We start from the raw sequence: 72089 nt of genomic DNA on the forward strand, positions 1-72089 counted from the left end.
TCCTTTGGTTATTCTTTTCAATTTTTCAATAGTTTTTTCAATAAATAAGTTGAACAAATATGGTGATAGTGGGCATCCTTGCCTTACTCCACTCCTTATTTTTGCTTTCTTCTTCACACCATTCACTAAAAATCAATTTTTTTTTAAAGTGGGGAATGTTTAACAGTATACAAAACATAAAGTTGAATTTAGCATTATAATCTAATTTTTGCCTGAGGGGTGCTCGAAACTAAGTTGCAACGCTTCCAGTGAAACGTATACATTTTATTTTATGCAAACAATACAGCCATGTGATTGTAAGTACATTAAGTTATTTTTCGGCATAGGCTCCGTATCGTTTTAGGCACTTGTAGCTTGGTGGAAAGCGTTTGAATATAGCCTGTTGGGAAAAGTCCTTGCTATCCTGGTTTCCCTATTACAATAAGAAAAAGGCTTACAGGAGCAGGATGGGAAAACGTATGCTGCTGGTGAACTTTAATGCTCATGCGTCTTGTACCACCATTCATTTTGTTCATAATATTTTAAAATTAGGTTTGCCACAAGTTTTTTTTCTAAGATCAATTTCAACATTTGATCCTAAATACTAAACTGTGTCGATGAAATTTTTGCAAGACATAGTCTTGAGGTGAGAGATGAAATAGTGAAGGCAACAGAGGATGAGGACAGGTAGAAATCCTTGGGTAACACAAGAGGTATCGAATTTACTGGATGAAAGGTGAATATATAAAATTGTTGTAAATGAAGCAGACGAAAGGAAAATCAAATGTTTAAAAAATGAGACTGATGGGAAGTGCAATATGGTAAGCAAGAATCGCTACAGCACAAATGTAAGGATTTAGAAGAATATATCGGTAGGGGAAAGATAGAAGCCGGCCACGGGGAAATTAAAGAGACCTTTGGAGAGGAGAGAACCACCTGTACGAATATCGAGCTCAGATGGAAAACCAGACCTAAGCAAAGAATGGAAACCACAAAGGTGAAAGGAGTACATAGAGGGTCTATACAACGGAGATGTAATTGAGAGTAATTTTATGGAAATGGAAGAGGACGTAGATGAAGATCAGATGGGAGATATGATACTACGTGAAGAATTTGACAGAGCACTGGAAGACCTAAGTCGAAACAAGGCCCGAGGAGTAAACAACATTCCGTCAGAACTACTGATAGGCTTGGGAGAGCCAGCTATGACGAAACTGTTCTATCTGGCCAGCAAGATGCAAGAGTCACGCGAAATATCCTCAGACTACAAAAAGAATATAATAATTCCATTTCTAAAGAAAGCTGATGCTGACAAGTGTGAAAATTACCAAACTGTCAGTATAATGAGTTACGGTTGCAAAATACTAACGGCGAACTGGCAGAAGCCGACCTCTGGAAAGATTAGTTTGGATTCCGGAGAAATGTAGAAACACACGAGGCAATACTGACCCAACGACTTATCATAGAAGACAGGTTAAATTAAGGCAAACCTAAGTTTATAGGGTTTGTAGACTTAGGAAAACCTTTTCTTATAATGTTGACTGGAATAATCTGTTTGAAATTCTAAAGGTGGCAAGGGTAATATAAGGACCAACAATTTGTACAGAAACCAGATGACAGTTATAAGATTCGAAGGGCATGAAAGAGAAGCAGTGGTTGAGAAGGGAGTGAGACAGGGTTGTAGCCTATCTTCGATCTTATTCAAGTTTTACATTGAATAATCAGTAAAGGAAACCAAAAAAGAAGGAAAAACTCTGAGGTTTGCCGATGACATTGTTCTTCTATCAGATACAGCAAAGGACTTGAAAGATCATTTGTATGGAGTGGACGTGTCTTAAACGAGGGTATAAGATGAACATCAACAAAAGGAAAAACAAGGATAATGGAAATTAGTTTTGCTATTTGGACAGCAAAGCACCTGATGACGGTCGAAGTAGAGAGGATATAAAACGTAGACTGGCAATATCAAGAAAAGCGTTTCTGAAGAAGAAAAAAATGGTTCAAATGGCTCTGAGCACTATGGGACTCAACTGCTGTGGTCATAAGTCCCCAAGAACTTAGAACTACTTAAACCTAACTAACCTAAGGACAGCACACAACACCCAGCCATCACGAGGCAGAGAAAATCCCTGACCCCGCCGGGAATCGAACCCGGGAACCCGGGCGTGTTCTGAAGAAGAAAAATTTTTTAACATCGAGTATAGATTTAAGTGTCCGAATGTCTTTTATGGATTGCAGGCACGTATGGAAGTGAAACAAGGATGACGATCAATTTAGACAAGAAGAGAATAGAGATTTTTGAAATGTAGTGTTACAGAAGAATGCTGAAGATTAGATGGGTAGATCACGTAATTAATGAGGAAGCACTGAACGTAATTGGAGAGAACAGAAATTTGTGACACGACATGGTAGGACGCATTATGAGGCATCAACGGATCACCAGTTTTGTACAGGAGGGAAGCGTGGGGGTGAAAATCGTAGAGGGAGAACAAGAGATGAAGACCCTAAGCAGATTCAGAAGGATGTAGGTTGTAGTAGTTACTCGAAGTGTTTGCGAGACGTTAACTTTTTACGGGGACCATCTGATGTTTTGCCAAGGTATGGGGCGTGCAATAGTTTTGTAGCTACTTAATGGGTTCTGTTGGCCAGCGTACAGAAGTGATGCAATTTTGCCCATTTTCCTTTTCGCAGAATGTAGATCCTATAGCCTATAGGATAGACCTGTAGCCGTTACTGTTTCATTTCGTCTACCAACTGGCACTCACTTGTTTACTTACCTTCCTCGCTAATCTGGGTTTTTGATACTTCTCAATACTTGTGTCTTTCTTCGCTTCACATGGTCGGAATTTCTTTATCGCTACTCACATGTCGCCAATGGTCTTCCAAAATGTTGAAAACACTCAGTACCTCGAGGTCTAGGTTGTCCCTTCATACAAACTATCGCACGGGCTCCCTTGCTGGATACAGTATCATATTTTCAGTAATGCTGCGATAACTAGTCCACGATATAACTGAAAACATAGATTGAGTAATATTGGAAGTTGAAATGGTTACAACTTTCAAGAGCGCAAAAAAATCTACTTATTAGAAATGCAGATCCTACGCTGAGACTGACTGCAAATGTGATTCATTCACGCAGTTCTTGAATATTCTTCATCCGTCTGAAATTGTAGTTTGTAGGGTTAACAGACAAGGTACAAAAGATCTATAGATGAGCAACACGTTTCGTGAGAGGTTCGTTTAGAAATCATGGTAACGTTGAAAGATATTCATCGAAGTTGCGTTGGGGAAGAATACAAAATTTAACGATCTCTGGACGCTTTTATTGGTTCTGTTGTGTCTAGACAAGACAGCCTAGACACAATGAGAGGAAGCCGAAAGGCACGCGCTTAAACTCACGCAGGCTGGCGTGAGGTCTGAAACAGGATACGTAATGAATGCTATAAAGAAAAGTACGTAGCTTGCATGGGGGCTTAATTATAAATATGCAAATAATTTTAATTTTTTTGATTTAGTAGCTGTCTGTTCGGTTACGAAGTCTCGTAAACCGTTGGTCCTGACTAGTTTTTGTACGCAATCTGACTGCATAGAACAACAACAAAGAATGAAATGAAAATTTTCGTTAACACAATTAATTAATTAAGTCCCCAGCAACTATAAAACCTACGAAACCAAAGCACAAGTGTAACTGTTCTGTGTGTGGAAGTATGACTCAACGTACACATCTGGCACGGTTCTTCTTCAATAACACAAGAAATTTTAAATATCATTTATACTGAAGTAAATAAAGAAAATAGAAATACCATAATTACACAAGAAAACCAGAATTACACTCTAATCCAAGAACACAAGCCAGATGCTTTGTTGACTGAACCTGTAATGACGCATTATTCAAGACACTGCAATAATGAGAAAAAAAGGGAGTTTTGTTACCTTCATATATATTGACGGAAAGCCCTCTAATCATTACAATATCTCCATTGGAACAACATCTACTGTATAGCCCATCAAACAACTGCATAAAACATGGAACAAGCACTCCCTACTACAACATCTCAGCAAGCACTCTTCACTACGACATCTCAGCAAGCACTCTCCACCACGACCTCTCGACAAGCACTGCCAGTGGAGGCGGCGGAACAATACTCTCTAGCGCAATATCTGGCGCTGTGGCTCAGTGTAGCCACCTTTCAAGCTTCTGGAATACTTTAATCCACAATTGTAGAACATCCTTCGTTACGGTACATGCTTCATAATATTAATTATCAATTGAATACGGCGCCTTGCTAGGTCGTAGCAATTGACTTACAAGGGGAGGCCGCCAATTGTGAAATTCAGATTCGATTCATACTGCGCATAATAAAAGCTCATGGCAAGAGGTGTAATGTGGCAAAGCACCAAGATGCACTTCTCAGCCGTTGTCGAGAAAATCGAAAGTTAAAAGAAACCGTTGCAGTGAAATACTCTCAACGATTATTAACTTTCTACAGCGTCGTGGTGCAGCGGTAAGCGCTCGGCTTCGTAATCCGAAGGTCGCCGGATCGAATCTCGCGCTATGCAACTTTTTTTTTAGTATTTGTTTTTTGTAATTCAAGTATATATATATATATATATATATATATATATATATATATATATATAATTCCCGGCAATCAGTTGCAACAATTATGTATATAATATGTTGTTGAAAGTCGTTTGTCGTGGAAAAACTGGCGACTTCGAACATCATTATGTTTTCCGTAAACAATGTTGTATTTCACAAATGTTATTAATTGTCTTCATAATGTTAACCACGAATAGTTAACGGAAGACGTAGAAACGATATTCCGAAACGAATACGTATAGCGTAAGTCAAACGTTCGAATTAGAATATGTTGTGAATTGGCAGGAGCCAATTCACGGGGTTTGGAGGAAGCCGCAAAGGCACGCGTTTAAGCTCACGCAGGCTGGCGTGAGGTCTGGAACAGGTAAAGTAATTATACTATCAAGAAAAGTACATAGCTGCTGGAATACTTAACTTTAATCCATAATTGGTGAACATCGGTCTGACTGTACATGCATCCCAAGATAAATAACAAATGATAATGGCGCCTTGCTAGGTCGTAGCAAATGACGTATCTGAAGGCTATGCTAACTATCGTCTCGGCAAATGAGAGCGTAATTTGTCAGTGAACCATCGCTAGCAAAGTCGGCTGTACAACTGGGGCGAGTTCTAGGAAGTCTCTCTAGACCTGCCGTGTGGCGGCGCTCGGTCTGCAATCACTGCCAGTGGCGACACGCGGGTTCGATGTATACTAACGGACCGCGGCCGATTTAAAGGCTACCACCTAGCAAGTGTGGTGTCTGGCGGTGACACCACAGAATAGAGACCCCACGAACATAAATTTGCTGTGGCAGGTATGAAATATAAACTCCGTTACTCGCTTACACTTGAAGGACAGACGTTGAATGGGCCGAAACGAACCGTTGCGTAACTAGCGTAGTTGCCTGCTAACTTCGAAAGAAGGTAGATGCGGTCCCTAGCGCAACTTATAACTTTGTCGAAAATCAGTGCGGACGGGAGAGCTTTGGTACACCCTGTTAAATAAACGGAAAAATGGAGGCGGTACAATTGGAGAGCAATCCACCTTCAACAACATGCATAAGCAATTCATTAATAGTATATATATATATATATATATATATATATATATATATATATATATATATTTGAATTACAAAAAAGGAATAAAAAAAATTGCATAGCGCGAGATTCGATCCGGCGACCTTTGGATTACGAACCCGAGTGCTTACCGCTGCATCACGACGCTGCAGAATACTATTAATCGTAGAGAGTATTTCACCGCAACGGTTTCTTTTAACTGTCGATTTTCTCGACAACGGCTGAGAAGTGCATCTTGGTGCTTTGCCACATTACACCTCTTGCCATGAGCTTTTATTATGCGCAGTATGAATCGAATCTGAATTTCACAATTGGCGGCCTCCCCTTGTTAGCTGAAGGCTATGCTAACTATCTTCTCGGCAAATGAGAGAGTCTTCATCAGTGTCCGTTGCTAGCCACGTCGGCTGTACAACTGGGGCGAGTGCCAGGACGTCTCTCTAGACCTGGCGTGTGGTGGCGCTCGGTCTGCTATCACTGACAGTGGTGACACGCGGGTCCGACGTATACTAACGGACCGCGGTCGATTTAAAAGCTACCACCTAGCAAGTGTGGTGTCTGGCGGTGAAATCATAGGTTCCATCCCTCCTTTGACCTCAAGCGACTTAAAGAATCCGCGGAAAGTCGAAATCACAATACCCAGATGGTGATACAAATTGTGGTATTCTGGAACTGTAAGAGTGAATTCCAGGAAAACTGTTGTAGTACCGTTAAAGCATATCCAGGAAACGTGCTGGAATCTTAAGCTCTACGAAGAAACTCCACGTGTTGAGGGGATAGTGAAGTACCTAGGAGTGACTCTGTATGCGAAACTAACATGGATGCCCCACCTGTAGCCTATATCTTCCAAGGATATAGGTGAGCTTACGTGCTTTAGAAGAGCCTGTGGCAAAAGAACTGGTGTCAAAACCTCAGGAGCATACACTGGATATGCACCTCCATAATAACACATGTGGTAACTTCAGTATGATCAAATATACACTGAAGAGCCAACGAAACTGGTACACCTGCCTAATATCGCGTAGGGCCCCCGCCAGCAAGCAGAAGCACTCCAACACGGCGTGGCATGGACTCGACTAATGTCTGAAGTAGTGCTGCAGGGAACTGAGCTGTGTGACTGCTCAAGCCACGTGCTAGAAAAATCAAAATTGCAGTTTAATCACAGCTATTCAAAGGAGATAGGCAGCTAGGGATCTTTGCCGATGGACAAACTTGTTATTGGCACATACACTCCTGGAAATTGAAATAAGAACACCGTGAATTCATTGTCCCAGGAAGGGGAAACTTTATTGACACATTCCTGGGGTCAGATACATCACATGATCACACTGACAGAACCACAGGCACATAGACACAGGCAACAGAGCATGCACAATGTCGGCACTAGTACAGTGTATATCCACCTTTCGCAGCAATGCAGGCTGCTATTCTCCCATGGAGACGATCGTAGAGATGCTGGATGTAGTCCTGTGGAACGGCTTGCCATGCCATTTCCACCTGGCGCCTCAGTTGGACCAGCGTTCGTGCTGGACGTGCAGACCGCGTGAGACGACGCTTCATCCAGTCCCAAACATGCTCAATGGGGGACAGATCCGGAGATCTTGCTGGCCAGGGTAGTTGACTTACACATTCTAGAGCACGTTGGGTGCCACGGGATACATGCGGACGTGCATTGTCCTGTTGGAACAGCAAGTTCCCTTGCCGGTCTAGGAATGGTAGAACGATGGGTTCGATGACGGTTTGGATGTACCGTGCACTATTCAGTGTCCCCTCGACGATCACCAGTGGTGTACGGCCAGTGTAGGAGATCGCTCCCCACACCATGATGCCGGGTGTTGGCCGTGTGCCTCGGTCGTATGCAGTCGTGATTGTGGCGCTCACCTGCACGGCGCCAAACACGCATACGACCATCATTGGCACCAAGGCAGAAGCGACTCTCATCGCTCAAGACGACACGTCTCCATTCGTCCCTCCATTCACGCCTGTCGCGACACCACTGGAGGCGGGCTGCACGATGTTGGGGCGTGAGCGGAAGACGGCCTAACGGTGTGCGGGACCGTAGCCCAGCTTCATGGAGACGGTTGCGAATGGTCCTCGCCGATATCCCAGGAGCAACAGTGTCCCTAATTTGCTGGGAAGTGGCGGTGCAGTCCCCTACGGCACTGCGTAGGATCCTACGGTCTTGGTGTGCATCCGTGCGTCGCTGCGGTCCGGTCCCAGGTCGACGGGCACGTGCACCTTCCGCCGACCACTGGCGACAACATCGATGTACTGTGGAGACCTCACGCCCCACGTGTTGAGCAATTCGGCGGTACGTCCACCCGGCCTCCCGCATGCCCACTATACGCCCTCGCTCAAAGTCCGTCAACTGCACATACGGTTCACGTCCACGCTGTCGCGGCATGCTACCAGTGTTAAAGACTGCGATGGAGCTCCGTATGCCACGGCAAACTGGCTGACACTGACGGCGGCGGTGCACAAATGCTGCGTAGCTAGCGCCATTCGACGGCCAACACCGCGCTTCCTGGTGTGTCCGCTGTGCCGTGCGTGTGATCATTGCTTGTACAGCCCTCTCGCAGTGTCCGGAGCAAGTATGGTGGGTCTGACATACCGGTGTCAATGTGTTCTTTTTTCCATTTCCAGGAGTGTATTTGTCCACTGAATACCCGTTTATCCCCTGCATTTCTTCTTGGTGTAGCAATTTTAATGGCCAGTAGTGTATTACCAAAACTACTTCCGCCCATACTGTCATCCAACTAACACTTGTCTGCTAAACTTTGACTAAACAAAAACTAATGTGAAGTGAACTTTAACTGGTCTGAGTGCAGCTTGTCTTTGTATTGAATGCGAAACGGAAGTATAAGCAATTATCTGCCCCTAATGAAAATTTCCACTTACTTCGCGTCTTGACAACATTTTTGCAGGTTTCTCGAAAGCACAACAGCAAACAGCAAGCAGGTAGGAGCTAAGGTGGATTTCTGTTTCTAAATACTTCAAACTGTTGGAAGCGGCAATGCGTGATGACAAACACAGGGGTGGGGAGAGTAACTATACATATGAAATGATATTCCAAGACAACAATTTTAGAATTAAGTATGTATTCAAGAAGACAGAGTAATACCTCGCAAGATCTTTACACATAACATGGGACTGAACAGTCCTATGCGTAACAAAGTGAATAATGATTTGAAAAGAATGCAATGGTAACAGAATATCTATGAAAATCAAAGAGAATAATCAATTAATATAATTCAAGAAAGTGGGGTGGTCTTTCTAGTTTGAGCAAGTTAACTAGCTGACAATAATCATTCCTAGCTGTACAGTGTTGCTGTCTTACCTCAACCTTCTTCACTTCAAAAATAATAACATTGATCAAAATACGAGTATATACTCCTTTCAGCATTCAGTATACACGTTATATGTGAAATTTAAAATTTTCCCGACGCAGCCGGTCTTCGTTAGCTTCCATCCACGATATTTCGACTGGACAACTGCGAGCCATCCTCAGGTGAGCCATCGAAAATGTTCAACCAAGAATATTTTTAACAAATTGACGGCGTCGCCATGGGTAGACCCTGGTCTCCCTTGGTGGCCAACCGTTTTATGGAGGACTGTGACGAGAGAGCACTTGAATCAGCAGCCCTCAAACCAACTGTTTTTTGGAGGAACGTGGATGACAGTTTCGTAGTGTGGCCTCATGGAGAAGACAAATTAATGGAGTTTTTCGATCACCTCATCTCCATTCATGAGAACATTCGGTTTACCATGGAATTAGAGAAAAATGGTTGCCTACCTTTGTTGGATGTGCTAGTTAGACGGAAGAGTGATGGCTCTCTGGGACATTCGCTTTATCGTAAGCCCACACATACTGATTTGTATTTAAATTCGTCCAGCTGCCATCACCCATCGCAAACAATGAATGTACTTAAAACACTTGTGCACAGAGCTCATGTAGTGTCAGATGCAGATAGTTTGCCTGAAGAGCTTGCCCACCTGAAGAGGGTTTTCAAAAGGAATGGATATTATACCGGCCAATTAGCAAGGCACTTGAAATTAAGCCAAAGAATCAGGGAGTAGAGAAAGAAGAGAGCACTCCTACTAAATCTTTAGCTTTTCTTCCCTTTGTTGGCAGAATTTCCTTCAAAACTGCAAGAATCCTCCACGGTTTCGAAGTGAAAGTGATTTATCTTCTGGTAAACCTTCCAGGATGTAAGGTCGTGGTCCATGAAACTCTTCAGCTCCTAACGTTTCGTCCAGAGCTGCGCTGGACATCTTCAGAGCGCTGTTTCTCCTCCGGTGAGTCTTGCCGACTGACGGGTCGGACGTCTGAGAGCGACTTATATATCGTAGAAAGTGGGCGTGGCCAGAGTTACACGTGATATGCAGAGATAATCTTTGTCAGAGATAAAACTTAACTATCAATCGTAATCTCAAGACTCACCGGAGGAGAAACACCCCTCTGAAGATGTCCAGCGCAGCTCTGGACGAAACGTTAGGACCTGAAGAGTTTCATGGACCACAACCTTACATCCCGGAAGGTTTACCAGAAGATATGTCATCCGGTCGTGAAAGCCTTGATACTATGATGAAAGTGATTTTCCGTCCACCATCGAAGATTTCCGACCTGCTGGGATCAGTGATAGACGATCTGGTATTGGCGAAGGCGGGAATTTGTAAAATACCTTGTCAGTGTGGCATGTCATATATAGGACAAACATTGCGAACAGTAGAAGAACGTTGCACTGAACATCAGCGCTGTACTCGCCTTTTGCAATCTAGCAAGTCTGCAATTGCTGCTCTTTGCATTTCCACTGGACATTCAATGGAGTATGACAGGACAACAATTTTGGCCACAGCGACATCCTTTTGGGACTCCATCATAATACAATCAGTGGAAATTCGCATGACAGACAAGCTTATCAACCGTGACAGTGGCTACCAGCTAGATAATGTATGGAACCCTGTCAGCCTTAAGATCTGCTCCAGACGAAGACGTCAGAGTACTCCGACGGCCGCGGCAATTGACAACGCCGGAGACAGCTGAGTTCTGCAGTTCCACCATCGAGGGCGCTGCTGGCGGGCGGTGTGGTTTGTCTGTCAACATGATTTTGGCGCATGCGCGGAATACTCGCTGCAAGCTATATATTGCGGAACGGAGGGCGTATTCGTCCTCCTCTTCAAACTCCAGACCTATGCTCTCCCCATCAACTTCGTCCGTCTCGTTGCTTCCTTCCTCTCCCATCGTCCCTCCTATGTGACTATCCACAATTCCTACTCCCGTACTTTCTACACCTCTGCCGGCGTGCCCCAAGGTTTTGTCCTTTCCCCTCTCCTCTATCTCCTGTACACTGCTGATATGCCCAAACCTCCCCCTCCTGTTCATCTTCTCCAGTTCGCTGATGACACCGCCTTCCTAGCCCTTTATCCTACCCTTCAACGGTCCCAACGTACTCTCCAAACCCACCTTGACCAATTCACCGCATGGTGCAACCAGTGGTTCCTCCGTGTTAATCCCTCCGAGACCCAGGCGATCCTCATAGGCCGCACCACCCGCTCCTTCCGCCTCCATGATTTCTACCTCACCATTTATGTCCCTCCTTCCACCTCACTCCTACCCTCAAATACCTTGGCCTCACACTCGACCGCCACCTCACCTGGACTCCCCATCTCCTTACCGTCCAAAACAAAGCTCACAACCGCCTCCGCCTCCTGAAACTCCTGTCTGGCAGGACGTGGGGTCTGCATCCTTCCACCATCCTTAACACCTACAAATCCATGATCCGCCCCATCCTCTGTTATGCCAGCATCGCTTGGATTTCCGCTCCTCCCCGGTTCTATAAAGCCCTCCAAATCCTCGAACGCCATGCACTCCGCCTCGCCTTCCGCATCCGCCTTCCGTCCTCCACGTGCATCCTCTACGACCTCATCCCCTTCACCCAACTTCTGCTTTTCCTTGAACACATCTGCACACTATATATTGTCCGCCGCCTTGATCCCCCTCACCCCCTGGTGTCTCCCTTCCTCTCCACTCCCAACCACTTGCCGCGCCTTTACCGTTGTGTCCCTCCCTCTCTCCATCTCCACACCCTCCATCTCCTTTCCCAACACAACTTCCACCATCTACCCCTCCCGGATGATGAGCTTCGCCCTGACATCTACCCTTCCTACCAATTATAACCCCCTCTTCCTGCCTCCTCCTCAACGCTCCCTCTCCTCCCCCTCCCTCCTCATGAGCGGCTCTCCCCTCCTACTCCCCTCCATCTCTTGTGCCTCCTTTCAGTGTCTCTGCGCTCCCTCCTGCCCTGTCTTCCCTTTTCCTCCCCCACCCCACGTGTCTCCTGCCTCTTCGTGAACCCACGGTTGCCCCTCCTCTCTTCATCCCGCCGCTTCCCCTGCTGCCCCACGCTCCCCCCTCCTTTTCCATCCTGTCTGACCTTTCCCTCGGCAGGTCCCACCTGATAGTTTTACTCTTCGTCGTGTGTGCTCGAAGTGGGTTTTAAGTGTGTTGTTTCAGAGTGTTTTTAATACTGTGGCCAACTTTTAACCTGTGCATTCGCATTCAGTGTCTTCTCTGTGTTTCAAGAATCGCCAACTGTGTTTTTTAACTTTCTGGTGACTTTTTTTTTTAACTGTCCCCCATGAACGTCTACATGTCCATGTCTTTTTACCTCCATTTTCTCACCTTACTCTGTTTTATGTTCCCCTTTTCTATCTCCTTATGTATGTATCATTTTATTCTTGTTTTAGTTGTCGTGTCTCTCGGCTGAAGAGCGGTGGATAGTGCCGCTGGCAGCCCTCCCCTGCCCATATGGGGCAGGGGAATGAAATCACAATAAAGAAAAAAAAAGAAAAAAAAGCGTATTCGTCAGTCTTCCATGGCTCACCTGAGGATGGCTGGCAGTTGTCCAGTCGAAATATCGTGGATGGAAGCTAACGACGACCGGCTGCAAACCCGAAATCTTTTTGAATATATGCGTTACATTCATCCTTGCTCTCCTTTACCATATTCTTTACCTAACAGTCTCATCACAAGTCCATACAGTACTACTGAATACGTCCATCACCTGCCACAACTAAAAATGTATCAGACTACGCAGAGGCAAGGACTGTCCCATGACAAGACCACAGATTAACACTAGAACGGCAGAGTTCCTCACTTTCCTAAAATGAAGTAAAGGGTATCACTTTCCACTCAAGTCATTTGAAGCTGTTAGACGCACTTACCACAAATGATTTCTGTTTCACGCCCATATTTTCCGCACGCGACATTGTGGCACACTACACAGTTTTCACAGGTATCGTTCCCTTTGCAGAGGCTGATTTGGCAGTTTTCTAGGTGATTTCAGTCCCATATCCTCTTCTTGCTCTTTCTCTCACCGCGCGGGGTAGCCACGCGGCCTAGGGGGGCCTTGTCACGGTTCGCGCGGCTCCCCCAGTCAGAGGTTCGAGTCCTCCCTCGGGCATGGGTGTGTGTGTTGTCCTTAGCGTAAGGAAGTTTAAGTTAGATTAAGTAGTGGTTAAGCCTAGGGACCGATGACCTCAGTAGTTTCGTCGGATGGGAACTTACCACGTATTTCTCATTTGCTCTTTTGTTCGCTTGAGTTCATTTGCCATTTGAAGTATGAACTTCTTCGTTTCCACTTTCTTGATCATTACTATGTTATAGATGACCGATGCATGTATTGCCGCCATGTACAGTATACTGTAGAAGACATCTATTGGCCATCTTCTACATGCAACCTTCATAGTACGCTACTGGCTATTAAAATTGCTATACCAAGAAGAAATTCAGACGATATACGCCTATTCATGGGATAAATATATTATACTAGAACTGACATGTGATTATATTTTCACGCAATTTGTGTGCATACATCCTGAGAAATCAGAACCCAGAACAACCACCTCTAGCCGTAATAACGGCCTCGATACGCCTGGGCATTGAGTCAAACAGAGCTTGCATGGCATGTACAGGTACAGCTGCCCATGCAGCTACAACACGATACCAAAGTTCATCAAGAGCAGTGACTGGCGTATTGTGACGAGCCAGTTTCTCGGCCACCGTTGAACAGACGTTTTCAATTGGTGAGAGATCTGGAGAATGTGCCGGCCAGGGCAGCAGTCGAACATTTTCTGTTTCCAGAAAGGCCCGTACATGCGGTCGTGCATTATCTTGCTCAAATGTAGGGTTTCGCAGGGATCGGATGAAGGCTAGAGCCACGGGTCGTAACACATCTGAAATATAACGTCCACTGTTCAAAGTGCCGTCAATGCGAACAAGACGTGAGCGAGACGTGTAAACAATGGCACCCCATACCATCACGCCGGGTGATACGCCAGTGTGGCGATGACGAATACACGCTTCCAATGTCCGTTCACCGCAATGTCGCCAAACACGGATGCGACCATCATGATGCTGTAAAAAGAACCTGGATTTATCCAAAAAGATGACTTTTGCCATTTGTGCACCCAGGTTCGTCGTTGAGTACACCCTCACAGGCGCTCCTGTCTGTGATGCAGCGTCAAGAGTAACCGCAGCCACGGTCTCCGAGCTGATAGTCCGTGCTGCTGCAAACGTCGTAGAACTGTTCGTGCAGATGGTTGTTGTCTTGCGATCGTCCCCATCTGTTGGGTCAGGGATCGAGATGTGGCTGCACGATCCCTTTCAGCCGTGCGGATAAGATGCCTGTCATCTCGTCTGCTAGTGACACCAGGCCGTTGGGATCTAGCGCGGCGTTCCGTAGTACCCTCCTGAACCCACCGATTCGATATCTTGCTAACAGTGATTGGAACCCCGACCAACGTTAGCAGCAATGTCGCGATACGATAAACCGCAATCGCGATGGGCTACAATCCGACCTTTATCCAAGTCGGAAACGCGAAGGTACGCATTGATTCTCCTTACACGAGGCATCACAACAAAGTTTCACCAGGCAAGGCCGGTCAACTGCTGTTTGTGTTTGAGTAATCTGTTGGAAACTTTCCTCATGTCAGCACGTTGTAGGTGTTGCCACCGGCGCCAACCTTGCGTGAATGCTCTGAAAAGCTTATCATTTGCATACCACAGTATCTTCTTGCTGTCGGTTAAATTTCGCATCTGTAGCACGTCATCTTCGTGGTGTAGCAATTTTAATGATCAGTAGTGTATATTTATGGATTATTTGGTCAACCACGGGCACCCCGTACTGTATTGCATATTAGAAAGTTACAGTTTCTGGTTTTTTCATTTCTTTTTTACTTATTACTACTTCAGCATTCAGTGTACTCAGAAGAATGACATTTTCATTCTTCTTTGCTTGCTATACAGTCAGGGTGCAGTCTGTGTTGCCACTATTGTGCAGTATTTTGATGGGGTGTGTTTCAGCATTCAGCTTCCTTACTTCATTGGGGATTTCACGGCGGATCTTGTTCATTGAACAAGCTAATGAAGTTTCCTTTTGTTTGGCTTTTTAGCAAGCTGAAGAGACATGAAGAAGTTGTCTGTGGTCACATATCTTCCTTCATTTACAAATGCAGACGCAGAACGACGTACGCTGTAAGTGGTTGTCTCTCTATGCGTGTCCTCTTTGCCGAGATATAGGAGGGCATCACATATATACTTTGTCTTTACATCAACAGCCAACCAGAATTTGAGACCATATTTCTCTGGTTTGTTGCACATGAATTGAGTAAACCTGCATGTTGCTTTGCTTGGTAGTAGTTGCTCGTCAATGGTTATATTTTCTCCAGGGCAGTAAGCGCGAATACTCTTTTCAGTTAACTTTCCTCAAATTTCAGATACGAGAGCGAATTTGTTGACTACCAGGCATTCAGCCTCGGTTGCTTTTTCATCAGAATGGAGAAATCTGAGAAGCTCCTGAAATCTGTCTCTTGGCATAATGTCGTCCATAAAAGTAGGCCCCCAAGAGTGCGACCAGAGATCATCCACAGACATAACTTTTGTGCACAACACCCCCCGAACATGGCTATCCGTTTCACCAGTCCCTCAGGTGAAACAGTCCAGTCATTGCTTTTTAGAACTTTTCCAGCATTTGATTCTGAGTATTTCTTCATGAGACGTAGTGTGGGGCGGCGGGTAGAATTAATTGTTATATAATAGTTTGAATGTAGAATGTAGAAACACTTCATTTCCCGGCCGATTAACCATATGTGTGGCGGCGGGTGAAATTATTGTTGTTAAAAATGTTCCTATTATTTAGAAAGTTATTTATGCTGTCTTTCACCGTTCTCAACACTGGCTCTCTAGCTACAATATTGGCAACCAGAAAGTGATTAGCAAAACGTGAAGCCTGTAATTAGAATTCCTAGTGCCCACTTCATCTGAGAATACACTTATAGTTACAGCTTATAGCTCTGAAGAATTAGGAGATTGTCTGGGATTTATAATCAAAAAACGGTCGTGAAAAAAAAACGTTTTCTATTCTGAAAGTCACAGATGAAAACAAAAGAATCCACACAATCTAACTAACAGAGCAGTTCAGAGTCTAATGCGCTGATGCCACTATAACTGTCCAAGTTAAATATTTAAATGAATGCTCGCCAAAATTTGATGATTAGGTTCACCAAACGCCACGCTAAATAATGGTAGAATGTTTGTCCCGCGGCGGCACGTAAAAATACGACAATACGCAAAGTGAAGATCGATAATTAAAGTCAACCCAGAATTAACACTTCACTCGAAAATGATTTCATGGTACGCGTATCTCGAGTAACTTAATACGGCATCCGAGGCCGTTTATAGCAATGATACCGACGCGACGCGACTCCTGACACAGATGGCGTGCTACTCAGCGTCTGTAGAGAACTGGGGCCTTTCTTCCTCGCGCAGCGTTCTTATATACACTCCTGGAAATTGAAATATGAACACCGTGAATTCATTGTCCCAGGAAGGGGAAACTTTATTGACACATTCCTGGGGTCAGATACGTCACATGATCACACTGACAGAACCACAGGCACATAGACACAGGCAACAGAGCATGCACAATGTCGGCACTAGTACAGTGTATATCCACCTTTCGCAGCAATGCAGGCTGCTATTCTCCCATGGAGACGATCGTAGAGATGCTGGATGTAGTCCTGTGGAACGGCTTGCCATGCCATTTCCACCTGGCGCCTCAGTTGGACCAGCGTTCGTGCTGGACGTGCAGACCGCGTGAGACGACGCTTCATCCAGTCCCAAACATGCTCAGTGGGGGACAGATCCGGAGATCTTGCTGGCCAGGGTAGTTGACTTACACCTTCTAGAGAACGTTGGGTGGCACGGGATACATGCGGACGTGCATTGTCCTGTTGGAACAGCAAGTTCCCTTGCCGGTCTAGGAATGGTAGAACGATGGGTTCGATGACGGTTTGGATGTACAGTGCACTATTCAGTGTCCCCTCGACGATCACCAGTGGTGTACGGCCAGTGTAGGAGATCGCTCCCCACACCATGATGCCGGGTTTTGGCCCTGTGTGCCTCGGTCGTATGCAGTCCTGATTGTGGCGCTCACCTGCACGGCGCCAAACACGCATACGACCATCATTGGCACCAAGGCAGAAGCGACTCTCATCGCTGAAGACGACACGTCTCCATTCGTCCCTCCATTCACGCCTGTCACGACACCACTGGAGGCGGGCTGCACGATGTTGGGGCGTGAGTGGAAGACGGCCTAACGGTGTGCGGGACCGTAGCCCAGCTTCATGGAGACGGTTGCGAATGGTCCTCGCCGATACCCCAGGAGCAACAGTGTCCCTAATTTGCTGGGAAGTGGCGGTGCGGTCCCCTACGGCACTACGTAGGATCCTACGATCTTGGCGTGCATCCGTGTGTCGCTGCGGTCCGGTCCCAGGTCGACGGGCACGTGCACCTTCCGGCGACCACTGGCGACAACATCGATGTACTGTGGAGACCTCACGCCCCACGTGTTGAGCAATTCGGCGGTACGTCCACCCGGCCTCCCGCATGCCCACTATACGCCCTCGCTCAAAGTCCGTCAACTGCACATACGGTTCACGTCCACGCTGTCGCGGCATGCTACCAGTGTAAAAGACTGCGATGGAGCTCCGTATGCCACGGAAAACTGGCTGACACTGACGGCGGCGGTGCACAAATGCTGCACAGCTAGCGCCATTCGACGGCCAACACCGCGGTTCCTGGTGTGTCCGCTGTGCCGTGCGTGTGATCATTGCTTGTACAGCCCTCTCGCAGTCCGGAGCAAGTATGGTGGGTCTGACACACCGGTGTCAATGTGTTCTTTTTTCCATTTCCAGGAGTGTATAAAGCCGCGGTGCGGACGGCTAAGGGAACGCCTGATCAAATCGGCTCTCCCGACTAGCCGCTGGGCTAGTAATGCACCAATTTAAGTCATTGAATAAATCATAGCTTCTCTTGCTGATGGCCGATGAAGATCTTAATTTAAATGTGCATTCAGCACGCAGGTAAGTTTTGACAATAAAATTTTGACGTGGCTAAGTTAAATATTTTGGGCGAGAGAATTAATTTAATTACACTGCACGCAGTAGACGAGCTCTGAACTGGCCCTTTGGAGATACGCTACCGCTATAGTTTTATAGGTATTCAAATGAAACTCCTCACATCTTCATAGTTATAGCGGATTTCCAACATACTTAAATATAAACATCCTAGCCTTATTTATTAGCCTACTTAATCTATCTTGCTTCCTTAAGTTTTAAGACAAAAAACAGAAAATCATGAATTTCCACTAAAATCTTAAATTGTGAGATCCAGAAGACTGTTTTTATTAAATAATTATGAAAAAGGAATCTAATTATAAATTTTGAAGTTTCTAGCTCTTTTCTTTTGCGCCATTGATTTTTACAGAGAAACGTCCAAATTTCGAAAATGGCTAAAGTTATCGAACTGATATTCAACACATATTAATTTAGTATTACTCCTGACATGCTAGAAATGTTTTAGGTTATTTGCTTGATTTTTAATGTATTGCGCAACATTTATGACGTCAGAGCTAGTTACAGCGGACTGGCTGGCACAAAATGGAAAGACTGATGTGAATTTACTACGCCGTGAGTAGGCTGCTTCCCTACAGTAGCATTGCTTCATCAAAAATAAGACGGAAGGGACTGATGACAGAGCTGTCTACTCATTGGCAAGCATCAGCAGTGAGCCTCCGTTCTCCTTCAGAACATTCACAGCTGACCGCCTTCCGGAAGATGAATAATTTCCAATCTCCCACACGGTTGCAATCGTCTTTGAAGACGCTTCCAACTGTACCTGCTGTGGTGAAAGAGGCGGTGATTGTCGTATATCAGCATCTTAATCCTCTTCCACTCATCACCCCTCGTTCACAATGTCTTCATCTCCGTTTGTGTCAGGTACATAATCATCATCTTCATCAGTGAAGTCAATTTCCAATTCAACTTCGTAATTCTCTAAGAGATGTAATACCTCTTCATCAGAAAGTCCACGCTGACGGTACATGTTCTAAAACGTGTTTCACAGACAAAGACTGCCCGAGTGACATTACATTAGCTGTGGCGGGCTGGAATGTACACGAGCCAAGTTGCAAAAATGAGGAGCAACTGCTCTGCGTTACTGCTCACTGTTGCCACTGTATTACATCTACATCTACATCTACATACATACTCCGCAATCCACCATACAGTGCGTGGCACAGGGTACCTCGTACCACAACTAGTATCTTCTCTCCCTGTTCCCAAACAGAACGAGGGAAAAATGACTGTCTATATGCCTCTGTACGACCGCTAATCTCTCTTATCTTTCTGGTCTTTCCGTGAAATATAAGTTGGCGGTAGTAAAATTGTACTGCAGTTAGCCTCAAATGCTGGTTCTCTAAATTTCCTCACTAGCGATTCACGAAAAGGGCGCCTCCTTTCCTCCAGAGACTCCCACACGAGTTCCTGAAGCATTTCCGTAACACTCGCGTGATGATCAAACCTACCATTAACAAATCTAGCAGCCCGCCTCTGAATTGCTTCTGTGTCCTCCCTCAATCCGACCTGATAGGGATCCCAAACGATCGAGCAGTACTCAAGAATAGGTCGTATTAGTGTTTTACAAGCGGTCTCCTTTACAGATGAACCACATCTTCCCAAAATTCTACCAATGAACCGAAGACGACTATCCGCCTTCCCCACAACTGCCATTACATGCTTGTCCCACTTCATATCTCTCTGCAATGTTACGCCCAAATATTTAATCGACGTGACTGTGTCAAGCGCTAGACTACTAATGGAGTATTCAAACATTACGGAATTCTTTTTCCTATTCATCTGCATTAATTTACATTTATCTATATTTATAGTTAGCTGCCATTCTTTACACCAATCACAAATGCTGTCCAAGTCATCTTGTATCCTCCTACAGTCGCTCAACGACGACACCTTCCCGTACAACACAGCATCATCAGCAAACAGCTGCACATTGCTATCCACCCTATCCAAAAGATCACTTATGTGGATAGAAAACAGCAGCGGACCTACCACACTTCCCTGGGGCACTCCAGATGATACCCTCACCTCCGATGAACACTCACCATCGAGAACAACGTACTGGGTTCTATTACTTAAGAAGTCTTCGAGCCAGTCACATATTTGGGAACCAATCCCGTATGCTCGTACCTTAGGAGTCTGCAGTGGGGCACCGAGTCAAATGGTTTTCGGAAGTCAAGGAATATGGCATCCGTCTGATACCCTTCATCCATGGTTCGCAAAATATCATGTGAAAAAAGGGCGAGTTGCGTTTCGCAGGAGCGATGCTTACGGGATAATTTACTTATATTCAGAACAGAAATTACAGAGGGGTCAAATTGACCCCTTCCGCTGTTCTAGGTATACTGAATGAAATGTCGAAGAAAATTAAAATATTTTGTAAATACTAAAACATCTTCAGAAGAGAGGATAAAAAATTAGAGAAGTCATATAATTTCATCAATGAAGTAAATAAATTGGATATGACAATGAACGTGTCATTTTGACCCCTTGTGCAGTATTATAACTTGCTGCCTCTCTGATGCGCTCATCGTTAATTTTCAAAAATTAAAATGACTTGAGCACCTTGCCCCGTGCAAATCAGTCACTGACACTATAGCCCATCAGTATGAAAACTGTATGCTACCCTGATGCCACTGGACACAGTCCATGAGGTTGTTGAGACCAGTAAGAGAATGTGCGGTGTGCTGTCGTGTTGCAGAAGTGAGGCTGGCGGCTGGAAGGACGATGTCGTCGGCCTCTGCAGCGGCGGAGACGTCCGACTCGGAGGAGGCCGAGATCGTGGAGGAGGAGGTGGGGGAGGAGAGCGACGGCGACGGCGATGGGGCGGCGGGGGCGGAGAGGGGACCCGACCCCAGTGCTGACGTCAGCAGCAGCAGGCCGCTGGAGGTCGCTCCGTCACAGCCCGGCTGGGCCGCAGTGGGTGAGTACAAATGTCCAGTCTCAGCTACAGCGTCTGCAGCGAGTTGCTGAGAAGAACGCGTGACACCTGAAAGCGGCAGCGACACGGGTGTGCAGTACGATGCGGTCTAGAACTCAGCAGTGCTCATCATTCTAACACTTCCATCAGTGCAAGCTATTAGTTCTCCCAATTGAATTTTTACATATGTCTGAATCTACACTCCTGGAAATGGAAAAAAGAACACATTGACACCGGTGTGTCAGACCCACCATACTTGCTCCGGACACTGCGAGAGGGCTGTACAAGCAATGATCACACGCACGGCACAGCGGACACACCAGGAACCGCGGTGTTGGCCGTCGAATGGCGCTAGCTGCGCAGCATTTGTGCACCGCCGCCGTCAGTGTCAGCCAGTTTGCCGTGGCATACGGAGCTCCATCGCAGTCTTTAACACTGGTAGCATGCCGCGACAGCGTGGACGTGAACCGTATGTGCAGTTGACGGACTTTGAGCGAGGGCGTATAGTGGGCATGCGGGAGGCCGGGTGGACGTACCGCCGAATTGCTCAACACGTGGGGCGTGAGGTCTCCACAGTACATCGATGTTGTCGCCAGTGGTCGGCGGAAGGTGCACGTGCCCGTCGACCTGGGACCGGACCGCAGCGACGCACGGATGCACGCCAAGACCGTAGGATCCTACGCAGTGCCGTAGGGGACCGCACCGCCACTTCCCAGCAAATTAGGGACACTGTTGCTCCTGGGGTATCGGCGAGGACCATTCGCAACCGTCTCCATGAAGCTGGGCTACGGTCCCGCACACCGTTAGGCCGTCTTCCGCTCACGCCCCAACATCGTGCAGCCCGCCTCCAGTGGTGTCGCGACAGGCGTGAATGGAGGGACGAATGGAGACGTGTCGTCTTCAGCGATGAGAGTCGCTTCTGCCTTGGTGCCAATGATGGTCGTATGCGTGTTTGGCGCCGTGCAGGTGAGCGCCACAATCAGGACTGCATACGACCGAGGCACACAGGGCCAACACCCGGCATCATGGTGTGGGGAGCGATCTCCTACACTGGCCGTACACCACTGGTGATCGTCGAGGGGACACTGAATAGTGCACGGTACATCCAAACCGTCATCGAACCCATCGTTCTACCATTCCTAGATCGGCAAGGGAACTTGCTGTTCCAACAGGACAATGCACGTCCGCATGTATCCCGTGCCACCCAACGTGCTCTAGAAGGTGTAAGTCAACTACCCTGGCCAGCAAGATCTCCGGATCTGTCCCCCATTGAGCATGTTTGGGACTGGATGAAGCGTCGTCTCACGCGGTCTGCACGTCCAGCACGATCGCTGGTCCAACTGAGGCGCCAGGTGGAAATGGCATGGCAAGCCGTTCCACAGGACTACATCCAGCATCTCTACGATCGTCTCCATGGGAGAATAGCAGCCTGCATTGCTGCGAAAGGTGGATATACACTGTACTAGAGCCGACATTGTGCATGCTCTGTTGCCTGTGTCTATGTGCCTGTGGTTCTGTCAGTGTGATCATGTGATGTATCTGACCCCAGGAATGTGTCAATAAAGTTTCCCCTTCCTGGGACAATGAATTCACGGTGTTCTTATTTCAATTTCCAGGAGTGTATTTAGTTGTTTGGCGATAGGGATTTTAAGGGAGAGTAGATTATCTTGGACATAAAAGTAAGCTATGAATGTGCTGTTTCATAACTTGTCTGTAATTAACAGCAACCGGTTTGGTAGTTGCTCGTGACCAGCCATCATGTCCAGTAAGCGGTCTAGATGCTAAAAGGCAATGTACCGGGGCACCTCTCTTCAATTAGCTAACCATGCTGATGGTTAATCGAATATTTTTAGGAACAGTTTTGAATATGGCTGTTGCTTAACAACCGTATACTATTTTCAACATAGCATTAAACAGCCAACTGGTTGAAACTTCCTGGTAGGGATTTTATGGGAGATGACTTACAATGGATTGTCTTGGACATAAAAGTAAGCTATGAATCTGCTGTTTCATAACTTGTCTGTAATTAACAGCAACCGGTTTGGTAGTTGCTCGTGACCAGCCATCATGTCCAGTAAGCGGTCTAGATGCTAAAAGGCAATGTACCGGGGCACCTCTCTTCAATTGGCTAACCATGCTGATGGTTAATCGAATATTTTTAGGAACAGTTTTGAATGTGGCTGTTGCTCAACAACCGTATACTAGTTTCAACATAGGATTAAACAGCCAACTGGTTGAAACTTCCTGGTAGTGATTCTAAGGGAGATGACTTAAAATGGATTGTCTTGGACATAAAAGTAAGCTATGAATCTGCTGTTTCATAACTTGTCTGTAATTAACAGCAACCGGTTTGGTAGTTGCTCGTGACCAGCCATCATGTCCAGTAAGCGGTCTAGATGCTAAAAGGCAATGTACCGGGGCACCTCTCTTCAATTAGCTAACCATGCTGATGGTTAATCGAATATTTTTAGGCACAGTTTTGAATATGGCTGTTGCTCAACAACCGTATACTAGTTTCAACATAGGATTAAACAGCCAACTGTTTGAAACTTCCTGGTAGGGATCCTAATGGAGATGATTTACAATGGATTGTCTTGGACATAAAAGTAAGCTATGAATGTGCTGTTTCATAACTTGTCTGTAATTAACAGCAACCGGTTTGGTAGTTGCTCGTGACCAGCCATCATGTCCAGTAAGCGGTCTAGATGCTAAAAGGCAATGTACCGGGGCACCTCTCTTCAATTAGCTAACCATGCTGATGGTTAATCGAATATTTTTAGGCACAGTTTTGAATATGGCTGTTGCTCAACAACCGTATACTAGTTTCAACATAGGATTAAACAGCCAACTGTTTGAAACTTCCTGGTAGGGATCCTAATGGAGATGATTTACAATGGATTGTCTTGGACATAAAAGTAAGCTATGAATCTGCTGTTTCATAACTTGTCTGTAATTAACAGCAACCGGTTTGGTAGTTGCTCGTGACCAGCCATCATGTCCAGTAAGCGGTCTAGATGCTAAAAGGCAATGTACCGGGGCACCTCTCTTCAATTGGCTAACCATGCTGATGGTTAATCGAATATTTTTAGGAACAGTTTTGAATATGGCTGTTGCTCAACAACCGTATACTAGTTCCAACATAGGATTAAACAGCCAACTGGTTGAAACTTCCTGGCAGATTAAAACTGTATGCTGGACCGAGACTCGAACTCGGGACATTTTGCTTTCGCGGGCAAGTGCTCTGCCAACTGGTTGCACATAAACAGTAGATACATTGACCTATGTTTCGACACCTATTACGAGTGTGTCCACTAGAAAGAAATGTAAAATCCTAAGCTTACATTTTTTGTGTAGGTTTAGTAAATACGTCAAAAAAAGTTTTGAATCACTCCGGTTCCCAGAACTCCTCAAGATAGACGTTGTGGATATTGTATCACAGACACAGTCCCTTTAACTGTTCAGAGATGTCACTAAAGATTTAAACAAACATGCGCCTACTAGACAGAGGGGGTCCGACAGCCGATCAGTTCCAGTCATTCCACCAGGAAAGGAGGTACACGGCTCGTGTTGTCTGTAGTTCAATCATGCCTAGACGGACAATACCTCGGTTCGATCGCGTTCTCTTCGTCACTTTGTGCCAGAAAGGGCTCTCAACAAGGGAAGTGTCCAGGCGTCTCGGAGTGAACCAAAGCGATGTTGTTCGGGCACGGAGGAGATACAGAGAGACAGGAGCTGTCGATGACATGTCTCGCTCAGGCTGCCCAAGTGCTACTACAGATAGCTGGGGTGCAAATTTCTCGACCTCCGCTATCGGGTGGAGAAATGTAGGGTCCCCCTGAATAGGTCAGGCGTGCACTACACGCCGGAAGCGGCTACAAGGGTAGCGGAGTACGTGTGGAGTGCACATGGGGGTTTTTTAGGTTAGAGAATTCCCTCCCTAGGCCCGACAAGACGCCTCCTGAGACGCGGCAAGGTAGGAGTGGGCAAAATGCAACAGGGAATAACAATATTAATGTGCTAATAGTAAACTGCAGGAGCGTCTATAGAAAGGTCCCAGAACTGCTCTCATTAATAAACGGTCACAACGCCCATATAGTACTAGGGACAGAAAGTTGGCTGAAACCAGACGTAAACAGTAATGAAATCCTAAACTCAGATTGGAATGTATACCGCAGAGACAGGCTGAACAGTGAAGGGGGAGGCGTGTTTATAGCGATAAGAAGTGCAATAGTATCGAAGGAAATTGACGGAGATCCGAAATGTGAAGTGATTTGGGTTCACAGGTAGCTGCCGTGTTTCTTGACTTCCGCAAGGCGTTCGATACAGTTCCCCACTGTCGTTTAATGAACAAAGTAAGAGCATATGGACTATCAGACCAATTGTGTGATTGGATTGAGGAGTTCCTAGACAACAGGACGCAGCATGTTATTCTCAATGAAGAGAAGTCTTCCGAAGTAAGAGTGATTTCAGGTGTGCCGCAGGGGAGTCTCATAGGACCGTTGCTATTCACAATATACATAAATGACCTGGTGGATGACATCGGAAGTTCACTGACGCTTTTTGCAGACGATGCTGTGGTGTATCGAGAGGTTGTAACAATGGAAAATTGTAGTGAAATGCAGGAGGATCTGCAGCGAATTGACGCATGGTGCAGGGAATGGCAATTGAATCTCAATGTAGACAAGTGTAATGTGCTGCGAATACACAGAAAGATAGATCCTTCATCATTTAGCTACAAAATAGCAGGTCAGCAACTGGAAGCAGTTAATACCATAAATTATCTGGGAGTACGCATTAGGAGTGATTTCAAATGGAATGATCATATAATGTTGATCGTCGGTAAAGCAGATGCCAGACTGAGATTCATTGGAAGAATCCTAAGGAAATGCAATCCGAAAACAAAGGAAGTAGGGTACAGTACGCTTGTTCGCCCACTGCTTGAATACTGCTCAGCAGTGTGGGATCCGTACCAGATAGGGTTGATACAAGTCATAGAGAAGATCCAACGGAGAGCAGCGCGCTTCGTTACAGGATCATTTAGTAATCGCGAAAGCGTTACGGAGATGATAGATCAGTGGAAGACTCTGCAGGAGAGACGCTCAGTAGCTCGGTACGGGCTTTTGTTGAAGTTTCGAGAACATACCTTCACCGAAGAGTCAAGCAGTATATTGCTCCCTCCTACGTATATCTCGCGAAGAGACCATGAGGATAAAATCAGAGAGATTAGAGCCCACACAGAGGCATACCGACAATCCTTCTTTCCACGAACAATACGAGACTGGAATAGAAGGGAGAACCGATAGAGGTACTGAAGGTACCCTCCGCCACACACCGTCAGGTGGCTTGCGGAGTATGGATGTAGATGTACATGTAGATACAGTGGATGACCGCTACCTATGGATTATGACTCGGAGGAACCCTGACAGTAACGCCACCACGTTGAATAATGCTTTTTGTGCAGCCACAGGACGCCGTGTTACGACTCAAACCGAGCGCAGTAGGCTTCATGATGCGCAACTTCACTCCCGGCGTCCATGCCGGAGTCCATCTTTGCCACAACCATGCAGTGCGGTACAGGTGAGCCCAACAACATGCCGAATGGACCGCTCATGATTGGCATCACGTTCTCTTCGCCGATGACTGTCGCATATGCCTTCAACCAGACAATCGTCGGAGACGTGTTTGGAGGCAACCTGGTCAGGCTGAACGCCTTAGACACACTGTCCAGCGAGTGCAGCAAGGTGTAGGTTCCCTGATGGTTTGGGGTGCCATTATATAGGGCCGAGTACGCCGCTGGCGGTCATGGAAGGCGCAGTAACGGCTGTACGATACGTGAATGTCATCTCCGACGGACAGTGCAACCGTATTGGCAGCATATTGGCGAGGCATTCGTCTTCATGGACGACAATTCGCGTTCCCATCGTGCGCATCTTGTGAATGACTTCTTTCAGGATAACGACATCGCTCGACTAGAGTGGCCAGCATGTTCCCCAGACATGAACCCTATCGAACATGCCTAGGATAGATTGAAAAGGGTTGATTATGGACAACGTGACCCACCAATCATTCTGAGGGATCTACGCCGAATCGCCTTTGAGAACCGGGACAATTTGGACCAACAGTGCCTTGATGATCTTGTCGATAGTATGCCACGACGAATACAGGCATGAAGCAATGCAAGAGGACGAAAGTAAAACAAAACTTTCTCGCCTTTGCCACGTGTGCGCAACTGGGAACAGCATCAGACCGTCTGATGTTTTTCACGGGTGGGCACACGTGTCAAAGGCGAGAACCTTTTTTATTTTACTTCTGACTTGAACACAGCTGCTCCAAATTCTATTGCTTTTTAACAATGTAAGTTTAGGATTTTACGAAGTTTCGTTCTGGTGAAGACACTCCTAGTAGGTGTCGAAACATAAATCAGGATATCTACTGTTTATGTACAACCTGTTGGCTGTTTAATCCTACGTTGAAAAAAGATATTTTGAGGAATTATAGGACTCACTAAGTAAAAACTTAATGCTTGTAGAGCATACTCTACAGATCATCTGATCGACTGCTTGAAAGTACCTGTGTAAAGCTGAATAATGTTCTGAATAATAAAGTAAATGGATGATACTGCACACTAAATGAGTTCTGCCCCGGAAAATATTCAGAATTGGGCCTATGTCCACATGAAGTTTTTTATTTCAAATGATTGTCCCTTTCATATCCGCAAACATTGACAGTTCGTCTTCGGGCATCTTGTATACAGGGCGAGCATTAATAAAACCGACAAACTGCAGGGCCGGATACCAAATGGAGGGGAAAAGGTCCTACGAACATCTGTCCAGAAATGCTTCGTTGCCCCGGATGCTCACGAATGACACATATTCTTAGGATCCCTTTACCTACATTTCCAGGCAGAAGTTCGTTCCTGCAGTTTGTCGGTTTTATTAATGTTTGCCCTGCATAGATGAATTCGTTACAAATAAGCACTTGTATGCGGTATGTTGCCAAAAGTAATTGATTGTGTGAAGTAAACAAGTGTGACCGTAATAGATGCAAGCTGGTAAATGGAATTGACTTTCAATAATGTTTTTGGTTGCATGACTCGATTTCGAAAAGTTATAAAATGACAAGATTGTGAAGCGAAGTATGACCACAGACAGGAAGGAACTTGACGAGGTTCACTGAACATTGTAATAAAGAGACTGGTTCTTCGGCAGCAGTAAATCACCTTATGAACGAGCATGAAACATTAGGAAGGTTCTCGGACTACTAGAACACACTGCATTCACAACAGAAAGGTTGTCTGCCGTCGTATTTGGAGGATACACTAAAAAATACAAGCCACAATACATACACTATGTGTTCAAAAGTATTCGAACACCCCTAAAAACATACATTTTACATATTAGGTGCATTGTGCTGCCTTCTGGTGCCAGGTACTCCATATCAGCGACCTCATCATGAGAGATCAGAATGGGTCGCTCCGCGGAACTCGCGAACTTTGAACGTTATCAGGTGATTGGGTGTCACTTGTTTCACACGTCTGTACGCGAGATTTCGACATTCCTAAACACCACTAGGTCCACTGTTTCCGATGTGATAGTGACACGTGAAGGGACACGTACAGCACAAAAGCGTACTGGCCGACCTCGTCTATTGACTGACAGAAACCGCCGACCGTTGAAGAGGGTCGTAATGCGTAATAGGTAGACATCTATCCAGACCATCACACAGAAATTCCAAACTGCATCAGGATCCACTGCAAGTACTAAGACAGTTAGGCGGGAGGTGAGAAAACGTGGATTTGATGGTCGAGCGGCTGCTCATATGCCACACATCACGCCGGTAAATGCCAAACGACGCCTCGCTTCGTGTAACGAGCGTAAAAACGTTGTGTGGAGTGACCAATCAGGGTACATAATGTGGCGATCCGATGGCAGGGTTTGGGTATGGTGAATTCCCGGTGAACGTCATCTGCCAGCGTCTGTAGTGCCAACAGTAAAATTCGGATGTGGTGGTGTTATGGTGTGATAGTGTTTCTCATGGAGGTGGCTTGCACCCCTTGTTGTTTTGCGTGGCAGTATCACAGCACAGGCCTACATTGATGTTTTAAGCACCTTCTTGCTTCCCTCTGTTGAAGAGCAATTTGGGGATGGTGACTGCATCTTTCAACAAGATCGAGCACCTGTTCATATTGCACGGCCTGTGGCGGCGTGGTTACACGACAATAACATCCCTGTAATGGACTGGCCTGCACAGTCCTGACCTGAATCCTATAGAACACCTTTGGGATGTTTTGGAACGCCGACTTCATACCAGGCCTCACCGACGGATATCGATACCTCTCCGCAGTGCAGCACTGCTTGAAGAATGGGCTGCCATTCACCATGAAACCTTCCAGCACCTTATTGAATGTATCCCTGCGAGAGCGGAGGCTGTCATCAAGGCTAAGGATGGGCCAACACCATATTGAATCCCAGCATTACCGATGGAGGGCGCTACAAACTTGTAAGTCATTTTCAGCCAGGTGTCCGGATACTTTTGATCACATAGTGCACTTAGAAGTATAAAAACAAACAGAAAACACTGATGTGCGGAAAGTGATTAGTTCTGCAGAGAAACCAAAAATTTGTCTCCAATTGTAAGTGTCTGTAGAAGAGAAACATCAAAGATGTGCTAGCAGACGGCATTTCATGATTAGATTAAAACTGTGTGCCCGACCGAGACTCGAATTCGGGACCTTTGCCTTTCGCGGGCAAGTGCTCTAACATCTGAGCTACCGAAGCACGACTCACGCCCGGTACTCACAGCTTTACTTCTGCCAGTACCTCGTCTCCTGCCTTCCAAACTTTACAGAAGCTCTCCTGCGAACCTTGCAGAACTAGCACTCCTGAAAGAAAGAATATTGCTGAGACATGGCTTAGCCACAGCCTACGGGATGTTTCCAGAATGAGATTTTCACTCTGCAGCGGAGTGTGCGCTGATATGAAACTTCCTGGCAGATTAAAACTGTGTGGCCGACCGAGACTCGAACTCGGGACCTTTGCCTTTCGCGGGCAAGTGCTCTACCAACTGAGCTACCGAAGCACGACTCACGCCCGGTACTCACAGCTTTACTTCTGCCAGTACCTCGTCTCCTAGCTTCCAAACTTTACAGAAGCTCTCCTGCGAACCTTGCAGAACTAGCACTCCTGAAAGAAAGAATATTGCTGAGACATGGCTTAGCCACAGCCTATGGGATGTTTCCAGAATGAGATTTTCACTCTGCAGCGGAGTGTGCGCTGATATGAAACTTCCTGGCAGATTAAAACTGTGTGGCCGACCGAGACTCGAACTCAGGACCTTTGCCTTTCGCGGGCAAGTGCTCTACCAACTGAGCTACCGAAGCACGACTCACGCCCGGTACTCACAGCTTTACTTCTGCCAGTACCTCGTCTCCTACCTTCCAAACTTTACAGAAGCTCTCCTGCGAACCTTGCAGAACTACTGAAAGAAAGGATAGTTCTCCAAGGTTCGCAGGAGAGCTTCTGTAAAGTTTGGAAGGTAGGAGACGAGGTACTGGCAGAAGAAGAGCTGTGAGTACCGGGCCTGAGTCGTGCTTCGGTTTCTCAGTTGGTAGAGCACTTGCCCGCGAAAGGCAGAGGTCCCGAGTTCGAGTCTCGGTCGGGCACACAGTTTTAATCTGCCAGGAAGTTTCATATCAGCGCACACTCCGCTGAAGAGTGAAAATCTCATTCTGGATTTCCTGATTAGGCGGAAATCAAGCGGAAATTCAAGTAAGCATTGTAAAAGCCAATATATTGTTAACGAACTGCTTTTGATGTTAAAGCAATTCAAAATGTAAGTAATTACAGACCACTGATGATGCTTTACCTCAATAAAGCGAAACTCGTCTGGTAAAAAAAAATGCATTTTTTGTTGTTTCAACGACAGAACCAAAGTACCCTGAAGAGCTGTAAAGCAGGTACGGGCGATATGGCCACACAAATGAAGAAACTGAAATATTTTGCGCTTTCAGAGATGAACAAGTCACGTGTTAAAGAAAAAGAAATGTCCAGTAGGAATTTCTGGGCCCACTTTGGTGATGTTCTTGGCGAAAGAGACCATCACGTTTATGTCCTTTAGTAGTGATAGTATTTTTATGTGTTTCTAGTTTGTATCCAGTGAACACAATTTATGAGGTGGATTAAGCGTTGGTCATGAGGATACTAGCGATTGCCAAAGGTTGAGTGCGTGGGATGAGAAATCATTGAATATTATGTTGCGTTGAAAGGTCTCTGTTGGATTCCTTTCATGTTTAATTTCTTAAATCTGTTGTCATTTACGGCATAAATTCCTCTTCTAAATTTACTGTGGCGTTTCTGACTGTCTGGGAGGAGACTGAGTAGTGGAACGTGTTACTTTTACACATAAACAAGAACGATCTGTCACACTACTACACTTTAAAACACAGTTTATATGTAATTCATGTCACACAGTCTCATACGGAACCTACATCCGCTTTCTTTTGTATACTGTATATGATAAGATACTGTCATCCCCCTTCCCTTCTGTGTGAGAGGATGAATGAGCAAATGTATTTCTAGTTGCATGCTTGAGGGTAGCAGACAAGGCTGTCTGCTAGAGAACAGTAGGACCAACGTCGGAACAGGTAGCTACGCTTTCTAAGAGCGGAGAGGTTTCTATCCTTAGTATGGTCCTGTCCGTCCGTTGTCATGTTGGTATAGGAAGCTGCCCCTCTGGCCACTTCCGTTTGTATTTGTGAGCCACCCCGCAGGAAGGGACCAGATAGTCTGTCCGTGGCGAGCGTCTGAAGTGGTAAGATCTCCGGCTAAGCGCGTGTCTGCTAAGTCCGTAGGACAATGGATTTCTTAAGTTCAGCCTAACTGAAAATTTAATCACCTTTATTTCAGGTTTAGCTCTAAAATATCTAATGTTATCTTAAATTGCAGCGCAGTGTAATTCTCGTGTGAAGTTCAGACTATTTTCCGGTAGTTGCTTTGTCACTACTTTGTGAGTAAAGTGGAACCACGTGTTGATCAGTAACTCTAACTAAGATCAGTCTTAAATGCGAATGCTTGTGTGATTATAACGTCTCGTCTTGACAATATTTTTCAATATAGCAACTTTTCTTTATGTTCAACCCACGTGGGGTGTACTTTGCGAGACCAGTACCACGTGCTTATATAACTGTTTGACCCATCAGGTTAATAGTAAGACGTTAGTAACCAGTTCGAGGTTTTTCTTTTGTAAATTGCTTTTCGATCTAATTTATTTTAATTATCAAAATTATTGTGGAGCTATACACTTTGTGTAAACCAAGTTGACCACGTGAAGCATGTGGTGTAATCATCAAAGTAGCCCTCAGCTATTCTTTTTGGGAAGATTTCAAAGAGAGTTAGTATGAATTTAGTATACCAGTGTGTGGTAATTACATGACGGACAGGATTGTGCTACGAACGTAATTTCTTTGGGTGAAAATTGAATCGGTTGGTTGTGGTTAATTTCCTCTTGCATATGTTTCAACGTTCTTCGTGTGTTATTTTATGAATGCAGTGTTGTATGCAGTCTCCCAATCTTGGCTCCATATTTGATGTGTTCCGTAAGATTACAATCTCACATTTTCACAATCCTAAATAAGGCACCAGCTTAGTTATGAATCGAGTTTAATATGCTGAAATTTCAATGATCAATCTTAAAATAAATTTCCAAATATAAACTGATTTCTTTCTTTTTATTTAAATTCTCTTTATATATATATATATATATATATATATATATATATATATATATATATATATATATATATATATATTACCAGTTGTTGTATGACTATTAAAAGATTATAATTAATGTTAGTCTGTTTGGGAATTTGGTAAACCTAGACTAGATACCTGGTGAAACAGTCGCGCAGTAATGCACGGTTAACTTCCCCAGACAGCTCACAGCTTTTAACCCGCTTTTATTGTCTTTCAGTACCGCTTTCATAGCAAAATTAATGCAACAACGTTACAGCGTGATATATCAATGGACCCAAATGTTGTGAAATGAGTGAACGATTGTTTCAGATTTTTGTATGAGAGAGACACGGAGGCGTTCAAAGGGCTTTGAGTGGATAGATGTTATCATTGGCTGGTACTGACTTACAGGGTGCCTCAAAGTCTTTGGACCACACCATGGAGGACAACTTTTCTTAGAGATAGTATGTTCGGTCACCATTCTAGGAGACACTACGGTAGTTGTCCTTTAATATTAGGTAGGCGTGGGACGATAAGATTTCACCGAACTTGGAAGGTCTACTAACCAGATGGGTTCATACTTCATAACTCATTAAATTCATAGAGTGATATTCGACAAGAAAAGCGTCGCAGTGAGTGTCTCAAAGCAGAGAAAGACATTTTAGAAGCGACTCAGAAACTAAACCCTCTCATCTAGAGGAAATGACTAGATTCTAGGCGACACACAAGGCGTGCTCACACCACACAGCGGCAGCCACTTGGAGGCTTAACCACAACTAAAGGACGCCGGTATTTCGTTTACCGCAAGAATAAAGCTGATGTAAACAAATACAAACGCCATGATTGTTCAGCAGCCGTAGCACACATATTATGCACTGGTGGTATTGCACTATTAGAAGTAGTTCCAACTTATGTATCAGATATGTTATAATTGTGACACTGTAAATGTAACTGTACGATATTCTACACTACTGGCGATTAAAATTGCTACACCAAGAAGAAACGCAGATGATAAACGAGTATTCATTGGACAAATACATTTTACTAGAAATGACATGCGATTACATTTTCACGCAATTTGGGCGCATAGATCCTCAAAATCAGTACCCAGAACAAACTACCTCTGGCCGTAATAGCGGTCTTCATACGCCTGGGCATTGAGTCAAACAGAGCTTGGATGGCGTGTACAGGTACAGCTGCCCATGCAGCTTCAACACGATACCACAGTTCATCAGGAGTAGTGACTGGCGTATTGTGACGAGCCAGTTGCTCGGCCACCATTGACCAGACGTTTTCAATTGGTGAGAGATCTGGAGCATGTGATGGCCAGGGCAGCAGTCGAACATTTTCTGTATCCAGAAAGGCCCGTACAGGACCTGCATCATGCGGTAGTGCATTATCCTGCTGAAATGTAGGATTTCGCAGGGATCGAATGGAGGGTACAGCCACGGGTCGTAATACATCTGAAATGTAACGTCCACTGTTCAAAGTGCCGTCAATGCGAACAAGAGGTGACCGAGACGTGTAACCAATCGCACACCATACCATCACGCCGGGTGATTCGCCAGTATGGCGATGACGAATACACGCTTCCAATGTGCGTTCACCGCGATGTCGCCAAACACGGATGCGACCGTCATGATGCTGTAAATACAACCTGGATTCGTCGGAAAAAATGACGTATTGCCATTGGTGCACCCATGTTCGCCGTTGAGTACACCATCGCAGGCGATCCTGTCTGTGATGCAGCGTCAAGGGTAACCGCAGCCACGGTCTCCGAGCTGATAGTCCATGCTGCTGCAAACGCCGTCGAACTGTTGGTGCAGATGGTTGTTGTCTTGCAAACGTCCCCATCTGTTGACTCAGGGATCTAGACGTGGCTGCACGATGCGTTACAGCATGCGGATAAGATGCCTGTCATCTCGACTGCTAGTGATACGAGGCCGTTTATATCCAAAACGGCGTTCCGTATTACCCTTCTGAACCCACCGACTCCATTTTCTGCTAACAGTCATTGGAACTCGATCAACGCGAGCAGCAATGTCGCGATACGATAAACCGCAATCTGCGATAGGCTACAATCCGACCTCGGAAACGTGATGCTACGCATTTCTCATCCTTACACGAGGCATCACAACAACGTTTCACCAGGCAACGCCCGTCAACTGCTGTTTGTGTTTGAGAAATTGGTTGGAAACTTTCCTCGTGTCAGCACGTTGCAGGTGTCGCCACCGGCGCCAACGTTGTGTGAGTGCTCTGAAAAGCTAATCATTTGCATATCACAGCATCTGCTTCCTGTCGGTTAAATTTCGCGTCTGTAGCACGTCATCTTCGTAGTGTAGCAATTTCAATGGCCAGTAGTGTAATTTATTACCAACCATCAACATTTTTCTTCATTTTAGCTACTTATTTTTATTTAAAAAACTTCGTACAGTCGCAGTCTCTGTAAACGCTACCTGCGCTGTGACTGTTACGCCGTTAATGCGTAAGTACTTTGAAAATGGGTGACGCTGCTCCGTGCTTCGTAGTGAAACACGCGCGCGGGACGTCATTAAAAATGGCGAGAAAGAGGTAGCTCTTTATGTTTCTCACAACGTTGCAGAGAAAAATCCGCTTTGAAGTTTTTCGTGAGACAGTATTTCCTAAATGCAAGGCCTATGTCGATACCGCAACCTGCAGGGTTGAAGTTTGTGGAATTAGGAAGTTGTAAGGTCCGCAGCTCGTGGTCGTGCGGTAGCGTTCTCGCTCCCCGCATCCGGGTTCGATTCCCGGCGGGGTCAGGGATTTTCTCTGCCTCGTGATGACTGGGTGTTATGTGCTGTCCTTAGGTTAGTTAGCTTTAAGTAGTTCCAAGTTCTAGAGAACTGATGACGATAGATGTTAAATCCCATAGTGCTCAGAGCCATTTGAACCATTTTTTTAAAGTTGTAGGGCGGTGGTTCGAATCCTGCGCTGACCTGTTTTTCGTTCAGTCTGAATGCCTACATCATTCAAACACCAATTTCATCAGGTATATGCCGATTACCACATACTTAATTTCGTCATCGTGTTCCAGTTATAGGAAAGACTGCAACTGTGTCACTCATCATTTAAATAATGAAAAACTGCACGAGTTACTTATTTTTCCACAATGTGTTTCGAGTACTTAATCTCATTTTCAAATACATTTGTGTTCAAGAATAATCATTTTAAGTGCATTTGTTTCATACTAAAAGTGTTCATGTAAACAAATGCATTCGCAACTGGGAATTAATTCTCTGTAGTACTCATGTGCCGGCTGCTGTGGCCGAGCGGTTCTAGGCGCTTCAGTCCGAAACCGCGCTGCTGCTACGGTCGCAGGTTCGAATCCTGCCTCGGGCATGGATGTGTACGATGTCCTCTCGTTAGTTAGGTTTAAGTAGTTCTAAGTCTAGGGGACTCATGACCTCACATGTTAAGTCCCATAGCGCTTAGAGCCATTTGAACCATTTGAAGTACTCAAGTAAAGAAATGCACTTCCAAATGAGAACAGGTCCTCGAAACACGTTGTGAAAAAGTAAGTAACTTATGCAGATTTTCATTGTTTAAATCACAACACACACTTAATCATCATTTTTATGAAAAATCCGCGTCTTCTTGTTCATTTACACATGACACACAAAATTCCTGTTTTCGTTGCAAATATGAATTCTTAGTTATCGATATTTTATGAAAGACTGGGTAACTCAAGAGAACATTACACAATTAAATTTTTGGAAAAAATGGGAAAATGAAGTACTCTTAATTTGGGTACATGCATCTCCTGATACCGCAGATGTGATCTCCCACGAACCGGAGTTTTATGCATCGTAGAAACAAGGGAAACAATAATTTCCACGGCATCGAGCACACCGTTACAAATGCTGCTTCTTTGAAGTGACGCCGTATCGCTGCTACACTCCTGGAAATGGAAAAAAGAACACATTGACACCGGTGTGTCAGACCCACCATACTTGCTCCGGACACTGCGAGAGGGCTGTACAAGCAATGATCACACGCACGGCACAGCGGACACACCAGGAACCGCGGTGTTGGCCGTCGAATGGCGCTAGCTGCGCAGCATTTGTGCACCGCCGCCGTCAGTGTCACCCAGTTTGCCGTGGCATACGGAGCTCCATCGCAGTCTTTAACACTGGTAGCATGCCGCGACAGCGTGGACGTGAACCGTAGGTGCAGTTGACGGACTTTGAGCGAGGGCGTATAGTGGGCATGCGGGAGGCCGGGTGGACGTACCGCCGAATTGCTCAACACGTGGGGCGTGAGGTCTCCACAGTACATCGATGTTGTCGCCAGTGGTCGGCGGAAGGTGCACGTGCCCGTCGACCTGGGACCGGACCGCAGCGACGCACGGATGCACGCCAAGACCGTAGGATCCTACGCAGTGCCGTAGGGGACCGCACCGCCACTTCCCAGCAAATTAGGGACACTGTTGCTCCTGGGGTATCGGCGAGGACCATTCGCAACCGTCTCCATGAAGCTGGGCTACGGTCCCGCACACCGTTAGGCCGTCTTCCGCTCACGCCCCAACATCGTGCAGCCCGCCTCCAGTGGTGTCGCGACAGGCGTGAATGGAGGGACGAATGGAGACGTGTCGTCTTCAGCGATGAGAGTCGCTTCTGCCTCGGTGTCAATGATGGTCGTATGCGTGTTTGGCGCCGTGCAGGTGAGCGCCACAATCAGGACTGCATACGACCGAGGCACACAGGGCCAACACCCGGCATCATGGTGTGGGGAGCGATCTCCTACACTGGCCGTACACCACTGGTGATCGTCGAGGGGACACTGAATAGTGCACGGTACATCCAAACCGTCATCGAACCCATCGTTCTACCATTCCTAGCCCGGCAAGGGAACTTGCTGTTCCAACAGGATAATGCACGTCCGCATGTATCCCGTGCCACTCAACGTGCTCTAGACGGTGTAAGTCAACTACCCTGGCCAGCAAGATCTCCGGATCTGTCCCCCATTGAGCATGTTTGGGCCTGGATGAAGCGTCGTCTCACGCGGTCTGCACGTCCAGCACGAACGCTGGTCCAACTGAGGCGCCAGGTGGAAATGGCATGGCAAGCCGTTCCACAGGACTACATCCGGCATCTCTACGATCGTCTCCATGGGAGAATAGCAGCCTGCATTGCTGCGAAAGGTGGATATACACTGTACTAGTGCCGACATTGTGCATGCTCTGTTGCCTGTGTCTATGTGCCTGTGGTTCTGTCAGTGTGATCATGTGATGTATCTGACCCCAGGAATGTGTCAATAAAGTTTCCCCTTCCTGGGACAATGAATTCACGGTGTTCTTATTTCAATTTCCAGGAGTGTATATGAACCCAACATAACTGAACTGGAACCAAGTGAAGAGATTTGTCGAAGAAATAACAAGACATTTAAACTTCCAAACGCACCGGAACTAATTCACGATACTTTTGTCACACGTCACTGCCGAAGGCTTGAGAAATGCAGAACAGCACGTCATCAAAGAAGAGGAGAAGGTGTTGTTTTTTCGGTGCTCCAGTCCCACTACTGAGATGTATTCCTCGGAGTCGTATATGGGAGGAGTTTCAGGGATTACTAGACGACTGTCTCTAATTAATACCTACAGTGGTTTTAAGCTGTAACAATACGGTGAAATCCCTGCAGTATGCTTTTCAGTCACAAACAGCTCGCGCTGAAAAATTACACTGTGTTTAAGCTAGAGGAATTTTTATCTTTCTTGTTTGTAACTAGAATGTTGTGTTAGCTAAGAACGACAGCATGTTAAGTTTTTCTTTTGGTCACCTAAGAAGCGTATTGCCGGAGTTTTGACACATATTATTTCAGTCTGTTTATAAGCTAAATGACAGTCGAAGCTATATTGTTTCTCTGCTCGTCTCCTTTTACGTCTGAACTGCAACTGGTCACAGCATTGCAGGTTAGTTGGACCGCTGGATGGCTAGTGTTGTGAGAGTTACATGCGCCGGTAAAGCTGTTGCTCCGTATTAATGTTGGGTCGAGCGATGCACAGCATAAAATCCTAGATATCTTAGTTGACTGTACTGTAAGCGGCTTGGCCTCCACTGCACGTGAAACGAAATCCAGTGAGGGTCTAGCAAATGCCAAAGAATGCGTGGTGTAATGTTTACATCAGGTTTATGCAAAGACTTTGAAACACCCTGTATATGCAACAAAGTGTTACAATTGAAATTTCCCCTTTGAGTGTAAAAAAAGACTGTGCTGGTAAACTGCGTTATTTGATACTGAGACAGTTGAGTAAAACTGAACGTACTCAGGCAGATTTCTCATTACTTATTCTGATCATTTCTAAACTCACACACAATATTTTAGCGCAACGCAATCGGACTTTTAATAATCCCTACAAAAGAATAGCCCTGACTAACAGTAACCTATCCTTCATGAATCACTTGCCTCAGCCGGCCGCGGTGGTCTCGCGGTTCTAGGCGCTCAGTCCGGAACCGCGCGACTGCTAAGGTCGCAGGTTCGAATCCTGCCTCGGGCATGGATGTGTGTGATGTCCTTAGGTTAGTTAGGTTTAAGTAGTTCTAAGTTCTAGGGGACTGATGACCACAGATGTTGAGTCCCATAGTGCTCAGAGCCATTTGAACCATTTGAACCACTTCCCCCACCAAAATCTCCGTTCCTCTAACTACTGCAATACAGCGAGCGCCAATACTGCCAGCTAAACAAAAGATTCTAACTACTGAAGGCACTAATTACTGATAGGCATATAGTTAGCAAATGAAAGATTTTTATAGAGAACAAACAATGTATTTACCTTAATAGTGTTCAAAAGTCATTATATATTCGTGACATCCACTTCGACAAATTTCCTTTTTCTGATAGATACACGTCCAGATCGTCCGCTCATATTAACATCCCACAACTCTGGCGTCTCTCTCCCCACATCCACCACTGCTGGCGGCTCACCTCCAACAGCCCAACACTACACGCTGTTCACATCCGACTGCCCAACACTGTGTTGTTGTTGTTGTTGTGGTCTTCAGTCCTGAGACTGGTTTGATGCAGCTCTCCATGCTACTCTATCCTTCTTCTTCGGTTATCAACCCACAGGTTGGTTGGCAGCAGCACGCCATTCCGTTCTTTTGTCAACTTTCTTCTTCATATCTGCATAGGTCTGGCACCCGATGTCATTTATTACTTGTTGAATGTAGCTTAATCTAGGTCGTCCTCGGCGAGTTCTTCCTTCAATGATTCCTTCTAATATTCTCTTAATGAAATTGTTATGCCGTAAAATGTGACCTATGAAGGTTATTCTTCTTTTCTGTATATTTCGCCAAAGAGATCTGTTTTCTTTCACTCTTCTGAGGACATCTTCGTTTGTAGCCTTGTCTCGCCAGCTGATTTTTTCCATTCTCCGGTAGCACCACATTTCGAATGCCTCTAATCTTCTCTTTTCTTCTTTTCCACTAGTCGAAGTTTCACATCCGTAAAGGGCTGTACTCCACACATAGGTTTTCATGACTCTCTTTCTTACGTCTAAACTAACGTTTCTACTCGTCAGTAAGTTTCTTTTTCCATTGAATGCTATTTTGGCAAGTTGTATTCTGTTTTTAATGTCACTTTTGCTCCTTCCATCTGCTGTTATTTTGCTACCTAAGTAGTTAAATTCTGTAACCTGCCCTAGTTTCTCTCCCTTTATTGTTATTCGTATGGGTTCATTGTAGTTCAGGGCGCCACTCACCATCACTTTAGTCTTTTTCTTATTTATTTTCATTCCATACTGTTCTTTTAAGGTGTTTTCCATTTCATTGAGTGCGGCTTCTAAATCTTCTTTCCTTTCTGTAATTATGGCGATATCATCTGCATATCGCAACATATCTATTTTCATTCCGTTAAGTTTTATTCCTACTTCAATATTCTCTCTTATTTTATCTATTGCTTCTTGGATATATGCGTTGAATATTACTGGAGATAGTGGGCATCCCTGTCTCACTCCTTTCCTTATTCTTGCTGTTTCTTCTTTGTTTTCCTTCTTAACTAAGGCTGTTTCATTTTGGTATATTTTAAAGATTATCCTTCTATCATTATATTTCAGACCAGCCTTCTTCAGAATTCTAAACATTTCTGGCCATACAACATTGTCAAATGCCTTTTCGAGGTCTACGAAGGCTATAAATACTTGTTTGTTTTTGGAAATTTGTTTCTCAATTATTAGTCTTAAAGATAAGATTGCTTCCCTCGTCCCTACACCGCTTCTAAAACCGAATTGGTCTTCACTTAGAGTGCTATTCAATTGGTTTTCAACTCTTTTCAAAATTATTCTTATTAGAATTTTTGATGCGTGTGAAAGAAGACTGAGTGTTCGATGGTTTTCACAGTCCATAGTAGATGCTTTCTTAGGTATGGGGAATATGATGCATTTCTGATAGTCTTCAGGAACTTCACCTGTTTTGTATATTTTCTGTATGAGTTGCAGTAATGTAGCTTTCATTTTGTCTCCTGATTTCTTAATTAGTTCAGAAGGTATATCATCAACACCTGCCGCTTTCTTATCTGGTAGTTCTTTTAGTGCTTTTTCAAATTCATCTTTCAGAATTGTGTCCCCTAGTTCTTCTTTCTCTACTTCTTCGCTTAATTCTATCATATTATCTGTTAGAGGGTCTCCTTGATATAGCTCTTCAATGTATTCTTGCCATCTCTTCAGCGTGTCATATCCAAATAGTACCTTGCCCTCTTTGTTCTTTATAGTTCCTGAAGATTTTACTTTCCGTTTAGCAAAGTTTTGTTTTATTGTTCTGTAGGCCAAGTCAGTTTTTCCTTTAACCATGTTTTCCTCCACCTCTTTACAAATGCTGTTGAGGTAATTTTCTTTTGCTTTCCTAGATTCTCTGTTTATTTGGTTTCTAAGCTTTCTATATTTGTTTTCGCTTTGCTCGTCAGAGGCATTTTTGTATAGTCTTCTTTCTTCCATTAGACAAATTATTTCAGGTGTTATCCACTCTTTCCTGTTTACAGGTTTGGCTTTCCCAATAAATTCTTCTGCTGCTTTATGTATGCCTTCTTTGATTTGTTTCCACTCCTCGTTAGTACTCCCGGGAATAATGTTTGATGCCATCTCATCAGTTTTCCGTGCATAAGGGATCACTAGTTCTTCAGACTTTAGGTTATCTCTGTTCCATACTTTGTTCGTTTTTCTCTCTAATCGCTTGAGTTTGAGTAAGCATTTCATCATTACAAGGTTGTGATCACTATTAATATCCGCAGACGGGTAGCTTCTGCAATCCTTGATTTGGTTTTTAAAACGCGATTTTACTAATATATAGTCGATTTGGTGTCTTCTAGTATCTCCTGGGGCTTTCCACGTGTACCTTCTTCTTTTATGGTGGTTGAAAAGGGAGTTCGCTATGACCAACTTGTTTTTGGCACAAAATTCAATTAGCCGGCTTCCTCTTTCGTTCCTATCTCCTAGACCATATTTCCCTACAATTCCGTCAACTTTCTCTTCTCCAACACTAGCATTCCAATCTCCCATTATAATTAAGTTCTCTTCACCTTTAACATAATTTATAACTTTGTTGATGTCTTCATACACTGTTTCTATTACATCGTCTTCTTCTGCCGATGTCGGCATATAGACTTGTACTATTACCGTGTTCTTTGGTTTGGTTCCAATTTTGACTAGTATTATCCTAGAGTTAAATTGCACATATCCTGTGACTAGATTCCCGAGTTTTCCTTTTAGAATTATTCCAACTCCACCGATTCCAGTTGTTCCTTGGTTAGTACCTGTATGAATGATACGATAATTTCCTGATCTGAAGTCTCCTGGTTCAGGCCATCGCATCTCAGATATTCCTATTATGTCTGTTCCCATTCTGTCCATCTCTAGTTTGAGGTTCTCTAATTTCCCGCATTGGAGGAGTGTTCTTACATTCCATGTTGCTATTTTTAGTGTATTCTTCAACTTTGCCTGACCTTCCATTGTCCCCACCCGGAGATCCGATTGGGGGACTATTACTCCGGATTTATGTTTAACAGAAGATTCTGGCATGGTGCGCTACTGATTCTTGGGATATCTTGAGTGATCTTTAATGGAGTGGTTTCCCGTTGCCTTCTCCATCCTATGCCGTTGACTGTGAAGTTCTTCCGCCTTTAGGAGCAATTTCTCACTCCAAGGACAAGAGAGTGCCCTGCCTCTATCCGCTCATCCGCTCTCTTTGAGACCGTTGGCACTTGATAGGGGGGGTTTCCTTATCCCGGGAAACATTCGGTCGTCAGAGCCTCGTTAGCAATAACAGGGTGTACCGTGCAGCAATCCTTAGCTGCAACTCGGGTAGGTGAGGTTGACATTTGTACAGGAGAGGCTGTTAGAGTCGCTTCACTGTACCTTAACCACTCTATCCTGTGCAAGCTTTTTCATCTCCCAGTACCTACTGCAACCTACATCCTTCTGAATCTGCTTAGTGTATTCATCTCTTGGTCTCCCTCTACGATTTTTACCCTCCACGCTGCCCTCCAATACTAAATTGGTGATCCCTTGATGCCTCAGAATATGTCCTGCCAACCGATCCCTTCTTCTGGTCAAGTTGTGCCGCAAACTTCTCTTCTCCCCAATCCTATTCAATACTTCCTCATTAGTTATGTGATCTACCCATCTAATCTTCAGCATTCTTCTATACCACCACATTTCGAAAGCTTCTATTCTCTTCTTGTCCAAACTATTTATCGTCCATGTTTCACTTCCATACATGGCTACACTCCATACAAATACTTTCAGGAACGACTTCCTGACACTTAAATCTATACTCGATGTTAACAAATTTCTTTTCGTCAGAAACGCTTTCCTTGCCATTGCCAGTCTACATTTTATACCCTCTCTACATCGACCATCATCAGTTATTTTGCTCCCCAAATAGCAAAACTCCTTTACTACTTTAAGTGTCTCATTTCCTAATCTAATTCCCTCAGCATCACCCGACTTAATTAGACTACATTCCATTATCCTTGTTTTGCTTTTGTTGATGTTCATCTTATTTCCTCCTTTCAAGACACTGTCCATTCCATTCAACTGCTCTTCCAAGTCCTTTGCTGTCTCTGACAGAATTACAATGTCATCGGCGAACCTCAAAGTTTTTATTTCTTCTCCATGAATTTTAATACCTACTCCGAATTTTTCTTTTGCTTCCTTTACTGCTTGCTCAATATACAGATAGAACAACATCAGGGAGAGGCTACAACCCTGTCTTACTCCCTTCCCAACGACTGCTTCCCTTTCATGTCCCTCAACTCTTATAACTGCCATCTGGTTTCTGTAAAAATTGTAAATAGCCTTTCGCTCCCTGTATTTTACCCCTGCCACCTTTAGAATTTGAAAGAGAGTATTCCAGTCAACATTGTCAAAAGCTTTCTCTAAGTCTACAAATGCTAGAAACGTAGGTTTGCCTTTCCTTAATCTTTCTTCTAAGATAAGTCGTAAGGTCAGTATTGCCTCACGTGTTCCAGTGTTTCTACGGAATCCAAACTGATCTTCCCCGAGGTTGGCTTCTACTAGTTTTTCCATTCGTCTGTAAAGAATTCGTGTTAGTATTTTGCAGCTGTGACTTATTAAACTGATAGTTCGGTAATTTTCACATCTGTCAACACCTGCTTTCTTTGGAATTGGAATTATTATATTCTTCTTGAAGTCTGAGGGTATTTCGCCTGTTTCATACATCTTGCTCACCAGATGGTAGAGTTTTGTCAGGACTGGCTCTCCCAAGGCCGTCAGTAGTTGCAATGGAATGTTGTCTACTCTGGGGGCCTTGTTTCGACTCAGTTCTTTCAGTGCTCTGTCAAACTCTTCACGCAGTATCACATCTCCCATTTCATCTTCATCTACATCCTCTTCCATTTCCATAAAATTGTCCTCAAGTACATCGCCCTTGTATAAACCCTCTATATACTCCTTCCACCTTTCTGCTTTCCCTTCTTTGCTTAGAACTGGGTTTCCATCTGAGCTCTTGATATTCACCCAACACTGTACTGGCGAATAATCCAACAATGAGTCCAACCAGCACGCAGTCAGTGATTTTAATACAGAGCGCTACGTGGCGTCACCAACAGAAAAACCTAAACAGCCTGCTTACACAGTTTCTGATTGATAAACTCTAGCTGGGTTTCATTATTCAGTAAACAGAGCTCTGTGAGAGTATTGAGCGCCAGCAGTAAATTCTAGCATTATACCGTGATGTGTATGATGGAGACGAACAGCGAATCTTGGACAATAGATGTTTGCTGCTTGCTTAAATTCACTGTGCCTAATGGCATGATAGCTTTAAGGTACGGAGAATATAGAAAGAGTTCTATTATATATATGTTAGTATGTGAAATAATGCGACATAATATTTAATATTTAGAACTTGATAATGGGATCATGTCTTCCCGAAACAGGTTGTTTCTAACAAGCAAAGCAGATAGTTGGACGGCTGATGGCACGTAATCTCTGTACTGATATCACGATTCATTTGTACTGTGGCTTGAAATCAGACTTATCTGAGCTGATTACATTCCAGCGACGTAAATGTATTAAATCTCGACGCCTTCTCAGCGTAATTTGTAGGTAAACCTGTGTACAACGCTTCATGTGTGAGAATTAAAACTAACGCCTATTTTTCTTAAGTTTCTTTAATCTTAATTACACGTCTGATAATGGCAAAAGTTGTATATTGCCATCACACTTCCACCACCACGCTTAACCGTTGGAATCAAGCAATCAGGATTGTAGATTTCTTTTCGCGCTCTCCAGACGAAAACTGGGCCCGATATTGAAGATAACGAAAACGTTGCCTCGTCGGACCATATGACCTGTTTCTACTGATCAGCCGTCCAGGATTTATGCTCCTGACACCATGTTTTACGTTTCTTTGCGTTCGTTGTCGTCAGTAATGGTTTCGGTATAGGAGCTCGTCCACAAATATTCGCTTTATGGAGTTCTCGGCGGACAGTGTCGATAGACGCATCGTCTCGAAGATGGCTATTGAGCTTTGCAGTCACATTAGCCGCCGTAGTGTTGTGTTGTTTTTCACACAGTTCGTGTTAGCGCACGACGGTTTACTTTTGATTTGCGCCCACTATTACATTTACAACATGATGTCTTTCCATAATTTGTGTAGGCTGTTATAACTGTAAGATGGCAAGAACTATGCTCCTTACATGAAGTCATTAAAGATCACCTAACTCACGTTGAGTGAACAGTAGGGCTGAAGAAGAATGACTGACAAGGCACAATGCATCTTGTAGAGGGTATAGTATGGACGTATTGTAACAATTAACGTTCGGTGATGGTTTTAAAGTAATTCACACGACATGAAAACTTTGTGGAAACGTGTCGATTTACTGGAGTCTAGTTTATCCCAGGGAAGTATACAGAGTTGACAGTGGCTGGTTGGGGAGCGGCTAAGGGAAGCAACAATAGGCAGCTTAGGGCGGCTCAAGCTCTGAGAAAGTAGTAATGGGGTGCGGCCTCCAGCTGCCTTAAGATGAGTGACAGTGAGTGGGTGGTTGACCCCATGCTGGTGTACCGGGAAGCAGACGGAGAACTTGTACGCCTGTTGATAAATGTCCGTCGTCCCGTTTTTAGTGAAACTTGCGAGAAAGCCAAACAAAGCTAGGGTAGAGTGGTCAACAGAGGACAAAATATGCGTGTTCGTGACTATAGCAACTTCACGCTGAATTCACAGTCCGCAGAGTGTGAAATAAATCAGGTGAAGAGCGACAGAATTAAATTCTCCAGCCTCCGATGGGAACGTAAGACCAAGGAATTTGAAGTACTCTCCTGGGAGTCAGAATTCCGGAAAAATTGGTGTTTGTGCAGGCGCTAACCTTGATGGGTGGCCTGCGAGGAGATAAATAGCAGAAGTTGAGAGGAAGGGAAATTTTGTGGGAATTTGTTCACTTCCCAGAGCAGGCATTGGTCGGCGCTGGGAAGTGACGCATAATTAACGCGACTTGTGCTGCAATTGGCGTGTGATTTTGCTGGAGGGGAAACCGAGGTGAAGAGCGGACTGTGAGATGTCTCAGTAGGGGTCTTCCGTTCCCAGCTTGCCTAGAGTGTGGACGTGGCGTTCTTTACTCAGCTTGCCTGAGAAAGAGTGAGCATCTCTGCAGTTTAGGACTTCGCAAATGGAACGATTGAACTTGGACATAGGAAGTTTTGGTTCAGCTATGTACTGAACAAGATAGCTAGGAGTGAATAGATGAGCACAGCCTTGCAGCACTACGAGGCCGGCCTACGTCCGCACAACGACGACGCCCTGCCACACTGAATTCGGTGATATTGCACCCACTCCTGGCTTGAGTTAGGCCACTGATTAATTTGTTGGATCATGTCGGCAAAGTTTCGATGAGGGTTTCATGGGCCGTGTATTGTAGAATTCTTCTCGCACTTTGCATTACGCCTGGGTCAGTCGATAGGAATTACTTTTTATTTATCACGCTTTACTCCACGCAAACGCAATTTATTCCCACTGCCTGTTAGGAGAGTCATGAATTATGGGAATTTGTGATAATCGACTGCATCTGTTTTCAGTCAAGTAGTTGAATCCCAAGTCACTATCTTAATTAATTTTATATTCAACATTTAAATCTAGTGTTCAGTAGCTGAATATATCATCAATGTGCAGCGCTTTTTAATTAAAAGGGATCAATTCTGAATCAATTAATGTCAACACTGCCAACGCAGTTCAATGAGGAGTCACAAGGCCTTATTACCTTCTTTGCATTATCCGATATTGCGGCAGTTTTGCACTCTCTGTTGATTTGTTAGTCAATTAGCTGGGGTGAACATACGCCAAAACCAGACAAGTGATGGGTGGGATGTTACATGACAGTTGAAACAGTTGCTCTTGAAACATTCAATAAGTTGGCTGTCTTGTTTACCGATGCTCCAGCTAATCGGGCCCCCACAATCTGCCCTCTTTGGAACACTGTCAGGTCTTTCATTGTACGTCGACCTCGGCCTCTGACTGCCTCTGGTGCCTAGTCCGTACTAAGCACGCACAATCCAGCGCGACACCTGCTTTACCGGCGTTATTGACCGTCAAACACAACCGTTCCATTACCACCACTGTTCACATTATTTTGCCTATCCCCTGTATGTAACCGTCAATGATCGCTTCAGTGTGGACACACACTAAGCTCGAACCCTTATGGGAATCGGCGAGATGCTGCGAGCAATGAAGGCAATGAGTAGGGACGCTACACCATTAGTGTGTATATCAGTTGAGAACTTGGGTCTGGCTGGAGTGATAGGGTTGCGGCGACCTCTGTGTCTGGACCGCGAAGTGGTCAGCGCGACTGCCTTTGTAAGCAGGAGACCTGGCTTCGAATCGCGCTCCAGCACAAATTTCCCACTTGTCCCATTGATATAAATCAGTGCCCACCGGCAGCTAATCTCTTTAATTCCCTTGTGTCTGAAAGACATACGGCTTCCATTTCCACCTGGCATGCTGATTTTTGCCAACATCCTGCTCAACAAACTCGAAACAGTTCCACTAACTCTACACTCTCCAGAACTGCCCACAACTTCTGAGGGGCCTTTTTACTTTGTGCGGGATTGTGACCTCATCTCTGTGGCGTCAAACAAATCATATTATATTATAACTAAGTATTTCAAGTGAATACTTCCATATCTGAAGAAGAGAAATTTGTTAAGATCGAGTATAGCTATATGTGTCAGAAAGTCGTTTCTGAGAGTGTGGAAGTCAAACATGGACGATAAACTCCTGGAAATGAAAAAAAGAACACATTGACACCGGTGTGTCAGACCCACCATACTTGCTCCGGACACTGCGAGAGGGCTGTACAAGCAATGATCACACGCACGGCACAGCGGACACACCAGGAACCGCGGTGTTGGCCGTCGAATGGCGCTAGCTGCGCAGCATTTGTGCACCGCCGCCGTCAGTGTCAGCCAGTTTGCCGTGGCATACGGAGTTCCATCGCAGTCTTTAACACTGGTAGCATGCCGCGACAGCGTGGACGTGAACCGTATGTGCAGTTGACGGACTTTGAGCGAGCGCGTATAGTGGGCATGCGGGAGGCCGGGTGGACGTACCGCCGAATTGCTCAACACGTGGGGCGTGAGGTCTCCACAGTACATCGATGTTGTCGCCAGTGGTCGGCGGAAGGTGCACGTGCCCGTCGACCTGAGACCGGACCGCAGCGACGCACGGATGCACGCCAAGACCGTAGGATCCTACGCAGTGCCGTAGGGGACCGCACCGCCACTTCCCAGCAAATTAGGGACACTGTTGCTCCTGGGGTATCGGCGAGGACCATTCGCAACCGTCTCCATGAAGCTGGGCTACGGTCCCGCACACCGTTAGGCCGTCTTCCGCTCACGCCCCAACATCGTGCAGCCCGCCTCCAGGGGTGTCGCGACAGGCGTGAATGGAGGGACGAATGGAGACGTGTCGTCTTCAGCGATGAGAGTCGCTTCTGCCTTGGTGCCAATGATGGTCGTATGCGTGTTTGGCGCCGTGCAGGTGAGCGCCACAATCAGGACTGCATACGACCGAGGCACACAGGGCCAACACCCGGCATCATGGTGTGGGGAGCGATCTCCTACACTGGCCGTACACCACTGGTGATCGTCGAGGGGACACTGAATAGTGCACGGTACATCCAAACCGTCATCGAACCCATCGTTCTACCATTCCTAGACCGGCAAGGGAACTTGCTGTTCCAACAGGACAATGCACGTGCGCATGTATCCCGTGCCACCCAACGTGCTCTAGAAGGTGTAAGTCAAACACCCTGGCCAGCAAGATCTCCGGATCTGTCCCCCATTGAGCATGTTTGGGACTGGATGAAGCGTCGTCTCACGCGGTCTGCACGTCCAGCACGAACGCTGGTCCAACTGAGGCGCCAGGTGGAAATGGCATGGCAAGCCGTTCCACAGGACTACATCCAGCATCTCTACGATCGTCTCCATGGGAGAAAGCAGCCTGCATTGCTGCGAAAGGTGGATATACACTGTACTAGTGCCGACATTGTGCATGCTCTGTTGCCTGTGTCTATGTGCCTGTGGTTCTGTCATTGTGATCATGTGATGTATCTGACCCCAGGAATGTGTCAATAAAGTTTCCCCTTCCTGGGACAATGAATTCACGGTGTTCTTATTTCAATTTCCAGGAGTGTAGTGTGAACAAGAAGAGAATAAAAGCTTTCGAAATGTGGTGCTACAGAAGAATGCTGAAGATTGGATGGGTAGAACACACACCTAATGAGGAGGTATTGAATAGAATTGGGGAGAAGAGGAGTTTGTGGCACAACTTGACTAGAAGAAGGGATCGGTTGGCAGGACACGTTCTGAGGCATCAAGGGATGACCAATTTAGTATTGGAGGGCAACGTGGAGGGTAAAAATCGTAGAGGGAGACCAAGAGACGAATACACTAAGCAGATTCAGAATGATGTAGGTTGCAGTAGGTACTGGGAGATGAAGAAGCTTGCACAGGATAGAGTAGCATGGAGAGCTGCATTGCCGGCCGGAGTGGCCGTGCATTTCTACGCGCTACAGTCTGGTCGCTACGGTCGCAGGTTCGAATCCTGCCTCGGGCATGGATGTGTGTGATGTCCTTAGATTAGTTAGGTTTAAGTAGTTCTAAGTTCTAGGGGACTGATGACCTCAGATGTTAAGTCCCATAGTGCTCAGAGCCATTTGAACCAAGAGCTGCATCAACCCAGTCTCAGGAGTGGAGACAACAACAACAACAACAATAACTTCCACAATATCCTTTGACTTGAATGCCAATTTCCGTATGACTCAGTGGAGCAAAACAGTATTCAGTGGCCGTGACAGATCATAATTTCTTTCAACATGGAAGTCATCTGTGTAGTGTATTACTTGAACTGGGTTCGCATGGGGATAAAAGGATGCAAAAACGAAAATCGCTACAAACATGTCCACAGCTCGCGGTGTAGCGGCTAGCGTTGCTGCCTCTGAATCATGGGATTCTGGCGTTAGGAACTTGCTAATTCTGTGTTAGAAATAGTAGTAAATAATATTAGTGATGCTGTCACTTTTGGTTGGTAATATTTACTGGCAAAATGCAACCTAAACACAAGATTGCGTACTGACTGCTATACTGTGTGGCAGTTTTTCAGTACGACTTTAAAAGAGAGAGAGAGATTATTAATTGATCACCAATGCGTCGGTTCTCGATTGTGTTCAGGAGACGTACGGATTGATTACGTGAAAGGGTTTTCTTTATTGGCCTTTTGACCCGGATTGCCTTCACGCAATCAGATTCTTCGATGATAATACCTAAGGGACCTATTTGAATATAAAAATGGAAATGAAAGCAAATTATTGGAATTATGTAAGAGAATGATTAACAGATCGGAAGTTGAACATATTAGTGGTCTCCCAAATAAGATCGAGACACCGCGAAAAGAGCGCACCTCTAACAAAGCTCATATACAATTTGAACATCAATTTTGGTTAGTGAAAGAAAAGAATAAGAAGAAAATTACTGCATCGTAAAATATTAATATTTTAAAAAAATGGCTTTGAAAAATGTTCATGTGTGTGTGAAATCTTCTGGGACTTAACTGCTAAGGTCATCAGTCCCTAAGCTTACACACTACTTAATCTAAAGTATATTAAGGACAAACACACACACACCCATCCGCGAGGGAGGACTCGAACCTCCGCCGGGACCAGCCGCACAGTCCATGACTGCAGCGCCCTAGACCGCTCGGCTAATCCCATGCAGCTAAAAAAATGGCTTTAAACTTATAGACATTGATAAATATACAATGAATACATGACTTACACCTGATATTTCTTTTGTACATGGCGCAGTCTAATAATCGCTGCTACTAATAATCGCTGCTTTGTCAGTCCGTTCCTTCTTAAAATTAAATTTCCTTCCGTGCGCGTAAGTACATTATATCTTCACCTGAATTACCGAAACGTCTGTTAGTCGTTTCACATAATAATACACACACACACACACACACAAAAAAAAAATACAACTTGTAGCAATGCTATGTAGTACGTCTTAATATGTCGGCGACCAAAAGTACAAGGGATAATGAAGTCTCCACAATATTTGTTAACAAAAGATAGATTCCAGAATGAGATTTTCACTCTGCAGCGGAGTGTGCGCTGATATGAAACTTCCTGGCAGATTAAAACTGTGTGCCCGACCGAGACTCGAACTCGGGACCTTTGCCTTTCGCGGGCAAGTGCTCTACCAACTGAGCTACCGAAGCACGACTCACGCCCGGTACTCACAGCTTTACTTCTGCCAGTACCTCGTCTCCTACCTTCCAAACTTTACAGAAGCTCTCCTGCGAACCTTGCAGAACTAGCACTCCTGAAAGAAAGGATATTGCGGAGACATGGCTTAGCCACAGCCTGGGGGATGTTTCCAGAATGAGATTTTCACTCTGCAGCGGAGTGTGCACTGATATGAAACTTCCTGGCAGATTAAAACTGTGTGCCCGACCGAGACTCGAACTCGGGACCTTTGCCTTTCGCGGGCAAGTGCTCTACCAACTGAGCTACCGAAGCACGACTCACGCCCGGTACTCACAGCTTTACTTCTGCCAGTACCTCGTCTCCTACCTTCCAAACTTTACAGAAGCTCTCCTGCGAACCTTGCAGAACTAGCACTCCTGAAAGAAAGGATATTGCGGAGACATGGCTTAGCCACAGCCTGGGGGATGTTTCCAGAATGAGATTTTCACTCTGCAGCGGAGTGTGCGCTGATATGAAACTTCCTGGCAGATTAAAACTGTGTGGCCGACCGAGACTCGAATTCGGGACCTTTGCCTTTCGCGGGCAAGTGCTCTAGCAACTGAGCTACCGAAGCACGACTCACGCCCGGTACTCACAGCTTTACTTCTGCCAGTACAGTTCGCAGGAGAGCTTCTGTAAAGTTTGGAAGGTAGGAGACGAGGTACTGGCAGAAGTAAAGCTGTGAGTACCGGGCGTGAGTCGTGCTTCGGTAGCTCAGTTGGTAGAGCACTTGCCCGCGAAAGGCAAAGGTCCCGAGTTCGAGTCTCGGTCGGGCGCACAGTTTTAATCTGCCAGGAAGTTTCAAAAGATGGATTGTTCTTTCTTCTGTTTCGCACCTTCTTGCTATCAAGCACTGCGACAATGATTTTAAATATCTTCGCCCAGCGGGTCATAGTGTTTATTTAAAGTATTTAAACTCTGGACGCGCATCTTGGTATAGGCGCACAATAAAAAAAATATGTCGTCTCTTTACTCTTGCGCTGTGATGTTTAGCATTTTTACGAACTACAGCTCGTTGGCTGCCCTTTTATTTTATGACAAATATCTCATATGCAAAGTATCTGAAATCCAATAATATTACAGGGTCCCTGGCTCGATTCCCGGCTGGGTTGGGGATTTTCTTGTGCCGGGGACTGGGTGTTTGTATTATCATTTCATCATCATCGTCATCATCATCCGTGACAGTGGCTCGACTGGACCTTGTAAAAATTGGGACCTTGTAAAAATTGGGACATTGTACGAGCGCTGATGACCGCGCAGTTGAGACTCCACAAACCGATCGTCATCATCGTCATCGCTACAAACATAATGAAATGCAAATGGAATGTGGTTCATATATACATCAAAAGATAGCATTTTGCTCATAGAAGTCCGCACGTGGATTTTTACAAAGTGTCTCATTAATTATCAACGTACTTGTAACGATGTTTCAGTTACCTAATACCAACATCGTTGTTGTCTAGTTCACGGAATAGCGTGAAACGATAAAGGAACGCCATAAACGCGATACGTGGACTGAAAGTAACTGTTAATAAAGTATGGCTGAGGATACGTACGAATCTCATTACCTACAATTATTGTCGACGCGTGTCACATCCTGTTGCTAGGGCCTCCCGTCGGGTATACCGGTCGCCTGGTGCAAGTCTTTATGCTGGGTGATCAAAAAGTAAGTATAAATTTGAAAACTTAATGTTGCTGTTGTTGTGGTCTTCAGTCCTGAGACTGGTTTGATGCAGCTCTCCATGCTACTCTATCCTGTGCAAGCTTTTTCATCTCCCAGTACCTACTGCAACCTACATCCTTCTGAATCTGCTTAGTGTATTCATCTCTTGGTCTCCCTCTACGATTTTTACCCTCCACGCTGCCCTCCAATACTACATTGGTGATCCCTTGAACATGTCCTGCCAACCGATCCCTTCTTCTGGTCAAGTTGCGCCGCAAACTTCTCTTCTCCCCAATCCTATTCAATACTTCCTCATTAGTTACGTGATCTACCCATCTAATCTTCAGCATTCTTCTGTAGCGCCACATTTCGAAAGCTTCTATTCTCTTCCTGTCCAAACTATTTATCGCCCATGTTTCACTTCCATACATGGCTACGCTCCATACAAATACTTTCAGAAACGACTTCCTGTCATTTAAATCTATACTCGATGTTAACAAATTTCTCTTCTTCAGAAACGCTTTCCTTGCCATTGCCAGTCTACATTTTATATCCTCTCTACTTCGACCATCATTAGTTATTTTGCTCCCCAAATAGCAAAACTTCTTTACTACTTTAAGTGTCTCATTTCCTAATCTAATTCCCTCAGCATCACCCGACTTAATTCGTCAACATTCCATTATCCTCGTTTTACTTTTGTTGATGTTCATCTTATATCCTCCTTTCGAGACACTATCCACTCCGTTCAACTGCTCTTGCAAGTCCTTTGCTGTCGCTGACAGAATTACAATGTCATCGGCAAACCTCAAAGTTTTTATTTCTTCTCCATGCATTTTAATACCTACTCCGAATTTTTCTTTTGTTTCCTTCACTGCTTGCTCAATATACAGATTGAATAACATCGGGGAGTGGCTACAACCCTGTCTCACTCCCTTCCCAACCACTGCTTCCCTTTCATGTCCTTCGACTCTTATAACTGCCATCTGGTTTCTGTACAAATTGTAAATAGCCTTTCGCCTCCTGTATTTTACCCCTGCCACCTTCAGAATTTAAAAGAGAGTTTTCCAGTCAACATTGTCAAAAGCTTTCTCTAAGTCTACAAATGCTAGAAACGTAGGTTTGCCTTTCCTTAATCTAGCTTCTAAGATAAGTCGTAGGATCAATATTGCCTCACGTGTTCCTATATTTCTACGGAATCCAAACTACTCTTCCCCGAGGTCGGCTTCTACTAGTTTTTTCCATTCGTTTGTAAAGAATTCGTGTTAGTATTTTGCAGCCGTGACTTATTAAACTGATAGTGCGGTAATTTTCACATCTGTCAACACCTGCTTTCTTTGGGATTGGAATTATTATATTCTACTTGAAGTCTGAGGGTATTTCGCCTGTCTCATATATCTTGCTCACCAGATGGTAGAGTTTTGTCAGGACTGGCTCTCCCAAGGCTGTCAGTAGTTCTAATGCAATGTTGTCTACTCCCGGGGCCTTGTTTCGACTCAGGTCTCTCAGTGCTCTGTCAAACTATTCACGCAGGATCATATCTCCCATTTCATCTTCATCCTCTTCCATTTCCATAATATTGTCCTCAAGTACATCGCCCTTGTATAGACCCTCTATATACTCCTTCCACCTTTCTGCTTTCCCTTCTTTGGTTAGAACTGGGTTGCCATCTGAGCTCTTGATATTCATACAAGTGGTTCTCTTTTCTCGAAAGGTCTCTTTAATTTTCCTGTAGGCAGTATCTATCTTACCCCTAGTGAGATAAGCCTCTACATCCTTACATTTGTCCTCTAGCCATCCCTGCTTAGCCATTTTGCACTTTCTGTCGATCTCATTTTTGAGACGTTTGTATTCCTTTTTGCCTGCTTCATTTTCTGCATTTTTATATTTTCTCCTTTGATCAATTAAGTTTAATATTTCTTCTGTTACCCAAGTATTTCTACTAGCCCTCGTCTTTTTACCTACTTTATCCTCTGCTGCCTTCACTACTTCATCCCTCAAAGCTACCCATTCTTCTTCTACTGTATTTCTTTCCCCCCTTCCTGTCAATTCTTCCCTTATGCTCTCCTTGAAACTCTGTACAACCTCTGGTTTAGTCAGTTTATCCAGGTCCCACCTCATTAAATTCCCACCTTTTTGCAGTTTCTTCAGTTTTAATCTACAGTTCATAACCGATAGATTGTGGTCAGATTCCACATCTGCCCCTGGAAACGGCTTACAATTTAAAACCTGGTTCCTAATCTCTGTCTCACCATTATATAATCTATCTGATACCTTCTAGTATCTCCAGGGTTCTTCCATGTATTCAACCTTCTTTTATGATTCTTGACCAAGTGTTAGCTATGATTAAGTTATGCTCTGTGCAAAATTCTACCAGGCGGCTTCCTCTTTCATTTCTTCCCCCCAATCCATATTCACCTACTACGTTTCCTTCTCTTCCTTTTCCTACTACCGAATTCCAGTCACGCATGACTATTAAATTTTCGTCTCCCTTCACTATCTGAATAATTTCTTTTATTTCATCATACATTTCTTCAATTTCTTCGTCATATGCAGAGCTAGTTGGCATATAAACTTGTACTACTGTGATAGGCGTGGGTTTCGTGTTTATCTTGGCCACACTAATGCGTTCACTATGCTGTTTGTAGTAGCTTACCCGCACTCCTATTTTTTTATTCATTATAAAATGAATATTAAAACCACGGAATAATGTAGATAGAGATGCAAAAATTGACACACATGCTTGGAATGTGAACAAAATCCATCGGCAACATGAACTGTTACCTGGCGATTTAGTGAAGCGGAGGGCGTTTGCGATGAGGGCGTTTCAAAAGATGGCGGAAGATGACGTTTGGCTGAGTAACGTGTTGTGGACCGACGAAGCTCATTTCACGCTCTGAGGGTCTGTCAAAGCCCACAACTGCAGTATTTGGTCTACCGAAAATCCTAGAACTGACGTGGAAGCTCCATTGCACGACAAGAAAGTCACGGTATGGGTTGCATTTACCAAATGTACCATTATCGGGCATTTTTTCTTCGAGGAAATGCGTGATTCTGGTTTTGTAACTGCTACCGTGACGGGCGAGAGGTACGCCGACATGTTACAAAAATGGCTCTGAGCACTATGGGACTTAACATCTCAGATCATCAGTCCCCTAGAACTTAGAACTACTTAAACCTAACTAACCTATGGACATCACACCCATCCATGCCCGAGGCAGGATTCGAACCTGCGGCCGTAGCGATCGCGCGGTTCCAGACTGAAGCGCCTAGTGCCGCTTGGTCGTTGCGGACGTCGCATGACATTCGTTAAAGTTCGTTTGTTGATCCTTCCACTCAGTTTCTTTTATTTATTTTTTTTATTTTATTACAGAGGCCAACCAGCTCTTTGACCGAACACGCTATCGGGACGGGCCGACATCCTGTAACCGTACGAGAGATGATAACTTTAGTATTGGCACCATCTGCTATATCGCATCACAGTCCGTGTCCACCGTTAAACTCATCACACAGTTAATGTCGCAACGTCGCTGAAACAGCTCTGCTTTTACTGCGCTGTAACGACTTTTCGTGGAGATAATCAGTGTAGCGTATCAATCTTTACCGCGTAGCGACGCAGAATTTTATAGCAGACAGAATGTTGCCACGCGAATTTGCTGTCAAAATTTGCTTCTCCGAACAAGCGTCTTGATAATCACGTATTCTCGTGTGTGATCCAATAGTGGTGTTACGTTCAGGCTCGTCGCAACATATATTCCTGGAAATAGAAAAAAGAACACATTGACACCCGTGTGTCAGACCCACCATACTTGCTCCGGACACTGCGAGAGAGCTGTACAAGCAATGATCACACGCACGGCACAGCGGACACACCAGGAACCGCGGTGTTGGCCGTCGAATGGCGCTAGCTGCGCAGCAATTGTGCACCGCCGCCGTCAGTGTCAGCCAGTTTGCCGTGGCATACGGAGCTCCATCGCAGTCTTTAACACTGGTAGCATGCCGCGACAGCGTGGACGTGAACCGTATGTGCAGTTGACGGACTTTGAGCGAGGGCGTATAGTGGGCATGCGGGAGGCCGGGTGGACGTACCGCCGAATTGCTCAACACGTGGGGCGTGAGGTCTCCACAGTACATGGATGTTGTCGCCAGTGGTCGGCGGAAGGTGCACGTGCCCGTCGACCTGGGACCGGACCGCAGCGACGCACGGATGCACGCCAAGACCGTAGGATCCTACGCAGTGCCGTAGGGGACCGCACCGTCACTTCCCAGCAAATTAGGGACACTGTTGCTCCTGGGGTATCGGCGAGGACCATTCGCAACCGTCGCCATGAAGCTGGGCTACGGTCCCGCACATCGTTAGGCCGTCTTCCGCTCACGCCCCAACATCGTGCAGCCCGCCTCCAGTGGTGTCGCGACAGGCGTGAATGGAGGGACGAATGGAGACGTGTCGTCTTCAGCGATGAGAGTCGCTTCTGCCTTGGTGCCATTGATGGTCGTATGCGTGTTTGGCGCCGTGCAGGTGAGCGCCACAATCAGGACTGCATACGACCGAGGCACACAGGGCCAACACCCGGCATCATGGTGTGGGGAGCGATCTCCTACACTGGCCGTACACCACTGGTGATCGTCGAGGGGACACTGAATAGTGCACGGTACATCCAAACCGTCATCGAACCCATCGTTCTACCATTCCTAGACCGGCAAGGGAACTTGCTGTTCCAACAGGACAATGCACGTCCGCATGTATCCCGTGCCACCCAACGTGCTCTAGGAGGTGTAAGTCAACTACCCTGGCCAGCAAGATCTCCGGATCTGTCCCCCATTGAGCATGTTTGGGACTGGATGAAGCGTCGTCTCACGCGGTCTGCACGTCCAGCACGAACGCTGGTCCAACTGAGGCGCCAGGTGGAAATGGCATGGCAAGCCGTTCCACAGGACTACATCCAGCATCTCTACGATCGTCTCCATGGGAGAATAGCAGCCTGCATTGCTGCGAAAGGTGGATATACACTGTACTAGTGCCGACATTGTGCATGCTCTGTTGCCTGTGTCTATGTGCCTGTGGTTCTGTCAGTGTGATCATGTGATGTATCTGACCCCAGGAATGTGTCAATAAAGTTTCCCCTTCCTGGGACAATGAATTCACGGTGTTCTTATTTCAATTTCCAGGAGTGTATTTATCCGATTCGATATAGCCCGCTGCGTATCGCAAGCCGCAAAACCGGGAACCGTGTTCACGACTTCCAAAAGCTAGTTAGAAATGCGTCAGAATGAGCAGAACAATTTTCTATTCTTGCTTGTAAATAATCACAGCGAAGAGCTACTCGATTTGCAGTGATATGTAAGGATAATATTAAGGATAAACCTTACCACAGCCACTGGAACAGTTGTCTCCAGACACACAGTCTACAGACGACTGAACAGACATGGTTTATTCGCCCGTAAAGCCTGGTGTCAAGAACACAGTACATGGTCACTGGAACAGTGGTCCCAGGTTATGTTCACGGACGAATCCAGGTATAGTCTGAACAGTGCTTCTCTACATCTACATCTATACCCCGCAAGCCACCTGACGGTGTGTGCCGGAGGGTACCTTGAGCACCTCTATCGGTTCTCCCTTCTATTCCAGTCTCGTATTGTTCGTGGAAAGAGAGATTGTCGGTATGCCTCTGTATGGGCTCTAATCTCTGATTTTATCCTCATGGTCTTTGCGCGAGATATACGTAAGGAGGGAGCAATATACTGCTTGACTCCTCGGTGAAGGTATGTTCTCGAAACTTCAACAAAAGCCCGTACCGAGCTACTGAGCGTCTCTCTTGCAGAGTCTTCCACTGGAGTTTATCTATCATCTCCTTAACGCTTTCGCGATTACTAAATGATCCTGTAACGAAGAGCGCTGCTCTCCGTTGGATCTTCTCTATCTCTTCTATCAACCCTATCTGGTACGGATCCCACACTGCTGAGCAGTATTCTAGTAGTGGGCGAACAAGCGTACTGTAACCTACTTCCTTTGTTTTCGGACTGCATTTCCTTAGGATTCTTCCAATGAATCTCAGTCTGGCATCTGCTTTACCGACGATTGATTTTATAAGGTCGTTCCATTTTAGATTATTCCTAATGCCTACTCCCAGATAATTTACGGAATTAACTGCTTCCAGTTGCTGATCTGCTATAATGTACCTAAATGATAAAGGATCTTTCTTTCTATGTATTCGCAACACATTACACTTGTCTATATAGACATTCAATTGCCATTCCCTGCACCATGCGTCAATTCGTTGCAGATCCTCCTGCATTTCAGTAAAATTTTTCATTGTTACAACCTCTCGATATACTACAACATCATCCTCAAAAAGCCTCAGTGAACTTCCGATGTTTTCCACGAGGTCATTTATATATATTGTGAATAGCAACGGTCCCACGACACTCCCCTGCGGCACACCTGAAATCACTCTTACTTCGGAAGACTTCTCCCCATGCTGTTATCTACGAACTGTTCAACCCAATCACACAATTGGTCTGATAGTCCATATGCTCTTACTTTGTTCATTAAACGACTGTGGGGAACTGCATCGAACGCCTTGCGGAAGTCAAGAAACACGGCATCTACCTGGGAACCCGTGTCTATGGCCCTCTGAGTCTCGTGGACGAATAGCGCAAGCTGGGTTTCACACTATCGTCTTTTTCGAAACCCATGCTGATTCCTACAGACTAGATTTCTAGCCTCCAGAAAAGTCAATATACTCTAACATAATACGTGTTTCAAAATACTACAACTGATCGACGTTAGAGATATAGGTCTACAGTTCTGCATATCTGTCTGACGTCCCTTCTTGAAAACGGGGATGACCTGTGCCCTTTTCCAATCTTTTGGAACGCTACGCTCTTCTAGAGACACCGCTGCAAGAAGGGGGGCAAGTTCCTTCGCGTACTCTGTGTAAAATCGAACTGGTATCCCATCAGGTCCAGCTGCCTTTACTCTTTTGAGTGATTTTAATTGTTTTTCTATCCCTCTGTCATCAATTTCGATATCTACCATTTTGTCACGTGTGCGACAATCTAGAGAAGGAACTACAATGCAGTCTTCCTCTGTGAAATAGCCTTCGAAAAAGACATTTAGTATTTCGGCCTTTAGTCTGTCATCCTCTGTTTCAGGACCATTTTGCTCACAGAGTGCCTGGACATTTTGTTTTGATCCACCTATCGCTTTGACATAAGACCAAAATTTCTTAGGATTTTCTGCCAAGTCAGTACACAGAACTTTACTTTCGAATTCATTGAACGCCTCTCGCACAGCCCTCCTCACACTACATTTCGCTTCGTGTAATTTTTGTTTGTCTGCAAGGCTTTGGCTATGTTTATGTTTGCTGTGAAGTTCCCTTTGGTTCCGTAGCAGTTTTCTAACTCGGTTGTTGTACCACGGTGGCTCTTTTCCATCTCTTACGATCTTGCTTGGCACACTCTCATCTAATGCATATTGTATGCATATGGTTTTCATCTAGCGTGAACCAGGAACCAGCTATCAACTCCTTAATGTCCTTGAAAGGGACCTGTATGGAGGTCGTGGTTTGATGCTGTAGGGTGGGATCATGATTGGTGCACGTACACCCCTGCATGTCTTTGACAGAGGAACTGTAAAAGGTCAGGTGTATCGTGACGTCATTTTGCACCAGTATGTCCGCCTTTTCAGGGGTGCGGTGGGTCCCACCTTCCTCCTGGTGGATGATAACACACGGCCCCACCGAGCTGCCATTGTGGAAGAGTACCTTGAAACAGAAGATATCAGGCGAATGGAGTGGCCTGCCTGTTCTCCAGACCCAAACCCCATCGAGCACGTCTGGGATGCTCTCGGTCGACGTATCGCTGCACGTCTTCAAACCCCTACGACACTTCAGGAGTTCCACAGGCACTGGTGCAAGAATGGGAGGCTATACCCCAGCAGCTGCTCGACCACCTGATTCAGAGTATGCCAACCCGTTGTGCGGCCTGTGTACATGTGCACGGTGATCATATCCCATATTGATGTCAAGGTATTTGCGCAGGAAACAGTGGAGTTTTGTAGCACGCGTGTTTCGGGACGGTTTTCTCACCAATATCGTGGACTTACAGATATGTGTCGTGCGTGTTTTTATGTGCCTATGCTATTAGCGCCAGTTTTGTGTAGTGCAACGTTGTGTGGCACCACATTCTGCAGTTATCCTTAATTTGTGAGCATGAGTGTGTATATACAACACACACTGAAGAGCCGGCGCGTGGTCTATGTCACCTTGCCACGGTTTCATCTCTTCTGTCTCTGTACTGTCCATTTTTGGAACACAACCTACGACCAGCATAGAGACAGGACTTGACCATCATTTTGCAGGACTATGCTCAAGCACGTACAGTGCAAGTTGTTACTGATTTGCTTGACTGTTGTAGCTGCTAAGTGCTATACCACCTACTGCTCTCCCCTGAATTAAGCCCTCATAATTTCAGCTCCATTTCTAAACTTAAGGAAACACTTAACGGCATTCGCTTCAGAACTGCTGCATATTAGTCGGCAATAGACCGCGCCGCTCGAAATGTCAACAGAACTGGCACTGCTAAGAGTGTCCTACGACTACCACATCGCTGGCTACGGGTTATACACAATGCTGGTGACTACTTTGAAGGTCAGTAAAACTTTGAAGCACTTATCTACTTTGTACGAGATGTAAATAAATAGTTGCCACTATTGAAGTTCAAACCCTCGTACGAAGATCATGCAATACTGGTTGGAGGTGACTTAACCATGTTATACACTGGGATGTCTATGAATTAATTGGGGTGACAGAGAGACATTAGAAATATCTTTGAACATGTTTTCTGAAAATTGTCTTGAACAACTAGCTCGGCAGCCAACACGCAATGGAAATGTCTTGGGTCCGCAGCTCGTGGTCGTGCGGTAGCGTTCTCGCTTCCCACGCCCCGGTTCGTGGGTTCGATTCCCGGCGGCGTCAGGGATTTTCTCTGCTTCGTGATGACTGGGTGTTGTGTGCTGTCCTTAGGTTAGTAAGGTTTAATTAGTTCTAAGTTCTAGGGGACTGATGATCACAGATGTTAAGTCCCATAGTGCTCAGAGCCATTTGAACCACTTTTTTTGAAATGTCTTGGACCTTGTAGCTACAAATAGGCCAGATCTTATCGACTGCGTCAGTATAGGAACGGATATTATCGATCATGATGTCATTACAGCAACTATGATTACAAAAGTTAATAAATCAGTCCAGAAATCCAGGAGATTTTTTCTGCTAGATAGAGCAGATAAGTAGTTATCAACAATTTGCCGACCGGCGACACCACAGTGGTGTCGTGAGCATTGTATCGCACAGTGGCCGGCGACAGCACTTCACTATCATTTTCATTCTGTTGGTGTTTTGCTTAGGTAACAATAAGTTACACACGTCAACAACTTTTTGTTTTTAGAAGTAGTTGTGCACTTTCATCATGGCAGACGAATGAGACGATACCATTATTTACGATGAATGTGCGGACGTGTTGTCAGACGTTCCGGACGACTTGGCCGATTGGGAAGAAGACATTGGATATAAAAAAATAAACGAAAGTGAAGCACAATCGTAGGAAGATAGTGAAATACGTCCAAGAAGAATTCGACGGACGGTACGGTTGCCAACTGATTCGGATGAATCAGACGAAGAAGGCAGGCTATGATCACTGAGGACCAATAATAAATTTGAAGGACCTCCGGGTCCACACATATTTCCCAAAGATACACAGAGCGTCGTGGATATTGTAGAATTATATATTGGGAACGATCTATTTGAATATATTAGCAACGAAATAAACAAGTATTATAGTCAAAATTGCAATAGAAGGAAACTGGATAAAAGAAAATGCCAAAGTTCCAACCCTCGTAGATTATGTTTCGAATAGCTTCTTCCTTCAGAAGCGTAGAGTAGAAATATCTCTGGAGTGAGCATTGCGTCCTGCGCATGTTGTCAACATTAAACTGGAATTGTGATCTAGGGACGACGTCGATTGTTTAGCGTCAATTCGCGTCCGCTATCAGGTAACGTCACGTCTCGTCACACCAAAACATTCTACAATACCTTTCGAATGGAGGCATTCGCACAGATCGTCAACGGAACGTGACGTCATTTCACGGTACGTCAAGGTTTCTCGGGAAGAAAATTTTAACGGTACCAGTCTATTAACATCTTAAGTTAACCTATTTTCACCGCGCTCATTCTCCTTATAATAGTGGATTTGGTACTGCTGTATCTTTATAATCTTTATTTTATAATAGCGCTTTGTTTTAGTGGCAAATTGGAGATGTTCCATGACGACTGGGATATTTTTTTCCACTTTCTTACACAACCGAGGTCGTATATCTGAAGGCGAAAAGTTATTTAGGTTTTATGATAACACAACGGCGCTGACGCCCACAATGTATATGTATAAGAACATAAGTAGAGAAGCAAACTCCACCATATGACATTTTAAGCAAAAAAGGCAGCTTTAATGAGGGAGTAAAATACAGTTGTTTATGACGTTATTAATTACGTAAGAAAAAACATAATGGATAAGTTTAACAGGCTTCATTAATTCGTTTGAAGCTTTCTTTGATGTGTACGAATGTACATATTTTCCATAGCAAATAACTGTCGATGTTTTGAAACGTTGTCTCACTTCTCAGTAATTTACCAAACATAATTGATCAAGAAAACAGGTTATAAAGTATGCTTCAGCCATTGACAAATTTTGTCGTTGTTAGTTCCTCAGTTCCGATACTACACTCTAACATTTTATGCATATTAGGGATGGTTCTCAAAACCCCAATTTCGTCGTTCAGTACTGTATTAAGCGACTTGACGAGATGTGACATCAAAGACATTGTAAATACATGCTGACGTGAAGCTTCTGTGACGTCATGCTCGTTCATTTTGCTCTTCAAAGCTAAGAGCCCAATTTATTTCAAATATCAGACGTAAACAGCTATGGTGCCTGCAAACGTCTATACTCAATCCACAGCACCTACGAACGGAATCTGTCTTTACTAGCGATATGACAACATTCAAAATTTATAGGACAAATGTCGGACAAATCTACGGCGTCCCGAGATCACGTGACCATTGTGGCAACGTATGTTGACAACACAAAATCAATTCTGCGCTTCTAAATGCTCACTCCAGAGATATTTCTACTCTATGTTCAGAAGAGTCTGTTCTCACATTCCTCCTACTAACCGGTGTTATTTTCCTTAGGTAACGATAGCGTCTGTAAAATTTCGTTAGGCATATGCGACCACTGCCAGTTACACTCCTGGAAATGGAAAAAAGAACACATTGACACCCGTGTGTCAGACCCACCATACTTGCTCCGGACACTGCGAGAGGGCTGTACAAGCAATGATCACACGCACGGCACAGCGGACACACCAGGACCCGCGGTGTTGGCCGTCGAATGGCGCTAGCTGCGCAGCATTTGTGCACCGCCGCCGTCAGTGTCAGCCAGTTTGCCGTGGCATACGGAGCTCCATCGCAGTCTCTAACACTGGTAGCATGCCGCGACAGCGTGGACGTGAACCGTATGTGCAGTTGACGGACTTTGAGCGAGGGCGTATAGTGGGCATGCGGGAGGCCGGGTGGACGTACCGCCGAATTGCTCAACACGTGGGGCGTGAGGTCTCCACAGTACATCGATGTTGTCGCCAGTGGTCGGCGGAAGGTGCACGTGCCCGGGACCGGACCGCAGCGACGCACGGATGCACGCCAAGACCGTAGGATCCTACGCAGTGCCGTAGGGGACCGCACCGCCACTTCCCAGCAAATTAGGGACACTGTTGCTCCTGGGGTATCGGCGACGACCATTCGCAACCGTCTCCATGAAGCTGGGCTACGGTCCCGCACACCGTTAGGCCGTATTCCGCTCACGCCCCAACATCGTGCAGCCCGCCTCCAGTGGTGTCGCGAACGGCGTGAATGGAGGGACGAATGGAGACGTGTCGTCTTCAGCGATGAGAGTCGCTTCTGCCTTGGTGCCAATGATGGTCGTATGCGTGTTTGGCGCCGTGCAGGTGAGCGCCACAATCAGGACTGCATACGACCGAGCCACACAGGGCCAACACCCGGCATCATGGTGTGGGGAGCGATCTCCTACACTGGTGATCGTCGAGGGGACACTGAATAGTGCACGGTACATCCAAACCGTCATCGAACCCATCGTTCTACCATTCCTAGACCGGCAAGGGAACTTGCTGTTCCAACAGGACAGTGCACGTCCGCATGTATCCCGTGCCACCCAACGTGCTCTAGAAGGTGTAAGTCAACTACCCTGGCCAGCAAGATCTCCGGATCTGTCCCCCATTGAGCATGTTTGGGACTGGATGAAGCGTCGTCTCACGCGGTCTGCACGTCCAGCACGAACGCTGGTCCAACTGAGGCGCCAGGTGGAAATGGCATGGCAAGCCGTTCCACAGGACTACATCCAGCATCTCTACGATCGTCTCCATGGGAGAATAGCAGCCTGCATTGCTGCGAAAGGTGGATATACACTGTACTAGTGCCAACATTGTGCATGCTCTGTTGCCTGTGTCTATGTGCCTGTGGTTCTGTCAGTGTGATCATGTGATGTATCTGACCCCAGGAATGTGTCAATAAAGTTTCCCCTTCCTGGGACAATGAATTCACGGTGTTCTTATTTCAATTTCCAGGAGTGTATATCGCAGTACAGTAGGTCGATTAGGAAGGGCGAGGCTACAACGTGTCGACTGTCAAGTAATTTTAATCAGACTATAGTTTGATTTGCCTATGTTCGAGAGCTACTGTTTCGCTGGAACCGCCTGAGCCCCATCCGCCGACGTACTTTAAAGTATCTGCTCCTTCGATATGCGTGCTAGCGCTGACGCGTCGTTCTAGAGGCGCCTTTAGTACTGGTGACGGGTTCTCTCTCCCCGCTGTGGATCAGTAGACCTGTTTCCTCTGCTACTGATCGCCGCTCCTGGAGTCGCACAGGAGGAGGCCGTCCTCGCCTGTAGAAGCCACCCCGCGAGGTCGCAGCGAAACTCAGTCGATTTGCACACAGTGTTAACGGGGCTCCTCCTGGGGCTTCGTGTCGCGTTACGCAACAGTCGGAACTTCTCCGTTACGTCGACCATCGACTATCGACCTGGGCGGGGCGCAGCTGACGTTCGATAGGCAGCGAGCTATTCCGCGCTCTGCTAGGTTAAGCTTGCAGCCAGGTGTAATGCGCTACTGTGTCGCCACCACAGAAATACACTACTGGCCATTGAAATTGCTACACCACGAAGATGACGTTCTACAGACGCGAAATTTAACCGACAGGAAGAAGATGCTGTGATATGCAAATGATTAGCTTTTCAGAGCATTCACACAAGGTTGGCGCCGGTGGCGACACCTACAACGTGCTGACACGAGGGAAGTTTCGAACCGATTTATCATGCGCAAACATCAGTTGACCGGCGTTGCCTGGTGAAACGTTGTTGTGATACCTCGTGTAAGGAGGAGAAATGCGTACCATCGCGTTTCCGACTTTGATAAAGGTCGGATTGTAGCCTATCGCGTCGGTCGAGATCCAATGAGTGTTAGCAGAATATGGAATCGGTGGGTTCAGGAGGGTAATACGGAACGCCGTGCTGGGTCCCAACGGCCTCGTATCACTAGTAGTCGAGATGACAGGCATATTATCCGCATGGCTGTAACGGATCGTGCAGCCACGTCTGGATCCTTGAGTCAACAGATGAGGACGTTTGCAAGACAACAACCATCTGCACCAACAGTTCGACGACGTTTGCAGCAGCATGGACTATCAGCTCGGAGACCGTGGCTGCGGTTACCCTTGACGCTGCATCACAGCATTCGGATGAAACCAGGTTATGTTTACAGCATCATGATGGTCGCATCCGTGTTTGGCGACATCGCGGTGAACGCACATTGAAAGCGTGTATTCGTCATCGCCATACTGGCATATCACCCGGCGTGATGGTATAGGGTGCCATTGGTTACACGTCTCGGTCACCTCCTGTTCGCATTCACAGCACTTTGGACAGTGGACGTTACATTTCAGATGTGTTACGACCCGTGGCTCTACCCTTCATTCGATCCCTGCGAAACCCTACATTTCAGCAGGATAATGCACGACCGCATGTTGCAGGTCCTGTACGGGCCTTTCTGATACAGAAAAATGTTCGGCTGTTGTCTGGCCAGCACATTCTCCAGATCTCTCACCAATTGAAAACGTCTGGTCCATGGTAGCCGAGCAACTGGCTCGTCACAATACGCCAGTCACTACTCTTGATGAACTGTGGTATCGTTTAAGCTGCATGGGCAGCTGTACTTGTACACGCCATCCAAGCTCTGTTAATGCCCAGGCGTATCAAGGCCGTTATTGCGGCCAGAGGTGGTTGTTCTGGGTACTGATTTCTCAGGATCTATGCACCCAAATTGCGTGAAAATGTAATCACATGTCAGTTCTAGTATAATATATTTGTCCAATGAATACCCGTTTATCATCTGCATTTCTTGTTGGTGTAGCAATTTTAATGGCTAGTAGTGTACAACACAGCTGCGAATCCTAATGCAGTACTGAGTTAATAAAAGCATGTCTTCTGGTCCAGACTGTATACCAATTAGGTCCCTGATGCGATAAAAACTAAACTCCGTCTGAACAGGCCTGGGAAGGCCCAACGGTACCGACTGGCCGCCGTGTCACCCTTAACACACAGGCGTCTCTGGATGCGGATATGGAGGGGCATGTGGTGAGCTCACCACTGTCCCGGCCGTACGTCCGTTCACGAGACAGGAGCCACTACATCTCACAAAGGGAGAGCCACGATGTTTGGAACGCGGATTTGCTTCAAACTTCGTGCACTCGTAGTACTCCATTAGGACAACAAAATGTGTAAGCAGTAGCGCGTACTTCTCAAGCGTTATTGAGAAAATCGGAATATCACTTCGGTCGGCAAATATATACCTGTGCGTGGCCATTTTTACCATGAGGCGTCGGCAGCCGAGTGGTTAGCGTCCAAGCCCCGTAATCACTGGATTGAGTCCCATTCGTCTGTTTTTTTATTTATTTTCAACACTGTCATTTTCTTATACTACTTATATTACAATTGATATAATGGAAAACATACGTGTAATTGGATGAACTTTTATTAAATTTACAAAGTTATTTGTCGGTGTACTAATTTTTATTATCACAAATAATATAATATTCGTAACTATCGACTAGTAAACGACCAAACGCATAAAGTGATACTGAAAGTGTATGCTCCGTCATTTGAGAAATCCCCTATACCTGGAAAGAGCCCGAAACGACTTGTTACCTTCACGTTTCGACCGGCACTGACGGCTTTCGAAAGATGTACAGTTAATCGTAGCTTTCGACATTACTAGTTGCAGGATGGTATTTTTCGTAAAAACATGGAAAACATAAAGTTAAACGGCACCAGCTGCGTTTAATAAATGCTATATTTCCGCACAACCAAGGTCTTTACCGCGGAAAAACAAACCTCGTAAACATTTTCAAAAACCTCCCTTTCAGACGGTAATTTGGAAGCAAACCATGCATGACGCAGTATTTGCTTAAAAATCGGCGCTGTTAATTGGTTATGCAGTATCGAGTGTATTTTAATAGCGTCTTCCGAGAAGTAATTTCCCGTTCTCTTTCGATTACATACGAACAATTTTGATGACACGTAAAAGCATACATTTTCAGTATCAGTTTATGCGTTTGGTCGTTTACTAGTCGATAATTATGATTAATACACTATTTGTGATAATAAAAATTAGTAGACTGCCAAATAACATTATAAATTTAATATAAGTTCATCCGATTACACGTATTTTTCCCATTATCAATTGTAATATAAATAGTAAAGAAAATAACTGTGCTGAAAATAAAAAAAGAACTGACGAATGGGACTCGATCCAGCGATTATGGGGCTTGAACGCCAACCACAACTTTTTTTTAAAATTTCATTTTGTTCTATATTGTTCGTTGAATTGGTTAATGGAGGACGTCCGATGACACCCGTACAATTGGTTCCTTGATCGGTTCCCTCAGTTCTTCTATTACAAAGGGTAGCTAACACTCTGACCGAAAACTTTTTTTTTTTTTTTTCGCTTTTGTTCGTTGCATCTGTTCGGGGCGGACGTCGTAAGACATCCATTGAAGTTCGTTGTTGATCGATTAACTCGGTTTTTTTTCTATTTATTTATTTATTTTTATTACAGAGGGTACGTAACCCTCTGACCGAACACGCTGAGCTACCGTGCCGGCACCACTCGACTACAGCCGCTTCATGGTAAAAATAACCACGCACAGATATACAGGGTGTTACAAAAAGGTACGGCCAAACTTTCAGGAAACATTCCTCACACACAAAGAAAGAAAATATGTTATGTGGATATGTGTCCGGAAACGCTTACTTTCCATGTTAGAGCTCATTTTGTTACTTATCTTCAAATCACATTAATCATGGAATGGAAACACGCAGCAACAGAACGTACCAGCGTGACTTCAAACACTTTGTTACAGGAAATGTTGAAAATGTCCTCCGTTAGCGATGATACATGCATCCACCCTCCGTCGCATGGAATCCCTGATGCGCTGATGCAGCCCTGGAGAATGATGTATTGTATCACAGCCGTCCACAATACGAGCACAAAGAGTCTCTACATTTGGTACCGGGGTTGCGTAGAAAAGAGCTTTCAAATGCCCTGCACACGCTGTACACGGTACGGAATCAACTGGTTCTCCCGTAGCACTCTCCATACAGTGACGTGGTCAACGTTACTTTGTACAGCAGAAACTTCTCTGACGCTGACATTAGGGTTATCGTCAACTGCACGAAGAATTGCCTCGTCCATTGCAGGTGTCCTCGTCGTTCTAGGTCTTCCCCAGTCGCGAGTCATAGGCTGGAATGTTCCGTGCTCCCTAAGACACCGATTGCTTCGAACGTCTTCCTGTCGGGAGACCTTCGTTCTGGAAATCTGTCTCGATACAAACGTACCGCGCCACGGCTATTGCCCCGTGCTAATCCATACATCAAATGGGCATCTGCCAACTCTGCATTTGTAATCATTGCACTGACTGCAAAACCACGTTCGTGATGAACACTAACCTGTTGATGCTACATACTGATGTGCTTGATGCTAGTACTGAAGGGCAATGAGTCGCATGTCAACACAAGCACCGAAGTCAACATTAGCTTCCTTCAACTGGGCCAACTGGCGGTGAATCGAGGAAGTACAGTACATACTGACGAAACTAAAATGAACTGTAACATGGAAATTAAGCGTTTCCAGACACATGTCCACATAACATCTTTTCTTTATTTGTGTGTGAGGAACGTTTCCCGAAAGTTTGGCCGTACCTTTTTGTAACACCCTGTATATTTGCCGACCGAAATTATCTTGCGATTTTCTCAGTAACGCTTGAGAAGTACGCGCTACTGCTTACTCATTTTGTTGTCCTCGTGCAGTACTACGAGTGTACAAAGTTTGCAGTAAATCTGCGTTCCAAACGTCTTGGCCTTCCCTTGTCAGTCAAGTAGCTCCTCAGTTTGCCTCACAAGGGCTGAGAGCAACCCGCTTGCCAATAGCGCTCGGCAGACCGGATGGTCACCCATCCAAGTGCTAGCCCAGCCCGACAGCGCTTCAATAATGTGATGGGAACCGGTGTTACCACTGCTACAGGGCCGTGTGATGATGCAACAGCTCCATACTTACAGTCATATACAACTGCTCGCTCGACGGAAGATCCGTACGCAAAGACTGGAAAGTTGCATAGGTCACACCAATATTCAAGAAAGGTAGTAGGGGTAATCCACTAAATTACAGGTCCATATCATTAACGTCGATATGCAGCATGATTTTAGAACATATATTGTGTTCGAACATTATGAATTACCTCGAAGAAAACGGTCTATTGACACACAGTCAACACGGATTAAGAAAAGATCGTTCTTGTAGAACACAACTAGCTCTTTACTCGCACGGAGCGTTCAGATTGATTCAGAATTTCTAAATTTCCGGAAGGTTTTTGACACTGTACCGCACAAGCGGCTTCTAGTGAAATTGCGTGCTTACGGAATATCGTCTCAGTTATGTCACTGGATTCGTGATTTCCTATCAGAGAGGTCACAGTTCATGGTAACTGATGGAAAGTCATCGAGTAAAACAGTAGAGATTTCTGTCGTTCCCCATGGTAGTGTTATAGGCCCTTAGCTGTTTCTTATCTGCATAAACGATTTGGGAGACAATCTAAGTAGCCCTGTTAGGTTGTTTGCAGATGACGCTGTCATTTATCGACTAATAAAGTCACCAGAAGATCAAAACAAATGCAAAACGATTTAGAAAAGATATCTGAATGGTGCTAAAATTGGCAGTTGACACTAAATAACGA

The 72089-nt window shown here is 45.4% G+C and overlaps 1 non-coding gene across 1 annotated transcript; it reads left to right on the top strand.

The window, feature by feature from the left end:
• Positions 1-52724: 52724 nt before the first annotated feature.
• Positions 52725-52799, top strand: Trnas-cga (transfer RNA serine (anticodon CGA)). The gene has a single exon. It is a non-coding gene; the product is annotated as a tRNA-Ser (tRNA).
• Positions 52800-72089: the final 19290 nt, after the last annotated feature.

This window comes from Schistocerca nitens, chromosome 12 (genome assembly GCF_023898315.1).
Source record: "Schistocerca nitens isolate TAMUIC-IGC-003100 chromosome 12, iqSchNite1.1, whole genome shotgun sequence".
Lineage (NCBI taxonomy): Eukaryota > Metazoa > Arthropoda > Insecta > Orthoptera > Acrididae > Schistocerca > Schistocerca nitens.